The sequence below is a fragment of the Amaranthus tricolor genome, chromosome 1, assembly GCF_026212465.1.
Source record: "Amaranthus tricolor cultivar Red isolate AtriRed21 chromosome 1, ASM2621246v1, whole genome shotgun sequence".
NCBI classification, from domain to species: Eukaryota; Viridiplantae; Streptophyta; class Magnoliopsida; order Caryophyllales; family Amaranthaceae; genus Amaranthus; species Amaranthus tricolor.
The window spans coordinates 34,043,287-34,115,375 of NC_080047.1; the positions used below are offsets into that span (position 1 = coordinate 34,043,287).

The 72,089-nt window shown below is 35.5% G+C and overlaps 4 protein-coding genes across 7 annotated transcripts; 3 read left to right on the forward strand and 1 right to left on the reverse strand.

Moving 5' to 3' along the window:
• The first annotated feature begins 6,882 nt into the window (after positions 1-6,882).
• Positions 6,883-19,659, forward strand: LOC130809496 (uncharacterized). The gene is made up of 8 exons (XM_057675298.1): positions 6,883-7,211; positions 11,422-11,517; positions 11,866-11,949; positions 12,171-12,331; positions 12,434-12,551; positions 16,871-17,006; positions 18,868-19,046; positions 19,140-19,659. The coding sequence occupies exons 1-8, from the start codon at positions 6,960-6,962 to the stop codon at positions 19,377-19,379; spliced, it is 1,266 nt and encodes a 421-aa protein (XP_057531281.1). The 5' UTR covers positions 6,883-6,959; the 3' UTR covers positions 19,380-19,659.
• A 580-nt stretch (positions 19,660-20,239) lies between these two features.
• LOC130809487 (PH, RCC1 and FYVE domains-containing protein 1-like) lies at positions 20,240-28,463 on the forward strand. The gene is made up of 9 exons (XM_057675285.1): positions 20,240-20,769; positions 22,570-22,656; positions 23,350-23,439; positions 23,538-23,624; positions 23,726-23,821; positions 23,972-26,053; positions 26,154-26,300; positions 26,794-27,431; positions 28,261-28,463. Exons 1-9 carry the CDS (start codon positions 20,722-20,724, stop codon positions 28,427-28,429), a joined length of 3,444 nt encoding a protein of 1,147 aa, XP_057531268.1. The 5' UTR covers positions 20,240-20,721; the 3' UTR covers positions 28,430-28,463.
• A 20,182-nt stretch (positions 28,464-48,645) lies between these two features.
• LOC130809517 (putative E3 ubiquitin-protein ligase XBAT34) lies at positions 48,646-58,763 on the forward strand. 4 transcript variants are annotated; one of them, XM_057675335.1, is made up of 11 exons: positions 48,646-49,598; positions 51,296-51,399; positions 52,849-52,963; positions 53,587-53,667; positions 53,989-54,077; positions 54,171-54,262; positions 54,488-54,569; positions 55,377-55,476; positions 55,557-55,601; positions 56,246-56,331; positions 57,841-58,763. In XM_057675335.1, the coding sequence occupies exons 2-11, from the start codon at positions 51,298-51,300 to the stop codon at positions 58,534-58,536; spliced, it is 1,488 nt and encodes a 495-aa protein (XP_057531318.1). In that variant the 5' UTR covers positions 48,646-49,598; positions 51,296-51,297; the 3' UTR covers positions 58,537-58,763. The 4 variants fall into 4 exon arrangements, with proteins under 4 accessions (XP_057531318.1, XP_057531314.1, XP_057531320.1 ...); XM_057675331.1 differs by having other exon boundaries at positions 48,646-51,399; XM_057675337.1 differs by lacking the exon at positions 55,557-55,601.
• Positions 58,764-70,838: 12,075 nt separating this feature from the next.
• Positions 70,839-71,582, reverse strand: LOC130809078 (uncharacterized). The gene has a single exon (XM_057674709.1). The coding sequence runs from the start codon at positions 71,580-71,582 to the stop codon at positions 70,839-70,841; it is 744 nt and encodes a 247-aa protein (XP_057530692.1).
• Positions 71,583-72,089: the final 507 nt, after the last annotated feature.

The following is a 72,089-nucleotide window of genomic DNA, read 5'->3' on the forward strand; positions in this document are numbered from 1 at the left end:
AATTAAATTATACGAATCAATGCGCTATGAATTAGTTGAAATGTTTAAATCGTTTAATGGTAGGGTTAGCATAACAACTGATATTTGGTCTGCTCCCCCACATTTAGAACCTTATATGTGTGTAACAGCACACTGGATAGATCGAAATTGGATTATGCAAAAAAGAATAATTGCTTTTGAGACAATGGCAGAAAGACATACCGGTGAAAACATAAAATATAGATTAGTAGAGATATGTAGAGAATGGAACTTATTAGATAAAATATTTTGTTGTTCAACTGATAATGCAACCGCGAACATTAAATGTATAGAACTTTTGTTTAACGAACCTGCTTTTAGTTTAATCCTTGGGGGTAGCTTATTACACATACGTTGTTGTGCGCATATAATTAACTTATCTTGCCAAGCAGGCATAAAACAATTAAGTGATTTATTAGAACCAATTAGGGATATAGTGAAATGGCTTAGGATCGGAAAGATAAAAAGACGATATAAACAATTATGTGACCAATACCAACTTAAAAAAGTGTATTGGTCATTAGATACTCCTACACGTTGGGGCTCAACCAACGATTTATTAAGAAAGGCGATTGCTTATCGCCCAGTAATAACACAACTATATAGTGAGTGTACAGATAGTTTCATAGCTGATGACACTTGGGAATTAGCTATAGGTGTACATAACATATTAGAAGCGTATGACCACGCGACTAAGATTTTTTCTTATGTTTATGAACCGAACGTTCACTTAGTAATAAGTGAATGTATTACTATTTTTTATCATCTCCTTAAATATACACATGAAGATACTAACCCAAAATTGAGGCCGATTCTTGCAGATATGATGGAAAAATGGCAAGCATATTTTACCGATTTTCCTTATATTTATGGAATCGCAACCATTTTGGACCCACGTTTTAAAACTGAGGTCCTTACTAAAGTAATAGGATTTTATTACCAATCGTTAGATCGCCCGTCTACTGATGTACATAATTATGTAGGAACATGTAAAAAATATTTAGCAGAACTCTATGATTTTTACGCTAGTGTATATAACCCGAAACGCGATATGTCTAGGCGTGCTAGCGTTTCGGCACGTCCCTCTTACTATAATTCGGTAATAGCTAACATAATGACTCAAGATGATAGTTTTGTAGGATCATCTTCTTCTTCCTCGACCTCATATTTAGAACTAGACAGTTATCTTAAACACCACTTTGAAATAGACCAAAGTATCTATGATATTTTGGAGTGGTGGAAAGAAAAATCTGTTAAATTTCCCATTTTATCGAGAATTGCAAAGGATATCCTTGCAATTCCCGCGTCAACAATTGCGTCGGAGTCTGCTTTTAGTGCAGGTAGAAGAGTTTTGGACGAAAAGCGATCTCGTCTTGCTCCACATAGTATTCAAATATGTGTTTGCAAGAAAGATTGGGATCAAGCGGAGATTCGAACACAAGGACTAAGGAATGATGATGATCAAGACGACGATGATGATCCATGGATGATGATGGATACATCTGCATCATCGTCAGGAGGAGAGTCAGCGGAAGCATCTAATCAACCACATGATGATGACGAAGACGAATAGGATCAATCCGACAAACGACAACGATAAATCAACATTCAACAACTATAAATAAAAGGTATGACAAAGAACTACGTGGGCTTTGATTCCTTCGGGATACGTAGGCAGCTTAGTATTCATTTGGGTACTAGGTTCAAGTCCATTTTCTCCCTCTTTTTTTATTAATCATCTTTATCGACATTATCATTGATTCGTTTCTTATTAATTTATTTTTTTCATTCTTTTTAGTAAATATTTCAATAACGATGACAACTTGACATGCAATGAATTTCGCTAATAATCAAGTAATCATCAAAGGTACGTCCACGATATTATAGTATTTTTTTATTATATAAATATTTAAAGAAAAAATAAAAATGGAACCGATGGTCCGACCCGCCCGTCCCGTGAGTTGGAACCGCCGGAACCGCCTCATGAACCGCCAAGGAACCGTTTGGAATCGCCCGGAACCGGAACCGTTCGCGACAGGTTCCAAATGGAACCGGAACCGGGTGGAACCGGAACGGAACCGGACCAACCCGGACCGTGGCCATGCCTATTGATAGCACATCCAATATTTTCCCCACCGCAGCACGCAAAGGTTTTCGAGGTTCAGGCGACGAACCAGCGACCGCCATACCTGTCGCTAATCTGAAAAAGTCAAATTGTGTTGTCCTGTCAACCCAGGTGCGACGAACCAGCGACGAGCCTTCTGGTCGCCAGCTCCCGCTGAAAAAACATAAAATTTTGCCCTAATTTCTCATTTCCTACGACTCTATTTTCATTTCCTTATACTTCTTCATTTTCCTTTACGCCTCTTCAGCTCTAAATTTTCTTTTCCTCCATTAATCTTATTATCTATTAATTTTCTTTTCTCTCTTAGTCTCATCCTCATCATTTTGTGGTTACTACTCATCTTCAACTCTAAAATTCTCATCTTTTTATTAAAAGGTTAGTGTTTATTATTTATTTTTTTTGAATTTTTTCAATGTTCTTGATGATTATGATGATAAATTATGTTTGAATGTTTTTTTTTAAATGTTTGATTTCGAGCTATGGAGTACATTGTCATCTTCAACATGTTTTTTCTTGTTATTTCATGATGTTTATGTTGAATTATGTATGTTTTTTTTTTATATTTCAAAATATGGTATATTTTGAGCATGTCTAATGTTATTATTTTTTTTGTCATTTTTTGTATGTTTTTTTTAATATTTTCAAATTATGGTATAACTTGATCATGTTTAATGTTATTTTTATGCATTTTTCGAATTTCGGAGTAATTTATATTTTCGAATTATGGTATACTTTGAGCATGTTTTATGTTATATTTTTCCAGATTTCTTTTATTTAAAATGTAACTCTGGAATTATAGAGTAATTTATTTTTAATATGATGTTATTACACATCAGTTTTGAAATTTTTTTATTTTTTTTATATTTTCGAATTATGGTATAACTTGAGCATGTCTAATGTTAATAAAAACAATTTTTTTTTTAATTTTTAAATGTAATTTTCGAATTACTTTAATATTATACGTAGTAATGTTTAGTTTGGAATGATAAAATTCATTACGTAGATAAAATTGGTACATTCTATGGTATAGATAAGATTGATTTTAGTTGAAAATAATATTAGGGTTTGAAATAAATATTATAGGCAAAATGAGTAGCGACCCTAGTGATTGGGCTAGCGACATCTTCTTGAATAATTTGTCGACTAGCAACGACAACAATAGCGACGAAGACAACAGTAACCAAGTTCATGGGAGTAGTGAAAATACTCCAAGTTTTTCCATACATAATATGGAAGAGGACGATGGAGAAGATCCTCGTCTGAATCTTCCATGGCTACCAACCATAAACAAGTAAATATTTTTATAATCTTATTATCATTAATATTTTTTCAATATTAAAATTTCATTGTAAACTAATTTTGTTAATTATTGTAAGATTTAATCCGATATTCGGGAATACCATTGCATCAAAAATAAGGGCTACCTTTAATTATAGATAAGATGTCGAAGGTACTAGTTGGAAGGGTGTGACCAAACCCACTAAAGATTTTTATTTTAATGAATTTAAGGTAAAATTATTATTTAGTTGTTTATTTTTAGACTTTTTATATATAAATTATTTTAAGTATTTTATTTGATGAAATATTTATGTATTTAGAAACAATACAAATGGGACCCTCACCTCGAACATTTCGTTCGAAGGTCATGAGAGGAAAAAGCCGCAAAGCGCTATGCGGATATGCTTTTCAAATGGCGCAAGACGTTGATAAGCAAGGCCGATTTTAAACCTCCTTCCATCGATAATGAGACCTGGGCGCGATGGAAGGCTGATTGGGAACGCCCAGATAATAAAGCCGTTTCGGCTAGGAATTCCTCCAATCGACGTGGAGGAAGTGACAAAGCTGAAGCCACCCATATAGGTGGCTCAATCCCGCACGCCAGAACAATGCGGGATTTGGTGAGTATTTAGTTAATTAAGTAGTATTATATTGAATTTTTTTATTATCTTTTGTTTAATTTTAAATCATTTTTTTTATATATTTCAGGAACAATCATAAGGTCAAAAACCCACAACCTATGAAATTTTTACACGAACACATGGGGTCTTTCACAATGAAACAGGGGACTGTTCCCAATGGACTAATAGTAAGTCACAAAAAGTTAACGTAATAATCTATTAAACTTGTTTATTTCTTTTTTTTAAGTATCAATTAATACAAATATTTATATTTAATTTAATTAACTTAATTTTCTTAATTAAGATTGCTTGTGAGATTGACATGTGTAATTGTAATCTCTTCGTTCCATTGAATTTGCATCATTTTCCAATTTGGTCCGTCCCACTTAATTTGCATAATTTCTACTTTTTGACAATGACCCACCACTTTATTTTAATCTCATTCATACATTTTAATTCTCTTTTAATTTCATCCACACAATTTATTCTCTCTCTTCATTTATTACCACTTTCTTATTACATGAATTTCTCTTGAATGCAATTCAAAAAGGACAGAGTAATATCATTATATGATTGTATGATTGTTGAATAATTGTTATGAAACATAGTAGACCCCATATGGGTCTATTTATATGATAGTTTCTCTTTTTTCAGTTTAAGAGAATATTCTTAAAAAGGCAATTTTGATTGTAATCTATGTTTACGATCAAAAAATTTATTTTATTCCATAGTTGTTACAATCAAAAGTTTTATTTGATTACATAATTATTACTAATCAAAATTATATTTATATCCTCTCTAAAATAATAATGTAATCCAACGAAATCAATGGTTTTTTTATACATTGTTATTAATTGATTATAAATATCAATTCATTTTCTTTGAATATTCATTATTAGTTATAAAATAATATATAGAATTGGAATAATTTTGTAATTATTTAATTAAAACAATTGTTAATTTTTTTCCTTAAATGTAGAATAAATATTGATAAAGGGATACAAAATTGATAATTAAAAAATAATTTGTCACATTAGTGGCATTTAATACATTGTCATTCACTGATTATAAATATCAGTTTTTTTGCATCTTATATTTAATTTGAGTTTCAAAATTATAAACAACAATGAATTATTTGTTTAATTATTTTAGTTGAAATAATTATTAATTTCTTTCCTAAATTATAGAATTAATGTTAATTTCTTTCCTTAAATGTAGAATAAATATTGATAAAGGGATACAAAATTGATAATTAAAAAATAATTTGTCACATTAATGGCATTTAATACATTGTCATTGACTGATTATAAATATCAGTTTTCTTGCATCTTATATTTAATTTGAGTTTCAAAATTATAAACAACAATGAATTATTTGTTTAATTATTTAGTTGAAATAATCATTAATTTCTTTCCTAAATTATAGAATTAATAATTGGATAGGGAATGCAATGCCAAAAATTATCAATCTAATCACAAAATAACACATGTCACAAGCTTCTTAAGCTTGGCATATGTTATTATACTTTAAAATTAATAGATTAATACTCCCTCCTATTCACCTTAGGAGTCCTATTTGACTTTTTACGGATTTTAAGGAGAGTCAAAAGTGGAACCCTAAGAGTAGGAAAGAGAGTGGTATTATGGGTTTTTTAATCTAAGGAAGGAAAATTAGTATGGGTAATGGAGGGTATAATTGAAAATATGATAAAGTTACTAATGGCATAAAAGTCAAAAACTCATACTAAAAATAGAAATGAGACAATTAAGGTGAATAGGACACATAAACTGAATAGGAGAGAGTATATGATATATTCCCTTCTATCCTCCACAAGTCTCCCATTTGCTTTTTGAGCACTGTTCATCTTTTACTCTTTATTTTTATTTTATTATTAATCTATAAATTAAAATATAGTCAAGTGAGATTTTGTTTGATTCGTCTCAATGCAAGGATTATTTATATCAACTTTTCATAATTTTTAATTATGAATAATTAGAGATATTAAGAATTGAATAAGTACATTGGATAAAGTGTATAAAGCAAATAAAACAATTGGGGTGAATATTGAGAGAGTATAATTATACTTAATAATGTTGTGCACTTGATTCTTGTTTTGCAAAATTTCTCAATAACAATCAATGAATACTTAAAACTTCAATATTATCCTAAATAAATAAATTTTAGATAACTATTTAAAGTTCAATCAATTGTTAATATTTACTCCATATGTTTGATTTGATTTGATATCTTGAATTATTACTAAATATGTTTGATCTTATTTTTCGATGAGTGGACAATTTTATATTCTCTCTGTTTCAGTGAGTTTGCTCTATTTGATTTCTTAATAATATTCACAATTTAGTCTTATTTGTATTTTATTTACGATTGATAAGTTAAAATATAGTCAAGTAAGATCTTGTTTGATTCATATCAACGCAAGGATTATTAATATCAACTTTTATAATTTTTAATTATGTATAATTAGAGATATTAAAGTTTCAATAATTGGCTTGGCAAATGTGCCCAAAGTAAATAGAACAAAGTCACGGAGGGGGTACTATGTAATCAAATTAAATTCTATAAAATTATCACATTTATCAAAACTCTAAAAAAATGTCATTTGTGATTTTACTGTTCTTTTAATACTTTCTTAGGTTTTTAATAGTTGCAATACTTCTGTTTTTCACGCTATCCATGCACAATTTTAATCTTTAACATATTTAATTTTATATAATAAAAAATTCTAAAAAGTTAATATTATGAAAATATGTATTATGACACTAAAAAAAATTCTACTAAAAGGTGAGAAAGTAATATTTATGATAGACAAAGTAAAAATTTAATAAGGGGAACAATTTTGTGCGATAGACGAGATAAGCAAAAGCTATCAACAGAAGAACATTAGGAGTGGATGAGTTATGTCGTCCGTGAGTTTAGCCATTACCAGTATTAGTACCAGCAGCTGCAACTCATCTTTGGTGAGTAACAATGTCAGTTCTATCTTCTTCAACTTCACTCGCCGCTCAATTCTTCCACTGCCGCACTCATGTAAACGCAGGAACAACATTATTCCCATTCAAGCAAGTTCTGCTCAAAATCACAAGACCACTTTACAGTACAGAAAACTCGGTGATTCTGATCTTCTCATCAGCGAAATCACCTTCGGCACTGTATGAATTCTTTACTATTATTATTGTTGTTGTTGTTGTTGTTGTGCAACTCTGAATTAATTGATTTTAATTTGAATGACTATTTCAATATATAATCATGCTTCAATTTTATGAAGATAAGAACAATAATGCCAACAATATGGGTACTGATCAGAAGAGTAACATGTTGCTGAATTTTTGGGTTAAAGACCTGTTTCATTTGAAACTAAACACCGATTTTAGTCGAACAATGGAAATAGGATAGTTTGTAATTTGTTGGGTTTTTAAATCAAGAGAAAGTTCTGTGTTTTCAAGGTTGTTGTCGTCAGAAAATTTTTCATAAGAACTTTGCCTCAATAATTGTTTCTTTGTACCTAATTTATATCATAAAATTTTGTTTATCAGTCAATTTTACCAAATAGCTCAGTTGTACTAGACAAATCATAGGGCGTGGTATTGAGAATGATGGAATTTACTATTTGGAGGTGCATTTCAACAAGGCAAAGTAATTCTTCGAGTCAAAAAGCAATTATGATCTTGGCATAAAACGGTATCTAGAAAAACATTTTCCTTCATTAGTTGGTTTGAAATTAGATTCTATGTGCAAGCCTTTCTATTTTGGCCAAAAGTCATAAACACTAGTATAAACACTCATATTCTAGTAGTATGAATAAAATTAAAGAACCAGCTTATTCATTTTGATGTTAAGGTCATGCACCGATTTTGCAACACACAATTTTTCATATTATGGGCTATTTATTGATGACGAGACTCAAATGCGTTGGATTCATTTCCTTAAACAAAAATCTGAGCTGTTTGCAACCTTTATTGTTTTTTATTATTTGATATATTTAATTTCAAACATAACCATTAATTTATCGTACTGATATGGGAAGGAATATGTGAACTCAAATATGAAACTTTTCTTCAACAACAAAGGCCTCATTAACCTAACAACCTATCCAAATACTCGACAACACAATGGAGTTGCTGAATGGAAAAACATAACTTTACTTGAGATTACCGGAGCACGAATATTCAAATCCCATCTACCAATTTATCTTTAGCCTAATTTCCACCACAACCTACCTCACTACTAGATTACCCACAAAACGTCTTCAATGCCAAACCCCTCTTACTACCCTTCAAATCCATCATACCATACCTTCATATTTCTTACCTCCCAGAGTCTTCGGATGTACAGTTTATTTCCACCGTCCTAAAAGAGTTTGAAATAAACTTGAGCCAAGAGCGATTAAAGGTGTGTTTGTTAAGTATAGGGTCAATTAGATGTTTGGATCTTGCATTAAATAGATTTTAATTTCATTGAAATTGAGTTTTATTATGACTAGCTTAGATGTCAGGGAGAGAGTGGGGTTGACAATCTAAGTTGGTTGACTAGTCCTTTATAACTAAACCTTGACCTAATAGACCAAGTAAGTAATACCATTGAGACACCACCTCAGAATTTTCAATTTATTCCTCAATCACAACATCCGATCATTACTTTACCAAAGAGGTAAATCAAGATGATAGTCATATGAGACTTGATGAAAGTACTGACCCTAGTGTTCATAATGAAAATGATATACCTGTGATCGAGGAACCCTAATAGGATATACCAATTGCCTCCTCGTAATATACAATATTTTCTCCAATGAGATGTGATTCAGAGTGTCAAGATCAAAAATCAAAGTATCCAGTTGACAGAACATGTGCAGAGAACTTATCACAAGTATTATGGCTTTTATTTTTGCTTTATAATCCACACTTATCTAAAGAAAGATAAAGAAGCACTAGAATGTGTCCATTGGAAGAGAGCTACATATGAAGAAATTGATGCACTTTAGAGAAATGATACTTGGGAGAAGTGTGCCTTGCTAGAAAGACAGAAAATTGTGGGTTGTAGATGTGTGTTCTCAATAAAGTACTATAAAAATAGACTATTGAAAGATACAAAGCACGATTGGTGGCATAAGGGTACACCCAGACATACGAGATTGATTAATCAGAAACATTCTTACTAGTACCAAAAATTGATATTGTTCTAGTCTTTTTCTTAGTGGTAGCGCATCAAAATAGTCTTATTCATCAATTTGATGTCAAGAATGCCTTTCTTCATGGAGAAATACAAGAAAAGTTTACATGGAAGCTTCTCTAGGTTTTTCAGCAGACTTCTTTGTTGTCACTAAACGGTGTAAGCTTAAAAAGGCTCTTTATGGGTTGAAACAATCTCTAAGAAGCTGGTTTGGAAAATTTACATCAGCTATGAAGAGATTTCGTATCTTCAAAGTAATTGTGATCACACTTTGCTCTTAAAGAGGAGAGGAGAACTAATAACATGTCTCACAGTTTATGTAGATGACATAGTTTTCAGTGGAAATGATGAAGAAAAATTAAGCTACTTAAGCAAAAACTGACCAAGAATTTGAGTTGAAAGACCTTGGAAGACTTAAACACTTATTGGGGATAGAGGTGCTTTGATCACATAAAGGTATCTTTATCTCTCAGAGAAAGTATGTTCAGGATCTTCTAATTGAAATAGAGATGTTAATTGCAAAATAATAGAAACACTAATGATAATGAATTATGGGTTGCAGATGCTTGAGGATGGAAAGCTAGCATACCCTGCACGATATCAAAGATTAGTAGGGCGACTTAGCTACCTTCTGCATACTTGGCCTGATATTTCAAATGCACTATAAGTAGTAAGCATATTTATTCCAAACCCCTAGTGGAACATATGGAGGTTGTTTATGAATCTTGTGATATCTTAAAGGTACCACATGGAGACCAATACTATACAAGAAGAATAGGAATTTGAATCTTTAGGCATATACAAATGCAGACTAGGAAGGTGACAAAGATGGTAAGAAATCTACTTCAGGATACTTTACATTTGTGGGGTGGAAATCTTGTAACTTGGAGGAGCAAAAATCTTAAGGTTGTTGCATTGTTTAATGCTGAAGCGAAGTTTCGAGGAATTGCCAAGGGAAATACTGGGTCCTGTGTCTTGTGGCTCCAGCAATTGTTACCTAACCTTGCTTTCATCCAGAAGGTAGTTGTGAATATATAAAGGTGGATAAACACTTTATCAAAGTCAACTTGGAGGCCAAGGTCGTGAGTATTCTTTTTGTAAGATCGAAGGACTAATTGGCTATTATTTTAACAAAGGTTATTGGTGCACATTTATTGAAGATGTCCTACGCAAGTTGGATGTTGGAAATCCCACAACCCAACTTAAGGGGGGAGTATTAGAGAATAAAAAGCAAAAAGATTGTAATTTCTGTGAATATAACTGTATATTTACAGATTTGTATCCCTAAGATTATGCTAGAACTAAGGGAACGTTGAAGCATGTTGTAGTATATAAACAGAGGATCTAACCACTGTTTGTTCTTTAAGCTGAAATTAAGTGACTTTATTAACCCCAAAACTGATATATAAAGTTCGTTTGTTGCATGAAATATTGAACACTGTGTAATAGTTTTCATTGGATGTCCATCTCAATTAATGTTTGGAAATAGTTATGCTTTTATGACCTGTTCTCCACGACTTAATTTTGTTTCTAACAAGTTCAAATTTACACTATGTTTAGATAACGTTTTTGATAGGAAAGGAAGGGGAGTGGAGGAGGGGAAAGAGAATGGTCGAAAAGGGAGGGACGGGAAAATTGGTGTGTTTTCCTTGCAAATCTTTCCAATGTTGGAAGGATTTGTTTTGTTTAATATATGAAGAAGCTAATCCTTCCAATTCTTTTCCCTCCATTTTCCTCTCTTCTTCTATTGGCATCCAAATGAGGGAAATTCAATCTCTCCATTTCCCTTCTTTCCTTTCCCTCCATTTTCTCTAACTCAACATAGTGTTATTGAGTTTAGTTTGAATAAGTTTTGTTAGTCACTTTCATTCTCATGTTTTTAGCTCTATTAAGTTCAATTTAGTGGGGAGAGCATGCTCTTAGTGTTGTTTGTAATATAAATCAGTGAATGGTAATGTTTTTTAAGTAAATGGCAGACACTTATCATTACAACGTTGGTTAACATTAGCATGGTTCAAGTTTATTGTCTAATGACATTTGTTGTTGGGAAGTTTAATCAAAATGCCTAATTGTGGATTGTGGTTGCTTTTTTTTTTCTATTAAAGCCTCTAAGGAAAGTGCCCTCTGGTCCAAGGTTTAACTCATCTTCATCTATTGGTATTTATCATTTCATGTTTGTTGCGATTGTTTCAGATGACATTTGGGCAACAAAATACAGAGAAAGAATCTCACGATATGCTAAGTTATGCATTTGATCATGGCATCAACATTCTGGACACCGCAGAAGCTGTAAGTGTCCAACGCCTTTCTTTATCTGTCTTGTTAGTGGTTCTGTCTCTGCTTGAATCAAAAGAAAATACTATACACATTATGTGGATAGATCACCGGGAAGGCGGGAAGAAAAGACCTTTTTGTGAAGATTTTTATCTACGATTCTGATGTCATTTTTCTTTCTCATAATGTTTTTTGTTTAAACACTTGTCCTGCATATCAACTTAGGTGTGAATCTGTGAATGAAAGGTAGTGAGGATGGAGTATTGTTCTGTTCCGCCAGAATCTTGTCTTTTTTAGTCTTCTGCAGATGTGTAACCTATGTTATCAGTCACCAGTTTTGAAACAATGGAGATTGCTTTGCAGTATCCAATCCCAATGAACAAGGAAACACAAGGAAGAACAGATCTTTATATAGGTAGCTGGTTGAAGTCGCAGCCACGTGATAAGGTGTGCTCACAGTTGTATGCTCACTGAAAGTCATTCTTAAATTATTTAAGTTATGTCAATTTAGTCTTGAATATTCAATTTCATTCAAAAAAATTTGTCCAAATTCATCATGTCAACTTCATCATTGTGACTAACTTTTTGTATTTGTGGTGAACAGTGGGTGTAATCATTTGGAATTTTTTATTTGGATTTTGGAATCATAGATTCATATGCTTCTTCAGGTTATTATAGCAACAAAAGTATGTGGTTATACTGATCGAGCCGGATATGTCCGTGACAATGCAAAAATATTGCGTGTTGATGCTGCTAACATAAAGGAAAGTGTGGAGAAAAGCCTTAAGCGACTCAACACTGACTATATTGACTTATTACAAATTCATTGGTGAGAAATATTCTGATCTGGTTTGTTTCAAGAATCAAGAAACTGCATACTGACTTTAGCTTTTCATTGATTAAAAATTGAAGTGGGAATTATTTTTGTCAGGCCAGATCGTTATGTATCATTGTTCGGTGAATTTTTTTACGACTTTAACAAATGGAGGGGAGGTGTGCCATTTGAAGAACAACTGAAGGCATTGCAAGAAGTCATTGATGAAGGAAAGGTATGGATTTATTATAAGAAGCCTGTGATTGCCGGTGTATCTTTGAGAAATTTGTTGTCGAGTTTATGTTTTAATGGTAGAAATTTGTAAAAAGGTATAAAACAATAAAAATGGTTGAAGAAATTTTAAATGTATGCTAGAGTATTGTGGTGTTTTAAGTCTGATTGGTGTGACTTAGTCCTTAATCCATAGTTCAAAGTGTTGTGGTGAAAAGAGGTGAAAAGGGGTTATATAAACATAAGGTGAAAAAGGCTTGAAAAGAAAATTTGGCTTTGGAGACAGAAGTAAAAGCCAAGTCGGCTTTTCCCTGGCCAAGAACTCGGCTTTATGTGCTGGAACATTTCTGTTTTTTGTTCTTTTCGTTCCTTCTTTTCCTTAGGCTTTGTATGTAAGTGTATTAGTCCCTATATGTTATAAATAGGGAGAAACACATAGAATTTAGATAGAATGCTTTCTTAACACCTCTTTCTCTCTACAAAAACTTTTCTCTCCTTATTATCTATTCCTCATTTAAGGGTGAACTATGTATATCTTTGTGTTGGTCTTGATTGCGTTTTGATTGCTTTAGTTTGTGTTCTTGATTTTGTTGCATAAGAATTAAGTTTTTTGGTGTAATTGTGCAAGGTGTTCTTGAGACTTAAACCTTTGATCTTTTGGGTGTTGGGGTGTAATCTATCAAGTATGAACTAGGGGGATGATTAATGATGCTGTCTAAGTTTTAGAATAATGCACATATGTTTCGTTTGAAGTTTTGTTTGCATGACTATTGACTATGCTATTGCGTAAATCAATTCAAGCCATGAAGAGCCTAATATTTGTAACTAGCTACTTGAAATTAATTTGTTCGGTAGTTACTTATATACTCCATATGTTCATGTTGTTTGAAGGCTACATAGCATCCCTTCAATTGATCAGGTTGAGAGCTTTCTAAACACTACCACTATCACCACCAACAATGCCAAATCCACCCAAATAATTGAGTCAGCTACATGAACGATCAGCTCTAATAGTCGTCCATTCCGATTTTCAAGTTTCAAGTTTCAAGTTTTAAGTTTCAACCATCTCAAAATCCTTCATATCCTTTTCCACTCTCGAGGTTATTGTTGAATCCCCAAGTTTTAACTTTCTATTTTCCTTATCGGTTTATCAATACCACATTGTTGCACAAGTTCAAACCATATTAAAATAAGTTGTCCAAGTATTAGAGGTGTTCAAAATAAACTCGATGATCCGATATTTACCCGACCATATAACCGAACCCGACTTGAACTGAGTTCAAAATCAATTTAAAATTATATAAAAATCAATTAAGACACAAGATCCGGTTTTGAACCGACTCGAAACACCTACCTTGAAATTGACCCAATGATCCGAACGAACACCTTTACTAAGCACCAAAGAACATTAAACATCCGAGTGACATAATGATGTAGCTTTCTCATTAATATGAGAAACAAATTGTAGATATGGCTATTGGTGACTATTCAATTATGATATGTTTGGATTAAAGGAAATGGAAGAATAAGAAGGGGAGGAAAATAAGTGGATGATGTTTGGTTAGCTAGATATTGTTGAATATATCAAAAGGGGACTGGAGGGAATGGAGGAAGGGAAGAATTGGAGGGCTCCTTTACATTTTCACAAAACAAAACCTTTCAACATTTTAAATATTTGGAAGGAAAATACATCAATGACTCGTCCCCTCTTTTCTTCTTCACTTACCTTACATCTACTTCCTTTCCTTCCTAACGTGTTATCCAAGCGTACTCTTATTCAAATTACCCTTGACTTCATGAGTTCTAGTTTCTCCAATTGATCATACTCAGGATGGTTTATAATTGTTTCCATTTACATGTAGTCTTCCTCTCAACCAAAAATGAGAAAGGAGTAATTAGGAACCACTTTCGTAAACAAGTTAGCAATGACTTCAATAATAAACATTGACAAGACCACAGCTTTTACGTCAAAAATGCAGAAATTACTTTCAATTCCTTAAATACTATGCTTGTCTTTTAGAAAATACGTGTCTTCTGTTTCGTTGGTAGAAAGATGCTGTTGCATCTACATAGACCTCCCTTAAAACTCTATGCTGGACTGCTATGCGATACATATTGACTGGTTGACGGTTGCTGACATCATCATTGTTGAGGTTTAAATCTAACTTTTAGGATCGATTCTGAAATGCTAGCCCAACTCTAATAAAAATTACTGAGACCAAATCGTTTTATGTTGAAAATCCGCACAACCACTACGAGAAATGAGATGTTGGAAACCACCAGATTTGAAGCAAACAAATCTTGGACACAATCCCAAAAGAAAATAACAATTTCTCAAAGCTCCCAAAAGACATGGGTACTTTGGAGATAAAAGTAAAATCTTATGCTATGAAATGGACCACTCAACGAAGAAAAGAGGGAGATGAGGGAGAAGAAACAAAACCAACAAAGCAAACAAACAATCCAAACAACCACATACACAAATAGTTTTATAGGTATACCTTAGATACCCTCCCGAAAATCAAATCTTTTGTATTTCTTAATGATTGATGATTTCAACTAATTACACTAAGAAGTAAGAACACACTCACAAACACACTCAATAGTGTTTTGGTTGCAATCCAATTTTCCTCACAATAACAGAATTCACTCCTCTCAGATGATTATACAACCTAGAATGAATATTGAAGATGCTTTCCTTACTCAATGATCTTCCTCTGATCTTTGGAATCTTCTTATTTTTCCAAAGGGGTCAAAGGAATCATTCCTTACATTTCCCAAAGTCATCCGCATGTGATTTATAATGCAAAAACAAGGACACATAAACTAGGATGTCTATTGCCAAAACCAAAGTTCTGACACTCATTGCTTGTTCGAGTCCCTTAAGTGCTCGTTCAAGTATCTCCCAAGTTCACCCAAGACTTGTTTTCATCTAGATAAGCCCTAGATAAGCCTTGTTCCTGTTTTCAGAAATCTGCTGGTTTAAATCAGCATGCTCCCTCAAATAGCTGCTCGTTCAAGAAGCAACATTCTGCTGCCTCTGTGATGGGTAGCCCACGCTGCTCGTCCGAGCACATTGGTGGCTCGTTTGAGCAGTCTTTCTTGAGTGTTCAGCTTCTGCCTGTTTCTTTGCACCATTCTCATCTATGAAACTCCCTCATCACTTGGGCTCCTTAGCATAGCAAAAACATCCCCATTTTTATGCTTAAACACTCCATGAACATGCTTATTCTACCAACTTTCTCTTTGGTGCTAATGAGAACTTTCATTGCTTAGGTTTTCGCTCAACAATGCATAAAACATCTTTGTTTGGAGGATTTGGGTTTAGAAACAATATTCTATAAAGCTGTAAATGTAACATAACAAGAATGAGGAACATGAAGAATATAAGCTAGAAAAGGTTAGGAACAATTCATCATTTATATATTTGATGTGATAGAAGATAATATTTAGGGAGGGAGAAGAGAAGATCTCCTTTGAAGTTCAAAGTATTTTAAATGAAAATTATGGGCAAAACCAAAATTTGCTTAAGGGCTTTGTTGTCAGACTATGCATTTGAAGTCTTCTTTTATATGAATAAGAAATACAACTATTGGATTGTTTAACCTTCCCCCTACTAATGGTTTTGTTAACATGATGGAACTTAAGACAATAAGATGTAGGTGACTGACACCCTCACTGTATTTTTTTTTTTTCTGATAGTACTAGTGTGGTTGCTGCTGTTTGGAGTCTTGCGTTGTTTGACGATGTAAACATTGATCAACGATGGTTGAGTCGTGACTGCTATCGTAGAATATTGTGCTATAAACTTCCTAACTTACACATTATAGTACGATTAATGGAACTTACCAAATGCATAAAGTCTCAACATGTCAAGTGAGTCTGCTACATATTGGACACTTCTTTGTATTAACTCATAATGTGTTACATTTATATTTTCTAGGGAACTAGAATATATCTCCAGTATGCCAATGGTGCTACAAATAACTATTCTAATTGTCTGTAGTTTATTTAGTTATCAATTATCATTGAAATTCAATTCTGTATTAGGCATCCTGACTCTCCCGTCATCTTAAATAGAAATTATGCTGTCTTTTTTATTTTGGCTTTCTCCCCTTTGCATCATTACTCCATAACTTCTGGGATCTATTGCTTGTACTGTCCCCACTTTTTCTGAAGCTTTGTAATTCCCTTACAGAAATTTTGTGTGAAACTTGCCTCTTGGCTTGCATTATTATCATGTCAAGGTTTTTTTTATTAATCCTCTTACTCTACTCCTGTATGCATAGTTTGGAGCATTTTAACAATGTCATTAACACACAGGTAAGATACATTGGTGTCTCGAATGAAACTTCTTATGGAGTTATGGAGTTTGTCCATGCAGCAAAAGTCGGAGGCCTCCCAAAGATAGTTAGTATTCAGAACTCCTACAATCTACTAGCTCGATGTAAATATGAAGGCGAGTTCACTTCTTTTTCCCCCTACTTTTAAACTCTTGTTACCAACTTTAATGTGTGTTTTGCGTCGAAATAAATTTCATGTGTTTGCAATTTCTCTTGTTTTTGCTGTGTTCGACAAGGATGTCTAGTACAGCAATATGAGATGGCTCTTGCTTTCTTCGCTTTCTTATATTTGTTTTCAAGTTTGTGCATCAACATCAGAACCATCATTACTAATTTGTGTTGAATGTTGGAAAAATGAGAAATGGTTGATAAGCATGTAACTGATCCAATTCTAAATTAGCATGCACAAATTGTAACTTGAGATATTCTCATGGTGAGACCGTCTACTTATATATAGGCTTAATAACTCAACTAAATTGATTAAAAAAGAAATAGGGCTTTCATTTTGTTTAAAAATGTTCCGAAAGATAGATCCACTATCTCTTCCTTCATTTCCACAGATTATCCTCCAATCTCCATTACTGCACAAAATATTTCTTTCCATCTCTTCAAATTTTAATTATTGCCTAACAAAAAGAAACATTTTACTCCATTACTTTCCAACAAAGCCAAACACAAATCTCCATTATCGCTCATCAAGAACAAATGGCAACACCGAAGTTCGCACCACGACTATAGCTGTCTCCCCTCGTCTAGCTATGCTGCCACCAGCACCATGGTAGTCAGATACCGCGGATCGATGTTGATGGTGGCTGTGCAATGGACCTCAATATCAATTGAGGTTAATTTAACAATTTGAAATTATTTTGTAACTAAAGCTGGTTGTTGAGCTCAAAACCGTGTAGTCTGATAAATTAAGTGATAGTTTCCGTGTCATTTTATTTGACAAAGTGATAATTATAAATGTCTATTTTAATTGAAAAACTGATAATTTTCAATGACAAAGTGATGGTATAAAGTGAGAAATGATAAGTTTGTTATTGGGCTTGTAAACAAGACCAACACAAGAGGAGAATAGACTGCATGCAAACCTGATGAGGTTCCTTCCTTCAATTGGTAATAGGAGGAGTAGTCCATCAAGCTTATATGTTAGTCTACCTCTCTATAATTCTTTGATGTGGGATCACATGTGGATTATTTTCCAACAACAAGGGAGTATTATGTGACAAGGTAGTAGTTTTATCTGACAAATTAATAGTTTTAAGTGTCAATTTTAACTTTTAAGTGACAAATGGACATTTTAAGAGACAAAGTGATAGTTTTAAGAGACGAAGTAATAGTTTTAAATTTTAGCTTTATGGTACAAATTGACATGTTTAAGTGACAAAGTAATTGTAGATGAACCTGATGTTGATGATTTGATCTCATGGAATAAAGAGGAATCCAGTTTCATTGCCAGGCTACATATCCAACTAACTTAGGTTACATATCCAAGGCTTTTATGAGCTGCATCTGCTATTAAACACTGCTTCACAGCATTTTTATAGTTAGGGCTACTATTTCAAGTTTGTTAGGTTACATATCCAAGGCTTCCGACATCTTACCGTCATATTTCTGGAATGTTGAACTGAAATTCACAATGCATATCCTAATTTTATAAGAATTCTGTGAATGCCTTGCAGTTCAATTTGTTGGCAAATTCATAAGCAATGTTTCAGGTTAACATATTTGCATATTTCTAATTCTTGGTTGAAACACATCTCAACTATCAAGACCTTTTTGTGCATATCTCGCATAACCTTCTGGCTCTCACGATTTTTTTTTTTTTTTTTTTTTTTTTTGCCAGTATGTGGCTAAATAAGATGCTTAACTGAGAATTAGTGTTTGATACATCTGACTAGTTACTAAAATGTTAAGACTTGGAGTAAACATTTAACATCATCATTAAGCTGACTTAATCTACACAAATGCTTGCAGTTGATCTGGTTGAAGTTTGTCATCCAAAGAATTATAACATTGGACTGCTTGCCTATTCTCCTTTGGGTGGTGGAAATCTCACAGGAAAATATTTAGATTCTGCTTCTGATGCTGCTAAGAAGGGAAGGCTAAATCTTTTTCCCGGTTATATGGAAAGATATATAAAATCTTATGCAAAGGTAAATATACTTCCTTTGCCGTCCTAGTATCTTTGGCCATAAATTCTTTGATTTTCCTTGAATTAATTAGATATATTATGCTTATGATTTCAGGAGGTTACTGCCAAGTATGTTGAGCTGGCTAGTAAGCATGGTCTGTCTCCTGTGCAGCTAGCACTTGCGTTCGTTAGAGATCGCCCATTCATTACTAGTTCAATCATCGGTGCAACTTCAGTTGATCAACTCAAAGAAGACATCGACGCATTTTTGACTGTTGAAAGGCCATTGCCTCAAGAAATTATGCAAGATATTGAATGCATTTTCAAGAGAAACAAGGACCCAGCAATTGATTGAGCCTCTTTTTTTTTCTTTTTTTTTTTAAAAAAAAATTTAAGTAGAAGGGCTCTTCAGTTGGAATCAGACTTTAGTATTTTTGGTGCCTACTGAAAATTCAAAACCCAAGTCAGGCATGGTGGATCTATCCCTCCTTCATTATCATTGATTGAACACTCTTCAACTTATTGAAATTTTATCATCAATTAACCATTGTATTAGAGTAATATATCCAATATTTTGTTGTAAAAGACCAAATTAGATTCTGGGAGAAATAAAGCTAAACAGCCATTCTTAAGTATTGATATTGGTTTAATTTTCATTACTAAGTCGAAGATTAACCCAGTGTAGTACTAGTGCTCCTTAATTTAAAAAACATATTGTTACATTGTGGTTTTTTTAAATCTTTTTTAGGTGAATTTAAAAGCAGCGATAACTTATTCTATTATGTAGTGTTTGGGAACAAGTATTTCATTTCAAATTATGAATTTTAATTATGAAATTATAAATGAAGAATTTGAGAATGACAAGGTTTAGGTATTCATTCTCAAATTCTCAACTTTAACTACTTTAAAAATCATGGTGGAATTTGATCCAAATTCAAATTTGAAAAGTTTTGATTGCCAAACAATAAATTTGAGCCAATTCCAAATTTTCAAATGAAATTATTGTTTCCAAACATGACATTAATATTTTTGAAATCTTTGATTGAAGAAAGTTATATTTTTAAATCAAAATTGACAACATATTATTACATTTTTCAACGTGTGATATCACGAGAATAACGTGAATAGAGTTAGATGATAGATATTATTATTATTATTATCGTCGTTGTTGTTGATTAATTCATTAATTGATGTATGGTTGCTAAAAAAAGACCAAGATAAAAAGGGGAACAAATAGTCCACATAGCACAAAAAAGACCTCAAAAGAACTTGAAATAGAATAACAAAAAAACTCTTTTTCCCATTATTGTGTGTCGTTTAATCAAGTTAGTCGATCATTAAGGTTGTGGAAGTGAAGAAACAGAGCCATGCATGCCCGCTAAAGTCGGTTAAGCTACAAATATTTATACATAATCTCTCTCCTTTTATTCATTTTTTTTTATTTTATCATCAATAATCTGCTATAAAATAAAATTAATCTAATTCCATTTTTCATGCATTAAATTTTTTTTTAGAATATTTTCCAGTCTGATCTCTGAATAATCCAGATTAATTCAATATTTATTGATTAAAATATATTAATGAGAGGGGGAAAAGACGGAAAAAAACATCTATGAAGATAAAAACAGGAAATTTGCAGATGCAGTTAGCAAACGAGAAAAAGGGTGCTTCTTTTTCCAAGAAATTGTTCAGATGGAATGGCAGATCATGTTAGTTATGGCCATTATGACCGTGATATTGACCAAGTAATTTTTATTTTCTCTGTTTACATACATATATATATTTTTATTGTTTATTGTTTGATTAAGTTTTATGTTGATTTAAATTGTTGAATAAAATTCCCCTCAAAAAAAGATTGTTTGTCGAGGAACGAACTGAATGGTTGAAGTTCTATATATTTTCATATGTCTCTTCACACGAGAGCCCTTTTGGCCTCATATTTGATATTGTTTATTTCACTTTAAATAAGGAGTGCTTTAGAGATTCGAACCCACAATCTCTTGACACGCTAACTTGTGATACAAGGCCAAGAAATGAACTCAATAAAAAGTTAGCTTATAGTTGAACTTGTGAAAGACCCCATAAAATATTATAACACTTTAACATTGTTGTGGTTATTTTTGTATTTTACTCTTGTGTTTATTTGTTGTGACTTTTGTTGCCGTTAATCTTCTTTTGGGTTTTCTATTAAGTATTGCATTAAGAACAATGGAAGAAATCTGTTGTTTTAGAAGAAATATCTTTAATAAAAGTAATTTTATTGCTTGTAGTAGGCTAGAGGGTAACAAGGGATAAATGTAAGGAACTTTTGTCTCATAGTTAAAAATAACTAAATGAAGTAAAGTGAATTATTATAAGTTATTTATTTGGTTTTTTAGTTAATTTATTTATTTTTATTGCAGGAAGGAATGGGCTAGGTGAGAATCGAACCCATCATATTTTCTGAAAAGTAGTACTTGCTCTCTAACTGAGACAAGACCCGATTTCCATTTTTTAAAATTGGAGTGTGCAGCTTAATAAATGTATTCATGTGATATAAAAAATAAAAATAAGAAATAATTTTTTTGATGTGCTTTTGATTTGATAGATTTTTGTATAAAAGGTGCAAGTTTTATAAAGTATTTTCCATGAAAACTAACCCAATTTTGATTAATAGCAGTACGTAAATCTTGATAATTTTTTAAAGTTGGTGAGATGAGTAATAGTATACTAGTAGTGTAGTAGTATGAGGATAGCAACTCGATCTATCTTAGAGTTAAAACAAGATCGCATCATATTACATAGCCGAATAATAAAAACTTACAGATTTACTATCATATTACATAGCCGAATAATAAAAACTTACAGATTTACTGAATCAACACGTATGTGAAAGGAAAATTTAGCATTAATAAGCCAACCTATTTTCTAAATTATATCACCTTTCAATTGTTCTTAAATAATCTCAATTGTTATATGTGTATCGAAATGCACCCAATTTGAATAAATCTGGTGTTTTAATAGCTAAACTTCGTTTGGAAAAGTAGGAAGATCTATGGAAAAAGAATGTAGATTTAATGTGTTTTAATGCCTAAAAAAAGTTAAATATAAGATAAATTATTTAGGATGAGGACTTTTTTAGCGAACACGTGCAATAATGATTATTTTAGAATAACTAAATGGTGAGTTTATAACTGCATTTAAACTAGTTCCGGGTATAATTTATGAGAATCATGGGTTAACTTAGTATTATCTTTTGACACGGCCCCAAATGTGTTGTAAAAAGCTTGGTTGAAGGAAGAGGAGGATGTGATGCAAAGCCTGAATCTCCAACTTCTTGTAATGCTTTGAAAAACAATCGTTGTAGGCATCAAGTTGATCCTATCAATCAAATTTAGGCTATGAGAAAATTCTTTGGCATGCCAATTATGTTCTTTAATTAGGGACATTTTTCAACCATCTAAGTGTTTTTTATGTGGGAATTTACGGGCTTTATTCTTTATGTGATTGTCCATAGATGGTTTCTTTTTTCTTGTTGTGACTTATTTGGTTTCCCCAATTTGTAGGCACTCATTTCTCTGAAGAAAGGTACTCACTTGATCAAGTACAGTAGAAAAGGGAAGCCCAAGTTTTGCCCATTCCGACTTTCAGCGGTGCATTTTCTTCCATCTTTTCTTTAGTGTGCACAATTAGGATTGCTTCTCTTTATAGATTCAATTGTTTAATGATTCAAAATGTTGCCTATCATGTAGAAAATTTTGCATTCGAAATGATTTAAGGATTTTGTATTCATTTCAACATATGTTAAAAGCGTAGTATGCTATGTCAAAGTTGCATGATGTTTTGTCAATATGAATTTTTTATGTTTGTTTGTAATGTCAACCAACATATTACAAAGTTATGGAGTATGAACTTTTGAGTATTATAAAATAAAGGTTTTTCATCAATTACTATTAAGGAACCAACTCAACCAAAAGTTTAAGTTGATGTGGGAACCCCGAGATATGTTATATACTCTAACACGAAGACCTTTGGGCTAAACGTGTGGATGCAACACAGGCTCTTCTCATACCTGGTGCTGAACATTTCACTTTAAATGAGCGGTGGCTGAGATTCGTACTCGTGACCTCTTGTCATACTGACTTCTAATACCTTGTCAAGAAACCAACTGAACCAAAAGCTTAAGCTAATGGTTGAAGTCCTAGGATATGTTATATACTCTAACAAGCTGATGGTTGAGGCCTCAAGATATGTTATATACTCTGACAATTACTTAACGGTTACCTGTTGGAAAACTATTGTTGACAATCAAATGAAAGGACTCGTGATTCGTGTGAAATTCACAGGACGAGATAAATCTAATTTGGTTATCACGTGGAGAAGAAAGAAATTTGAAGCTATCTTTGGTCGAGAAAATCATCCCCGGACAAAGAACGGTATACTTCTTTCATTTTGTAATTATTGGTATATGCTATGCGTAGTTAAAGATGTTATTGTTTACTCTCTCAATTTGGTTTGAATATTTATCCTGTAGGCTGTATTTCGTCGATATTTACGCCCTGAAAAGGATTACTTGTCTTTTTCACTTATATATAATAATGGTGAAAGATCTCTAGACCTGGTTAGTTGCACTTCACTCAGTTAGCTTTTTTTAAGTTGTAGCAATTTCATATAAATGAACTATCAAGTGGAACTTTCATAGTTTTCTTTGCTCGATGCTAGATTTGTAAAGATAAAGCAGAAACAGAAGTTTGGCTTGCGGGACTTAAGGCTTTAATTGGCAAACGAAATAGACGCATAGGAAGTGAGATATCTGATGTGAGTTTTCCTTGCTTGCACATGTACTTTTTAGTTGCAACATTTGCCCATATAAAGTGAGTTTTTTCGATCAAATGTTGTCCATATAATGTGTATACCTTTTAGTGATTGCAACGATGTTTTGAAGATGTTTTTTTTTCTTATTTTCAGTTTAGTGATGGCGAATATTTTCAAAGTGCCCGTTCATCTGGTGCAACATTAGATTTCACTTCAAGTATACGTGGTAGAACATCTGTAGATTGGAGTAGTTTGACATCAGATGTTGGGTCTGAGCAGGCAAATATGCAACCAAGAGGTAGCTCAGTAGACGCTTTTCGACTTAGTACAGATGGTTTTCGACTTAGTGTGTCAAGTACTCCAAGTTGTTCAAGTCAAGGTTCAGCCGGACCAGATGACATTGAATCATTAGGAGATGTTTACGTCTGGGGGGAACTTTGGTCTGAAGGAGGTGTAGCAGATGGATTTGGAAACCCACAGTCAACAAAGATTGATGTATTAACTCCGAAACCTTTAGAGTCTAATGTAGTTCTTGATGTACATCAAATAGCTTGTGGGGTTCGTCATGTTGCCCTCGTAACTAGGCAAGGTGAGGTTTTCAGTTGGGGGGAAGAATCTGGAGGCAGACTTGGTCATGGAATCGAAAGAGATTTCACTCGACCACGCCTTGTTGAATTTCTTGCTCTCACGAACGTGGATTTTGTTGCTTGTGGTGAATACCATTCATGTGCGGTGTCAACTTCCGGTGATTTATTTACTTGGGGGGATGGTGTTCATCATTCTGGCGTTCTTGGACATGGAACTGATGCTAGTCATTGGATTCCAAAACGAGTTTCGGGTGCTTTAGAAGGTCTTCAGATAGTTTCGATTGCTTGTGGCACTTGGCATTCAGCATTGACAACTTCAAACGGAAAACTATTCACATTTGGTGATGGAACTTTCGGTGTTCTAGGCCATGGTGATCAAGAAAGTGTTCCTTATCCAAAAGAAGTTCAACAATTGAGTGGCTTAAAAACAATCAAGGTGGCATGTGGAGTTTGGCATACGGCAGCTATTGTGGAGGTTGTGAGCCCGTCAACTTCTGGTAGCAGCATTTCTTCTCGAAAGCTCTTCACTTGGGGCGATGGTGATAAATATCGTTTAGGTCATAAAAATAAAGATGCATATCTTTCTCCAACATGCGTATCCGCACTTATTGATTACAATTTTCACCAAATAGCATGCGGACATAATTTTACAGTTGCTCTCACAACATCAGGCCATGTATTTACCATGGGCAATTCATCGTATGGACAACTCGGAAATCCATCTGCTGACGGGAAAGCACCTTGTTTGGTTCAGGATAAATTAGTAGGTGAGTATGTAGAAGAAATTTCATGTGGTGCACATCATGCCGCTGTCCTTACTTCAAGAAGTGAGGTATATACATGGGGAAAAGGCGCAAATGGAAGACTTGGGCATGGCGATGCAGAAGACCGCAAGAGTCCAACCTTAGTAGAGGCTTTAAAAGATAGGCTAGTGAAAAGTGTAGCCTGTGGTTCAAATTTCACTGCTGTAATATGCATCCACAAATGGGTTTCAGGTGCTGATCAATCTATATGCTCAGGATGTCGACAAGCATTTGGTTTTACACGAAAAAGGCATAATTGTTATAACTGCGGTTTAGTGCATTGTCATGCATGTAGTTCTAAAAAAGCTATTAGAGCAGCTCTTGCGCCTACTCCAAGTAAACCACATCGTGTTTGTGATGCTTGTTACAATAAACTTAAGGCTACAGCCGTTGGAAATGCGTCTGTTTTCAGCAAGAGACCTACTGCTGCTCCTCGTCGTGCAACGGATAGCACAAGAATCGACAAGACTGAAACACCATCTTCTAAGCTTTTGTTAACCCCTACGACAGAACCAGTTAAGTACCTTGAAGTTAAGAGTCAAAGATATGGGGGGAAACTAGAATCTTTCTCTATGGTTCGAGCATCACAAGTGCCTGCATTTCAACAATTGAAAGATGTTTCATTTCCGAGCTCTATAAATGCTCTACAAACTGCTTTGAGACCAGCTACACCTCCTCCGGCTCCTCCGATTCCTAACAGCACACCAACTCGACTATCCACACCATATGCCAGAAGGCCTAGTCCTCCTCGCTCTGGAACTCCTGTTGTGTCTAGAGGTATTGTTGATAGTCTTAAGAAGTCCAATGAAGTTCTAAGCCAAGAAGTAGCAAAACTTCACAACAATGTATATAAACCCTTCTTTAGATTTGATTTGTTGATCCTAAATGCTGATTTCGGTAAGTAAATCTGTTACTTAAATTAGTTTGCTTTCTTTTTAATATCAGCTTAAAAATCTGAAGCAAAAGTGTGACTTCCAAGAAGAGGAGATTCAAAAGTTGCAGAATAATGCTAGAGAAGCTTCCATGCTTGCTGCAGAGCAATCTTTAAGCTGCAAAGATGCAAAGGAAGTAGTTAATTCCTTCATCGTTCAGGTATTTCTTCTAGTTATGTTTGATTATTATTGGTCCTTTATTTCAATTGGCTAAAAATTTATAGTTCTTTGATTGCACTTCTTATTTATGTGAAGCTGTAGATGATGTTTATTACCATGCTTTTTGTTATCACTAACAAGGATAAGGTTGCGTATATCTTACCTGCAAAGATGGGAGCCACTGAATGGCATTGGCGTTTGGAATGTTGATGTCGTGTTTAGTTATTGTCAAATGCACATTCAACAATTTATGTTTTCTTGTTAGAAATGATTTGTTGTTGGTGTCCAACACAAATAGTTCTCCCTAATTTTATGACCAACAAGTTAGATTGGACATTGATTATGTATCTATTACTAACAACCGTAAAATTGCGTACGTGTGACTTAACAAATCCCGTTACACTGGGAGCCACTTAATAGTATTGGAGTAACAAAATGTAATATCCATTGTGAAGTTTACTTCAAATGACTGATTATTAGCATATCTCATTCAGCTGAAGGAGATGGTGGACAAATTTCCAAGTGAAGTGAGTCAAAGTGACAATCTCAAGGCCATGCACACCCAAATTTTAGCATTAATAGAAGCTAATGAAAATGAAGCATCCAATCCTCAAACTTCCTCAGCAGTAGAAGAATCACAAGATCATCAGAATCTACAGAGTAGTGAAAACAATGAAGCCCATGATGAAACTTGTACTAGAGGTCATAAGATCATATCTCTAGACTCAAGTGTATTAGGTGACCTATCAGCATCTTCTGAAAATATGATAGATGATTCCACTAATCAAACACCTTCATCATCTTACACAACAACATCAGAACCAGATGCTAAGCATAATGTACAAGATAATTGTGTTCAGGAATCTCAAGAACAATCAAATGACATAGATTCTTCAACTAACCAAAGCTTAGAAGAGAATTCACAAGCCCATGAATCTAATCCATCATCCTCACTTCATATTGAGACAAGAAGTAATGAAGGAGACGAAATCGGAACATCGTCGAGGCCATCTCAAACTTCATCAAGGGGTGATGGATCAAGACAGAGTATTGAACAATTTGAATGTGGAGTTTATGTATCTTTCATTCAACTTCGCAACGGTAATAAAATCTTCAAACGAGTTAGATTCAGGTAACATCTCTTCAAACCACTCCATAAATGATTTTCTAATTTTCTTGCAAAAACTAGGAGCAGAAAGTTGTGAAAAGATCTATATTTTCAGTGTTTGGAACCGTTTGATTGCACACAACTATCGATTTTCCTGCACTCATCTCTGCACGTAAAATGAACTAACTCGATTGCCATTTTGTTGTCTTTTATGTTACAAAATTTGGTATTAATACAGTTTATAATCAAATGATTTCGGCCATGGTCCATGCTTCCCCTGCATCAGTGCATATAAGTTCATGTATCTCCTTTTTCTTCCATCTGAGATTAATGTAATCTTGGTGAAAATGTAGAAAAATATTTAAATTTGAGGTTATATATGCCTTGTGGCATACCTAGGTGCCCTCTGATGTTTGCTAGTGAGGGCATTGGGTTTGATATATATATATATATATACATATATATATATATATATATATATATATATATATATATAACCAATTTAGGATCTCACATTTATTTTTTTATGATCCACCACTAATATATTCCCTCCGTCACAACGTTTGTTCCACAAGTAAGAAAATATCACAAAACAAATTTTAAACAAGATTCCAATCCAAATAAAACTAACTAGAATCTACTTCATATAATTGTGCTTGAATTTTCCATATATTTATTCGCAATAAACTAAAGAGAAAAGAAACAGTATTAAATTTTGTTTCCTTAGATTATTTAATATGTATTATTATTCTTTTATTTAGATTTACAAATGATTTATTCTTGAATTATGATTATTATTACATGCATTATCATCATCCTAGCTTTAACCCCATTGAAAATACCATTTGTGCAGTAAACGAAGATTTTATGAGACACATTTAGCTGAGGAATGGTGGAAACAAAATAGAGAAAGGTTGCTACGAAAGTACGTTCTTCTATCATCAAATAACGCACATACATCATCTCCCCGACATATTCAACCTTGTCAAGTAGAAGGGGAAAGCAGTGCTAATCAACAATGAATATTAATCAATGATGCACCAATTTCTGATGCTTCACTTGTTATTTGATGTCATGACTCACAATACTTGACCCCTTGTACCAATCTTACAAAATCACTAATTATTCTTCGGATATACTGCACATGACAATTTCTAATATGTATTTTTATGTATTAGGATCATAATTTGATCCTATATTTTCCTTTTTATGATTAAGGAAACAAAATTTTGGCATCTAATTAACTAAAAATAATAGTCCTTTTTATGCAAATTATACACTTCTTCCAATTTACATAGTTAAAAATTATAAAACAAATATTCATAACAACAAATTTTACTCGGTGGCCTGAGGTTTTGGCAAATTTCAGAGAGGTGGCCTAAAGTTTTCATATTTTCACATAGGTGATCTATAACTTTAAAGTTTGTTGAAACACTGTTTTGTCCACCAGTATTTAGAGTTTACTGATTGAAATTTAGCAAACTTACAAAGAAGTGTCAAATAGCCATAAAGTAACCCAGCCAAAAGACAAAATTTTAACATTCTAAATATTACTTGTGTCAATATGAAATTACTAAACATCATAAAATACTCTTTAAATCAAAAAACAAAAACATTTTTGCCACCAAACATAAACACTACATTGCTTAAGATTTTGACTTGCCACCACTTGGACCTCTTCCTCTTGCATTTGATTATCCTATCTTGCTACTCTTTTAAATTGTGACCTTTTTCACATTTTGAACAGTGAATTGAGTTGTTCCTTTTGAATAACTTAAGTTCATCATGTTCTTTTATTCTTATTTTTTTTGGCCTATGGGGAAGTTTATGTAATGGTGGAGGTTTCAACTTAGGGAGATGTGGCCTATTAACCCAAAGATCATGGCTAGGTGTAGCGTTGATTGAGGTGGCATACACATGATTATAAGCAACCTTGCCAAAATATGGACGGAAGTACTCACAAAGATCACCTCTACGCTCTTTGACACAAGCTCCAACATGCTTACACGGAATGTACCGTTCAAGTGAGCTCCATCAATCCCAATAAGAAGTCTACATCCACTTAAGAATCCCTTTGTTGCATGAAAACTAATAAAACATCTTTTGAATTGTAAGGGCCTATCAATTTTCTTCAAAAGATAATGGGCAAAAAAAAACCGAATTTTTTTCCTACACCTCCTCACAATAAAGCTGGAATTCTTGAAAAAGAGTCCTCATGCTTGCCATCAATAATCTGTTTTGCTGCCATTCTTACCCTAAACACATGCATTTTAAATGGCACCAAATTAAATCGATTATTTACCAGTTCAGTCATTAACTCAATTGATATGCCAGGGATATCTTTGATAGAATTGATCAATTTTTTTGTCAGCCAAGGCACATTTGCGTTTGGGTTTTTAGTGATCCTTTCACAAGTATGCTCAATGGATAATGTTTTGATCTGAAATGTTACCCTGCTAACCTAGATGCATGAATTCTAAAAGAGCACTTCTTTGGAGGCTTCACTTTAGCTTTCTTCCTTTATCCACCTTTCGAATTGGTATATGAATGTCCAATTTTCTGTTCACATGATATAATTTCTTTCCTAAAACACGCATCTTCTACCTTGCATTGGCGCAATATGTAGTGTACCTCCAACTAGAGTTGTACTCCCTGTAAACTTCATAACCTTGTTAAATGTAGCAATCTCATATAGCCTCTAATAACTTCTCCTTAGTATAAAACAACAATTCTACTTCCAAATGCACCTTATTGTCTGTGTCATATTCAAAATATTTTCCCTTCAAGTAATCTGGGTCTTGCCCTTCCTCATCACTACATGTGCTGCATCCAACATCCCATTGTTTATTATCATAACGATCACTAAAGTCATTATCTGCAATATCATTAACATCATTGACTTCCTCTAACGAATGTACTACCCATTCATCATCAGTAGAGATATCTAGCATTATTTGGCATATAACCAGAGCCATCACTTTCGGCATACTCCACAACCTCACAACCTCATTATACTTTGTCCTTAAGTCATTTATATAATCCCTCTCAAAATCGTATTCCATATCCAAAAAGTCACCTTCACCGACCTCTATGAATTCATTATGTCTATCAAGTGGCTCATGAAGCTCAGTTTCAAATGACCTTACTTGTGGTTGGTATATCATTAGGTGTAAACGGGTAAGCTCCAAACTACAATGTAATGTTTCTAAATGAGGAGATTCAAATGATTGTGGATGGTGTACATATGAAGTTATGTTATGAGCATATTGTGCAAGAAAGACTCAAAGTCACCATCCTGAATCCTCAATTTGATCCGATTAGTATAAGCAAATTGGTCAAACATTACTTATAATGTACTATCACTATTTATCTCAACCTTTTCATTTAAATGAGGAGCAATATTAAAAGCTCTTGCATTCTCAAGCTCCGACACATTCTATCTCTTATGTTCTTGCAAATGTCCCTCCCCCAATAAATCCAACATTTGGTATTCATCCTTATCAATATCCTTTATAAGATATTCAGAAGTCTTATAATCAATTATAAGATCAAAGACTCCTTGTTTTAACAAACAAGATATCACTAATACTAAAATAAAGAATGACAATGAAGTAAAATTACTTTAAAATGACTAAAAATTGAACATGAAGAAGAAAAGAACTCTGTAAAACAAACTCACAATGGCGCACAATACTTCCTAAAAAAATCATACAGCTTGATATATATTACACTGCAATGAAGTAAAATTTCTTGATTTCAACAAAACACATGACCAGTGATGACTATGTCATCATAAAAGCAAAGTAAACAAAAAAATGTGAATTACAATAAATTGACAAAAAATTAAACATGAACAAGGGAAAACATGCCATTAATCTATAAAATAAACTAACCCAAATTTAGGAAGAAAATACTCACCTCTTTGTAGGAGGGATTCTTCCCCAAGCTTGTTTAGGAGGCATAATAATAATCTTTGATTATAAATTGAAGATAAATGGAGGGCATCAAATTAGGAACTTGGAGAGACGAAGTGCGATGGAGACCCAAAGATTTTGTAGGAGGGATTCTTCTCCTATTTTGCAAAGGTTAAAAATGACTTTTATCATTAAAAAATACTCTCGGTTAGTTTTAAGACATATATAAACGATAAAATATATCTATGTGAGATTTTGTTAGATTTGTCTTATTGTATACTTTTTTTATTATATATATTTTTTTAATAATTTTTTATGATGTGTATTCCTTCGTGATGATGTCGATTGAGGGGTGCCTCTTTGAAGACCTTTTTCGAGCCGAGAGACTCTTTAACTGCGCTCTCCACTACGGGTATGAGATGTCGTCGTTCTTCCTTCCCCAAACCCTGATCATAGTTTTTATGAGCGGGATACACTAGGTATGATGATAATGATTTAGAAATATTAAGCTCAAAATTTACTTTCAAATATATACAAAAATAAACAAGAAAAACAAAAAAAAAACAGAGCGAGTATTAAATAAGAGCAAGGGCATTTTAGTAAACTTCAATTTTTTGTGGCCAAAATTGTGTTGCATCGAACTTAAGAGTTATAGGCCACTCACTTGCAATTATGAAAATCTAGGGCTACAGCTTTGAAATTTGCCAAATTCTCGGGCCACCACAGTGAAATATTCACCTGACTAAGTTTTAACTTAAAAATTAAGAATAACATCTAATTATAAATTGAGGATAGTACCAAAAAATAAACAGGACAACTACATTAAATTAGAGGGAGTATATCCTTTTAATATTTTTTCGTTACATCGCAAGATTTTCCTTTGTAGCAGGTAACGAAAATATAATGCAAATACAATACAAATTACAAATTACAAATTTGTATCCCCTTGTGTATAGGAATGAAACTCTTTTTTTTGTTGATTACCAAATGGACAGAACATTAAAATATAGTTTGCAAAGATATGTGTCACTCGAAAACGTGATCCAAGTTGTAGGCATATGAAAACTTTCTTATTGTAATATTTCTCCAAATAAGGTACTAGGAAATATTTTTTAAATTCATAACAAGATATAAATAACTACATCACACACTCAGCACAAAGTATGCAACAATAAGTGATCATATGTTTTGTAGATTATAAAATCAAAAAATGAACAGAGTTTATGACTCTTTTTGATTATTCAAATAAAGATGAGAAAACAAGATTTAAGTTTTCCTAAGAGAGGAGAGAAAAATCAGAAAAAAAAAGAATTTCAACAACCTTTCTCCTACATGCAACTTCCTCTATTTAAAATAGAGATTGCATGCTTTCATTCCATCACTTCAAACATTTAACTGACATTATAGTATGTATTTAATGAATGAATATATATCTTTATGTAACCATATTAACTGACAAAAACAATCAGAAAATACTAACAGACACGAACAAATACATTCGTTCGACTAAACACAACATCGTTTGACCTAACACATCCGCTTGACCAGATCAAGCAATGCCTATTTGGAGCTACTATTTTTCCTTGGCTTTTGTATATTAAAGCACTTTGACCTTAAGTTGTAACACTTACATGTTTCACTAATTTATATAGTGCTTGATAAATTATACCCTATTATACTTAAAATATCCTAACACAATATACATGTAGAAACAAGCTTATAGCACGGGTTTTGACAAAATTCATACCTTGAAGAGTTTTCTAATACAAAATTTTCATTGTAAAATAAAAATTTCGATCCTAATTGACATACGATTCAACTATCAAAAATCGGTGAATGATATGATCGTCTGTAGGATCATAATATTCATAAAATCATACGATTTTAATTGAAATAGAGTATTGATTGGTAGGATCAAAATAAATTTTTATAATCTTATGATCCTATGATCATTCAATACTTTAGAATATGATCCAACAAATATAGTCCGAATTATAATTAATTTTTTATGAACTATCATTCGCTAATTTCTTTTTCATACAGTTATAAGTTTGAAATATTTCATCAATATAATAAGTAGTAAAGTTCTTTACTAATATGAACTTTTAAAATTATTATTGATTGTTTATCTTTTTTATTGTTAAACAATAAATTTAAGCTTGTGTTTAGAAACAAGTAATTTATTTCAAATTATAGATTTTAATTATTGTCATGGTACTGTTTTTTTTTATTAATTTATTTATTTATTAATTAAACATCATATTACTAAAATACCCCTTGACCTTTCCGGATTGACTTTGACTTTTGGTCAATGGGCTTTCTGCTGGACTTCCCATCTTCCTTGGAAGGCTCATGGCATCTTACCTTCAGAATACTTAACTTCCCTGTCATCTATCTTCTTTGGCCATCCTCCTTTTTAGTTGAATAACTGTCCACCTCCCATTACTCCCACTACTCCCATGATCTTCCACCTTTCCTCTCTGAATTAACTTCCCCCTTCAATATTATAAATAGGGACAACCATCAGAGGGGAAGGGACATATGAAACAGCTTTTCCTAGTATCCTTGCTTACACTACTTCCTCAAGCCTTCCCAACCACTAGCACTAGAACAAGCAATCTCAATCCCGACCTTCCTTCTTGCATTCCTTCTACAATCTGTCATTCATTAATTTTCGATTTACGTTCTAACTTGAGCGTCGGAGGGGTTTTCCGGGAGATCACCCCCCGGACAAGGCTAACGTTATCTTGCAGGAATTCAGGTCACCTCCTATCATAAGTCGCTTCTCTTGATCACACTTCTACTTGTCTCCAGGTATTTCAAGCGTATCCCACTTCCTCGTTTCATCACCGAAACAGTTTGGCGCCGTCTGTGGGGAACTATACAAAAAGTCATGGCTCCCAAGAAGAACCCGACTCAAACCGCCACCGTGCATAGCACAGACACAGACACTTCAGCGGGCCACGCTAATAATCAAGCCGTGACTCGCCGTGATCTGGACATGCTAGCGCGAAATCTCACGGCCGCGTTCTCTGAACAACTCCGCGCCGTCATAAACAATACCCCTACTCAACAACGGGTACTGGAAGACATGGCGAACCAAATAAAGAACTTAGAGGAACGAATCGAGCCCCGTCAAGAGATACCAAAATCTCATGAATCTCAAGACGGGAACTCGAGGACTTCCCATTCCAGTAGACGCAATAAAAATAGGCGGGAAAGGTCCAAAACTTACCCGCACCATAGCAAGACAGATACACGAGATGGCGAATCCAAAACCGCCACTCCAGATGCCCGAACCTTCATAGAGAGCAAAAAGCGAAAGACGTCTGAGAGCGTCCAATCCCTGGTAGATAAAAGAAGGGAGGAAAGGAAAAAGGCACAACTCGCCGGGTCTAGCCGTCCCCTCACTCCCACCTCCATGCCGCGGAATGAGGACGACAAGAGTGTCCTTCCCGAAGAGCCAATATCATTAGTCTCTCCCCTGGCCAGAGAGATACTGAATACTCCCAATCCCGGGAAAATAAAGGTACCAAACATGGCTGCTTTCGATGGCACATCATGTCCGCAGGAACATTTGACGGCATATAAGAATCTTATGTTGTTGTACACCACCAACTCATCGTTATGGTGTAAGTTCTTTCCAACTACTCTTACAGGAGTAGCTTTGACATGGTACACCTCCCTTCCCGGAGGAAGCATCCACAACTTTGCCCAACTAGAGGGCAAGTTCTTAGGCCACTTCATAGCCTCAAGAAGGCAGGAGAAATCAAACTTCCACCTGCTTAGTGTCACTCAATTGGAAGGAGAATCCATATCCTCATATCTTAAGAAGTTCCATGAGGCAGTGCTGGAAGTGACTGATTTTGAGGAGTCGGTTGCCTTGAACGCCCTAATCAACGGAATGAAGGCCCAACGGCTGAAGTTCCAGTTGGTTGAAAGTCAAGTAAAGACGTATGCAGAGGCCATGAAACAATGCCAAAGTTATGTCACGGCGTCAGAGGTATGTCAAGCACATGATCCAAAAAGGCGAAAATTTGAGAAAAAAGATGATGGGCCCCCCCGTCAATCCTCACGAAGCAGGGAGGAGCATTCTTCGAGGAGAGAGAAGATTTACATGCCGCGTCGTCCTACGCCGCCGTCTGATATGGGACCTCCACGAGCTCGACCCGTATATGTTACAGAAGGAGAAACTAGGACACGGAATCTGGGAGATGGAGGAAACGACCCCTTATTCAATCGAAACAGGAGGGACATTTTCTTCGCTGTTCGAGATCAATTGCCAGCTCCACCTCCAGTTACCACCCCCTCTGATAGGCGCAACTATAATCTGTGGTGTGATTATCACAAAGAGCACGGCCATACTCTGGCACAATGTCGCGAACTAAAGCGCATCTTGCATCAGTTGGCTAATGAGGGAAAACTGTCCAGGTTCCTCAACAGGAGAGATTATGATGCTGGAAGAGAAGGGGAAAGGAGGCCATGGCAACAGAAACGCCGATCCCCCAAGCCAAACGAAGCAAGACGCGAAAGTTCCGACACTCAAGGAACGATCAACATGATTTTTGGGGGATACACTGAGGAATATCCCACTATCCGCGCGGCAAAAAACAGCGTCCACACTTTGCTGAAAGGACCTCCCATGGCCACATCTAAGGGACCGGTCATGAAATTCGATGCCACGACCTCCCAACCGCTGCAACAACCCCATACCGATCCCCTGGTGGTCTCTCTCAAAATTGGGCAAATGAAAGTCAGACGGGTGCTGGTAGATACGGGAAGCACGGCTGATCTTATTACAATGGAGTGCTTAAGAAAAATGAAGTTCGAGGAAAAGCACTTACAACCCCTAGACAAACCACTGATTGGGTTTGGAGGGAGTCAGGTCATTCCGTTGGGCACGATCATTCTCCCCGTACGGGTAGGGGAAAGAAGTGAAAGCCGGACCATGCCCATACGGTTCACAGTGGTAGATCTCGACTTCCCCTACAATGCTATCATGGGGCTCCCACTCATTAATAAGATCAAGGCTGCAATCTTTCCCCATCAACTCTTGCTGCAGTTCGAGACAGATAATGGAAAAGTTGGCATTCTCAAGGGAGACCAAGTGACGGCTATGTCCCAGCTGTCATGAGCGTGTACATGGAAAATCTCAGCACGCATGAAAGGCCTCGCCCCATAGAACGATACGAGGAAGTAGACATGTTCGAGGGGAAACAGATCAAGGTAGGGAAAGATCTTCCTAGCACGGTCAAACAGGACATAGTGGCCACCATTGCTGAGTTCCGCGACGTCTTTGCTTTTTGCACGGAAGAAATGCCTGGCATCCCTACCAGTGTCGCGTGTCATAAACTTGACATCAAACCAGGCTATAAACCCATAAAACAAAAGCTACGACATCAAGGAAGAGAGCGGACTGAGGCCGCCAAAGAGGAAGTCGAGAAGTTGTTGAGAGCCGGATTTATTAAAGAATGCAAGTATTCTGAGTGGTTATCCAACGTTGTCCTGGTGAAAAAACCAAATGGCAAGTGGAGGATGTGCGTCGACTTCACGGACCTGAATAAGGCGTGCCCTAAAGACGATTACCCACTTCCAAAGATAGATCGTCTGGTGGATTCTACAGCAGGCCATGCATTATTAAGCTTCATGGATGCCAATGCCGGCTATCATCAGATTCCGTTGGCAATTGAAGACCAACCTCACACGGCCTTCATTACCAGCATGGGAGTCTATTGCTACAAGGTTATGCCCTTCGGATTAAAAAACGCGGGGGCAACTTATCAAAGGATGGTCAACAAGGTTTTCCAATCTCAGATTGGACGGAATTTAGAAGTATATGTAGACGACATGATCACAAAAAGCAAACAAGCAAGTCAGCACGCCGCAGACTTACGAGAGACGTTCCTTACCCTTCGAAAGCACCAAATGAAACTCAATCCTGACAAGTGTGTGTTCGGAGTTACCGGAGGGAAATGCCTGGGCTTCCTGGTAGACGAGCGAGGCATTGAGGCAAATCCCGATAAAATCCGGGCTATACAAAACATGAGATCTCCCACCTCAGTAAAAGAAGTACAAAAGCTCACGGGGTGCCTGGCTGCTCTTGGAAGATTTCTTTCCAAGTCCGCGGATAAATGTTTACCCTTCTTTAAAACAATAAAACAACAGAAGTTCGAGTGGACAGCTGAAGCAGAAGAGTCCTTCCGCCAACTTAAAGAGCACCTGTCCACCTTGCCAAAACTAGTTTCGCCCATCAAAGGGGAGAAGCTAGTCCTATATGTCTCTGTCTCCGAATATTCGTTATCCGGAGTACTGGTTGCGGAAAGAGAAAAGAAACAGCTTCCTATATACTACATAAGTCATGCATTCCGTGGCTCGGAGGGAAACTACGGTGAAGTCGAAAAAGTCATATTCGCAATCATCATGGCAAGCAGGAAATTGAAGCCCTACTTTCAATCCCACCAGATCATCGTCCGGACTGATCAACCTTTGAAAAAGATTCTGGAAGGGAAAAACAAGTCAAGCCGCGTCACAGATTGGGCAAACCAGCTGGCGGATTTCGGCATCGAATATGAGCCTCGAACGGCAATCAAAGCCCAAGCTCTGGCTGACTTCATTGCTGAAAGCACTCTCCCCTATCATCCTGAACCCAATCAGGAATGGAAGTTGTATGTAGATGGGTCCTCTACCCAATCAGCAAGTGGTGCTGGACTCCTCATTGTGTCTTCCGCCGGGGTCCGTATGGAAAGGGCGGTCAGGTTCGAGTTCGCAGCATCCAACAACGAAGCCGAATATGAAGCATTATTGATGGGACTGAGAATTTGCTACGAAACGGGAGCCAAAAAATTATCCGCCTTCTCCGACTCCCAATTGATTGTTGGACAAGTGAACGGGGAATTCGAAGCTAAAGATGACAGCATGAAAATGTACCTGCAGCAAGTAAGGGAATTTGTTCAAAAATTCGACAAGTTCACGTTGGAGCACATTCCAAGATCCCAGAACGCCCAAGCTGATTCCTTGGCCAAGCTTGCCAGCTCAGCAGAAACATCCGCGGCTCGAGATATAATCTGGGAAGTACTTCCTAACCCCAGCATCAACTTCATGGTCGATACCATCGACAGATCAGAAACATGGATGGAGCCATACATCGAATATTTGCGGAGTCAGACGCTTCCCCAAGATGAATGTCAGGCCAAAATGCTCCGGAAGAAAGCCAGATGGTTCGAACTCCACGAAGGAATGCTCTACAAGAAGTCATATACACACCCCCTCCTGAAATGCGTATCCCCTGAAGAAGGAAACTATATCCTCCGCGAAATACACGAAGGGGGATGCGGTATACACCAAGGAGTACGGACTGTCATTGGGAAAGTCCTTAGAAGTGGATATTATTGGCCCTCACTCCGAGAAGACGCGGAGTATTTGATCAAAAGATGTCCTGAATGTCAGTACCACTCAAAGATAGGAAGGAAGTCATCTAATTACTTGACCGCCATGCAAGCCGTCCTGCCTTTCGACAGATGGGGCATGGACCTCCTTGGTCCCTTCCCTCCGGCAAAAGGGCAACGCAAATTCATCATTGTGGCCATTGATTATTTCACAAAGTATGTGGAAGCGGAAGCCCTTAGTTCAATCACGGACAAACAAGTCTGTCAGTTTATATGGAGGAATATCATCACAAGGTACGGCATCCCCCGGGTGATCGTAACAGATAATGGAAGGCAATTCGTCAACAAGAACACCATCGAGTACTGCAACAAGTTTAACATCCAAATCAGATTCAGTTCAGTATCCAGGCCGCAAACTAATGGTCAAGTAGAATCCGCAAACAAAGAGATCCTGAATGGCATTAAGAAGAAGATAGAGGGGGTCAAAGGTAATTGGGATGAAGAACTACCAGGCGTCTTATGGGCAAGTCGAACGACCATCAAGGACGCAACGGGGCATACACCTTTCTCTTTAGTATACGGATCTGAAGCCGTGCTCCCAGTCGAAATAGGCGTACCCTCTACAAGGGTCACCTACTACTCACACGACGAAAATGAGGAAGGAAAAAGAGTAAACTTAGATCTGCTGCCAGAGACAAGAGGAAACGCAATGCTGAGATCAATAGCACAAAAACAAAAGATGATCCGTAGCTTTAACCGTCATGTCAAAACCAGACGTATTCAAATTGGTGATTTAGTCCTCCGAAAAGTAGAAGCTACGGGAAAGATCGTGGAGAAAGGAAAGTTAGGGGCCAACTGGGACGGACCTTTCAGAGTCACCCAAATCGTCAAACCAGGAACTTTCGAACTAGAAGACATGAAAGGAAAAAAACTACCCCGTCCATGGAATGGAGACCACTTAAAGAAATTCTTCATTTAATAAAATTTGCAAGGGGCAATCAGTTACTAGTTACTAGTATCAGTGTTAGCAACATCAATCCGCGACTACAGTCCTTCCGCAACATAATTGCGTTGTAATTCAAAATTACTTTAATCATCGCTTGTATCCTTAACAATCATTAATAAACAGGTTCTATTTTCAGATTGTCCGGCTCTTATGTTCGCAAATGTTTGGTAAAATTCTTTTGCAAATCTTATTAAATCAATAATATCCATAAGTCGGACCCTTGAGAGGGGGCCCATCATCAAATCATTTTGTCACTAACGAACTTGCTATAATTCGGACCCTTAGAATAGGGTTCCAAAACCAAAAATCATTTGAAGCATTCACCATCTGTTCGTAGCATCGATAAGTCGGACCCCCAGTTTGGGGTCCCCTTGAGTTCAAAATATTCTAAGTTTCTCACGATGATGTTTCCCAACCGGGACATCGATAAGTCGGACCCCCAGTTTGGGGTCCCTAGAGTTCAAAACATTCCAAGTTTTTCACAATGATGTTTCCCAACCGGGACATCGATAAGTCGGACCCCCAGTTTGGGGTCCCTATTGTTCAAAATATTCTAAGTTTTTTACTATGACGCTACCCAACCGAGACATCGATAAGTCGGACCCCCAGTTTGGGGTCCTTGAGTTCAAAAGAAAATCCCAGGTCTCCCACTAAGGTAACCCGCAGCCGGGACATCTACAAGTCGGACCCCCTTACTGGGGTCTAAAGGCTGAAAATATTTCAAGTACAAATTTCCTTGATGACGTCTGCGCGTGACATCGAAAAATCAGCGTTCTCCAAGTATTATTCCGCAGCCTCAAAAGAGAGAAGCCACGGCTCAACGTATAAAAGCATGGATACCACGAATAAACTCCATAATCAGGAATATATACATCAAATATTCAAAATACAGAGTTGAATGTTTACAAAAATCAAAATTACAAAATTGCAAGATCATACATCCGCCAAAAAAGCCTCGACGTCTTGATCCGGCGGCAGAGGAGGCTCGATCCTTCCCTCTTCAAGACTGGGGGTGAAGCTTACATAATCTTCAACGTTAAACGGCTCCACCCCGATCTCGGACAGCTCTCGGGACAAGCCCTGGAGGTTCCTACCTTCGTCAATAATAAGATTCGATAAATCAAGGCACAAAACCTCCAGGTTGGAGAGCGTCAAGTTTTCCGGGACATCTGACGCCGGAGGAGAAGAGAGAGCCAGCTGATCCAAGTCTAGGCATAGAGCCTCCCTCTCAGCCTCAGCATTCATCTTTTCGGACCAGGCTCTCCTTTCATCCGCATCCCAAGCAGCGTCGACCAGTACCGCCGACTCCCCGTCCAAGACAGGAGCAAGGTTGGACAAGGCTTCACTTCCCTTCTGATCAGCAGTTTGCTGAAGAGATGTAAAGTCCATGCCCAACTCTGCGGCAGCCAAACGATACTTTTTGTCGCTGATCAGGGTTCCGGCTCTCACCATCTCCGCCGTCAGATCTCCAAGGAACTTCGACGCTTTCGGCTCATCCGAAAGAAGCCAATCTCGAGCCATCCGGGCCTTCCTGGTTAGACACAATTTATACACTTTGGCCACGGATAGAATCATCTTGAAATGGGCTGAATCAGTCGATACTTGCTGCATAAGTTGCTGGTTCTAATGAACGAGCTTGGCATGGGTATCCATCAGCAAGCCGACTTCATGGCCGAGGCTCGCAGACCAGGTGGAAGCAGCATCTAAGTTCTCGATGGTCTGGTCCAGCTGCTTCCTTGCCCTTTCCCGCCATTGTTCGGTCCTGACCAAGCGCTCTTTCAGCTCGGAACACTTGGCCAGTTTCTCTTTTAGGCCCGGCAGGTCCTCCCGCAATTTTGATATCTCGTCATTCAGCTCCTCACAGCGGGAGGTAAGGGCGGCAATGGTTTCCTGGTCCGCGGCACTTTGACGGTTTGCGTCGAGCTCGAAAGCCAACCGTATGAATGCCTGCAAAGAAACGACAAGGGATGAAGTCCGGAGACCAAGTAATAACACTACTAAGCATAAAAGAGTAATTACCTCTGCCGCCGAAGCTTGTGCCTGACGCACTCTGTCACGGGGGGCATGGATTCTAGTAGGTCGACGTCCACCTTGCTGATTAAGTTGGACGTCGCCCTGTTAAAACGAACAACTAAGCCCTTATGCCCCAACTCCGGAAAGGGTGTCTCGTGTCGAAAAGGAAAAACTTCCCGACGACGATAAACCTCCGCGAATTGTGATGAGGGAGCCGCGGAAGACTCCCCCACCTTCTCCTTCTCCTTCTTTGAAGATGGCCGTAGAGAGTCCGAAGGGGGAGACGCCTCCTCCTCAACCGACCCTATGCGGAGAGGTACGGCCGTAGGGATCGCACCCACAGAGGGCCGCTTGGCCGAGCTCTCCTTGCGGGAAGAAGAATCCCGCTTCCTCTTCTTCTTCCCACTCTTTTTCACCCCCCTTGTCTGTGGAGGAATCACCCTCTCAGATTCATCGGGGATGTGAACTTGTTTTCTCTCTTCGAGAAGTCGGAGAGCCTCTTGCTCTGAGGGCACGTCCTCCAGACCCTTCTCTACAGTCGCCGAGTCCTACAAAAGAAAAAGTTAGGAAGAATCAACAGGGATCTTTCATAACAAAGAATTTTGTGAAGTTATACCTTCGGAGGAAGGGGAAGAGGCTTATCCTCGGGTCGTTGTATGGCCCCTTGAGCAAGTCTTAGAACGCTGAATTTCTTCATCAGCTCCGGACTCTTTGCTCGAAGATTCTCCTTGGCTATCCCTGTAAAAATCGCGAGTTAGAAGCAGTTAAACATATCATAGGAAAGAAAAGGAAGAAACCCGGCCATTCTTACTCCGATCGATAGCCAAGCTGATGCCGAATGATGAGAGGAGGTTCTCGTTCTCCAACTCAGGGCGACCAGGTATCCAATTAAGTTGGACGTTCATTGGTTTCCTTCCCAACTGAACGTCCATCTTTGCGTACTCTATGATCACCGCGTCACTAAAAGAACACTGCGGGATCCCATTATTAAAACCCGTGAGGTTGGGTTTAATGTCAAAAGAGGTCTTGATGTTCCATCCCTCTGAATTATACAAAAATGCAAATTTCGTCCTATACCCCTTCTGGTTATCGGGGAGGTCTTGGACTATCTTCAGTCCTCGACGGTGTGTAAAAGTAATCCAGCCACAGCCGTATGATTGCGAATTACATAGGCGGGCTCTAAATATGTATCTAAAAGCTGTGAGTGTTGGTGGCACGGCCAAAACTTTGCATAGGATCAAAAAGGCCACCATACAACCCCAGGCATTTGGGTATAACTCGGGCACTGAAATGTTCAAAAACTCTAACACCTCCCTAAAAAACGGGTGAAGAGGAAATCTGAGCCCTAATTCAAAAGAAGGAAAGTATACTGCTATACAATGTGGGGGAGGAAACCTAACGGTGTCATAATTCCCCGGGGTAATAATGTTTATATTATCCTTCAAACCCCACTTTTGAGAGATGGCCTCCCGGCGGTTGTCTAGATCCCTTTTGGTCTGTAAATCGATGAAGTAATTTAGGGGCCCGCCGTTTGGAATGTAGAATGGAGGAGGAACTGGCGCTGCACTCTCCCTTCCGGAAGACTCGGCTGATCCTTCAAAGTTTTCCATATCTACATACAATAACCCTTCTAGGTCAGGATTTATTCGCGGCAAGTAATTTGGAAAGAAAGCAACGCTCACTTCCCAAGGAGCAGTTTTTATAATTTCCGGAGGGTATATAGGGGATACAGACGACTCATCCCCATCTTTTATTGGTTCATAATGAGGGGTAATTCTCACCGAACTACTTTCATCCGAGTCATTCATTGGTAACCCCTTTTTATTAAGACGCCTAGGTACTATCAAAAGAGTTTCCGGCAAGTTAGTAGGGTTGGTGTCTGAGTTAGCTATAGTCTCTTGAGTAGCCGCGACGTCCATGTTAAAAATAAAGTAGTAGTCGAAACTTGTAAAGAATAGAGACTAAATTCATAAACAAATTCAAAGTTCTAGGCTAACATTCAAGAACAGTTTGAAGAATAACTTGAAGAAATTCGAAAAATCTGGGAAAAGTTTGAATACCTTGAAGAAATTTGATGATTTGTCAGAAATTTGATGAAGATCTGTTAGAAACTTTGAAGATCTTCAAAAGATTTGTCAGAAGTATTGAAGAAGGGATGAAGATTGTCCGAGCGTTTCTCTACTTTCTCTTTCTCGCAATTGGAAGATTTGAAGAAGTTAATGAAGATTAGGTGAAATGGAACTATTCCAACTACCCTATTTATAGCAGCAATAAATGCTTCACTTGGGACTTGAGCATTCGAACGAAAGGATGGAATTCCGGAGGAAAACTGGGAAGTCGATAAGTCGGGGAAAACATACTTTTTAAGTGTTTAGTGATGACCGTGAAGTCTATTAGTCGGACCATGGTTGAAAGGGTGTGTTGCGAAATTTTTCTAAGTGTTAACTCTTGAATATAGCTGGAAGGTCGAAAAGTCGGACCCCCAATTAGAGAGGAACGTCATAAATATGTTTGAATGTCAAAGCCATCCAACCTGTGGGTCGACAAGTTAGACCCCCAGGGAGGGAGGAGCAGATAATTATTCAAGTCCTTTAGCTCTCGAATATGTCCGGAGAGTCGACAAGTCGGACCCTAAACTGAACCTCCAGAAAGGAAAATCATTTTAAGTATAGAGATTACCCATTCTTCCGTCCGACTTATGGACACGGCGGGTAAAATGTGATGGAAGGAAATATAAAAATATCTCAAGGGAGAAGGAAATCCGTGTGATCGATAAGTCGGACTCCTTGGTGCACCCAGTCATAATATAAAGAGAAGTCCCATATTTCTGTATGATTAAAGACACGGGTCTGCGAGCTGGTTCCTCGTCATAAAAGAGGAGGGGTGAAAAGTAAAGTGGCTGATTCCCATATTTATCCGTGTGGTCGATAAGTCGGACCCCCAAATGACCCTAATCCAAGTAAAAAATTCTAAGTATAGAACCTCTCATGTGTGTCCGTAGGATTGAAGATGCGAGTTATGGGGCTCATTCCGTATCATGCTGGAATAAAGAGGGCTGCTTGGACCAAGTACTGAATATTTTTAAAGATATCCGTGTGGTCGATAAGTCGGACCCCCAGGGGGTCCTTCTCTTTCTCAAAATATTCTAAGTATTAAAGAGGGATTCTCGTGCTGAACTTACGAGTGAAGATGCAAACTATTAGTTCGCGGCATAGTTCAACCATAGGGGTAAAAATATCTTGAGAAGAATGCAATGCCGCGTCATTACTAGGAATCTGATTCGTAAAAACCCTTGGCGTTACGCGGCATCGGTTCAAAACAGACAGTTGATTTAGTCCGCATAGTCGATAAGTCGGACCCTCCTTGGGTGTTTTGTTGAGAACCTGATTTCTGCGATATCAGTGAAAGCAAAGGTCGAGACAAGATGTCGCGGAATCTAGATCCCACAGTCACTATTTCGCTGTTGTAATATAACGCGTCTGGGGCTACTCCGCGGCATACTTCAAGCCGCGGCTTCACATGCCCGTTTGGCCCATGTTCAATATGTTCTTACCTAACAAGCTTAAAAGGTCATATCCTTTTCATTATAACTCAGAATTCAGCGCAAGGACTGTCGATTCAAAGCTTGCAAACTCAATTTTTAAGATCCTTAAGGAGATTCGCCAGGGCACCTGTTTTTCCGCATAAAGGAGGATGTTTCTAGTCATTGTGGTTCTCCCCTCACATCACCCTTCATGCGTGGGGCTAAATGTCATGGTACTGTTTTTTTTAATTAATTTATTTATTTATTAATTAAACATCATATTACTAAAATACCCCTTGACCTTTCCGGATTGACTTTGACTTTTGGTCAATGGGCTTTCTGCTGGACTTCCCATCTTCCTTGGAAGGCTCATGGCATCTTACCTTCAGAATACTTAACTTCCCTGTCATCTATCTTCTTTGGCCATCCTCCTTTTTAGTTGAATAACTGTCCACCTCCCATTACTCCCACTACTCCCATGATCTTCCACCTTTCCTCTCTGAAGTAACTTCCCCCTTCAATATTATAAATAGGGACAACCATCAGAGGGGAAGGGACATCTGAAACAGCTTTTCCTAGTATCCTTGCTTACACTACTTCCTCAAGCCTTCCCAACCACTAGCACTAGAACAAGCAATCTCAATCCCGACCTTCCTTCTTGCATTCCTTCTACAATCTGTCATTCATTAATTTCCGATTTACGTTCTAACTTGAGCGTCGGAGGGGTTTTCCGGAAGATCACCCCCCGGACAAGGCTAACGTTATCTTGCAGGAATTCAGGTCACCTCCTATCATAAGTCGCTTCTCTTGATCACACTTCTACTTGTCTCCAGGTATTTCAAGCGTATCCCACTTCCTCGTTTCATCACCGAAACAATTATGAAATTATTAATGAAGAATTTGATAATGACTAAGTTCAGAAAGTCATTCTCAAACTCTTAATTTTACCTACTTTTAAAACAATGGTGAAATTAATTCAAATTCAAAATTGATTTCATTGTTTTTTTTAAACATTAAATTTAAGTCAATTCTAAATTTCTAATTAAAATCATTGTTTTTAAAAAATTATTAATGTCGTAAATTTATTTTTCAAAATGTATATTATGACTAGAATAAAATTTCATGATATTAGTTTATTTGTAAGAACTTAGAATATAATCTTATGATCCACTAACGATTTGATTTTATTGGATCCTACCTCTCGAATCGATCACGAATAAAAACTCCATCTCAATAAATTTAAAAGTAATTTGGCATCCAATTACTTTATATGCGCCTCATTATTCGAAGGTTGAGTTCCACTTTGGCCTTTGGCCTTTGCATTATCCACACACTTAATAACAGAGAATATAATTGCATAACTCTATTGATATGATAATTATTGAGAATATAATAGAGAATATCAATAATTATTTTAAATATTTTTCTGAATTCTCATAAATTTTGTACATAGTGTCGGAGCTTTGATCATTTTTCATAATGGTCTAACACTTTCAACTTAATCATTTCCACTTAAACACAAAAAAAATAAATTATTCAAACCCTTATCTCACGCATCGATGGTGGTAGTGTTAATCTCACTTTTAAACCAGCCTTTAATTTTTTTTGGCTTTCGCTAAACTCCATGGCTACATCATCAAAACTGTTGTCAACATTGACAAATGGTGGTGTCCATACAATAATTTTTTCATTACCTAAATTGATAGTTCAACAATTCAATGTCTCTTTTTGATAGAGTTAGTATAAACTATGATTATAAACCAAGACTAAAACCAAATTTTATTTCGTAAAACTCATATTTATCTCTCTTTTTTATTAGTTTAAAACTTTATTATACTCAAATCCTCAACTTTTGAGTTGAATGAGTGTAAAGAAATCAAACAACAACAAAAAAAACCCTTTACTTGCTTTCGTGATGAAGAAATTCTAGTGATTTTAATACATCACTCCAATGACCTCTCTTCATAACCACACGATATCAACACATTTCTAGTTGTGAAACTTATTCTTTTTATATCACCATCATTAAACCTTCCAAATCCAAGTGCTCTTCCACCAACAACCTCCATAAAACATATCATGAAAAACTCTCTTCTCTAACTATATTCGTACACATTATCGCTTACTCTTCAAGAAAGTTATTTCCCTTTCGGACATTCATCTTGAGAGGGAATAATAGAGAATATAATTGCATAACTCTATTGATATGATGATTATCTTAAGAATATAATTATTTTTATCTTGTAGCTATTTATAGATAATATTACATGTAATCTTTATTTTTAGTATTTGTATTATTCTATGTAATATTTTAAATATTTCTTTTCTAGTATAAATAAATGTAACATTATGATTAATATCAACAAACATTTTAAACACTTCTCTAAACTCTCTACACTTGATACTCTTGTCAACATGTGTTTCAAGGGATGACACTTGAAAAACTAATGTGATGAGTAGTAAAGTATCATACGACCCGTTTAGTTGTCAGTAATAAATTGTGAAATTGGTAATGAAAAGTTATTGTAATTTTGGTAGAAAATCTCTTAAAAAGTTTAATGGTCATACTTATTGTATATCAAATCTTATTTTCTTCACAAAAATCATATCAATACATTAATTACTATTTAGTATTTACAAATGTGAGATTAGGTGGTAATCGAAATTTTTGAATTTTATGATGAAAGTTTCATCACCATGAAAACGACATGGTATATTTCTTGAAAATTTACACTATTAATCATTTCATTACCATAATTTAATACCAATAAACAATTGGATGGCTAAAGACTAGACAAAACTAGAGTAGAGTACTGCTACCTCTCTCTAAAATAAATAAGTCTGAAATAAATAATCTCAAGTCCTAATAAAGTCAAAATTAAGAAAAAAAAATAAAAATGATAAAAAAAAATACTCATATCAATAAAACGTGTGAATTAAATAAAAAAGTAAATTAAATATTTAGATAAGAATTGATAAAAAATGGGAGTTGCACCAAAAATAAAAGCAAATTCAATTGAAAAGAAAAAAAATATAATAATGATTGTTAGAAACGGGATTAAATAAATCGGTTGGGCAGTGAGTGGTTTATTGATGTTTAGTATTGATGTTTACGTTCACGCGTAATATATGGTTGGGAAAATGCATCAACGCCTAAGCTATTTAGTATTGATGCTAACTGAAACACTTGCATTTACATTTTCACATGCCTTATTAAAAACCATGATTATTTTTTCTTTTGAATGGAAGAATAGATTTGGTCAAGTGGGATCTTGTTTGAATCGTTTAATTGTATATTTTCATAATATTAAGTTTTTATAATTTTTAAATGTATATAGTTCAATACATAAATGATCAAAATAACACACTGAATTGCGTAAAAAGTCAAATATAGCGAGTATAATGAAACGGAAGAAATACAACATTAGTATATATACAAATATAAGGAGAAGTGTGTGTATTGTACGAAGTATAGTTTATGCCATATGCCTATGTGCTAGTATGGCTTGTGTGAGTTGAATGGCTTCACTTGATGATCTACTACATGAAGGACAACTCCTTATTTATAAGGGAGTAAGTGGGTGGCTAGTTACCCTCATTTGGCATGCTGACGTAATATTATTAATTTATTATGATTATCTCCCTTAATTTAGATTGAACATTGTGGCACAATTAATCTATGGTGATTAGAAGTAGCTTCTAGAGGCCTTTAAGACATAATAAGAGGCAGTGTGTTCTATTTTAGTTTATCAATTGATCAAGTATTCAATATTTTTCACTCAGTTTTTCCGCAAGAATCTCTTTTTCTAAAGATCTTTCTTGAACCGAGGGCCTTTTGATCAAATTTTATTGTATAACAAACTCTTTGGAAACAAAGGAACGGTAGCAATTTCAAGGCCTTGACAGAGTCAATTAAGGAAAATACCATTAAGGATTTAAAGCTTCAACTAGTATATAAGCTGAAGTTTGAAGAGAAGAAAGACAACACAAGAAACAAATAAACACCACTAGACATTCTGAATACACATTGCTTAAGTCTTTCAAAGTCTCAAAGAATCCTTATTCAAGAATTACTCTCCAAAGCTCTACATTCAAAATAACCTTTTAAGATATTCATTTAGAGTAACTTCTTGTATTCAGAATTGTAATATGCAATTCATTGTAAGAAAGAAAAGTGGAAGAGAAACATCTTAGTCACTAGGATTAGAGATTCTAGTTGGTAGCATTTGGCAACGAGGAGTTGTTAGAAGATAAGTGTTACCTTCTTCTAAAGCTTGTTTCTAAAAATCTAAGGGGAAAGCGAATAAAGAGTTTTTTCCAAAATCTTAGGAGCTAAGGAAAAGCTTGAAGGTAGAGATTAGGTCTTTCAAAGGATTGAACTCTTTACATTCTTTTGTTCTTTATTATTGCTCTTTATATCATGTTTTGTTCATTGCTCAAACAAGTCTCAAACTTATTCTGCAAAACAACTTCTTTTTTTTAGTTTGTAACGGTATGGACTTACAGTTTGAAGGCCCTGACTTGTTTTAAACACAAGTCAAAAAGTTGTCATACTCTATCCACCCCCCTAGAGTATTATATCATTCTTATTGATTCTTCAAGTAGGTTTGTGTTTTTGGGTGTGATAGTGTCATAGACTTATTGGATTTTTCATTGTCAACACTGATAATTGCAATTATTTGCACTTTTTTCATGATTTTATGCTCCTTTATGATGGTCGTTGTACGTCAATTAATGCTTATTTTAAAAGGTTTATGCTACTTAACACATTTTGGTTATTTATGTTGATTTTAAGTTATTTCGATCGCTTTTAGCATTATTCTTGTTGTTTTGATGATAATGGCGTTTAGAATTAAGATTTTGGCCTGGTTAAAGAAGTTTGATAAAAAAAAAACAAAAGATCTCAAGAGTGCTCAAAATGCAAAAGTTTTTAGATGAAATTTGACACATATTTACTCTTTGGATCATATCCTCAAGATTGTTCCAATGATATATTATATGCCCGATTTCGACACCCAAACAAGAAATAACGATTGTTTGAAGTTCGTCAGTTGAGTAAAAAGCGACGAGTCGCGCACTTTTCTCTGGAATATGCAATTTCGTGGCAGTTTGCAATGATTCCCCGCTTTCTAAGCAACGAGTCACCACTTTTCTCTAATATGCGTTTACAATTCGCTTTCGTTGCTTTCGTCTGGATTTTATCATTAACATTTATTATTTTCTAAGACATAGCTAGTATAAATAAAAAGGTTAATTGTAACCTAAGACATCTAGTTTTTATCTTTATTTTACATTTTCTACTTCATAGTTATATTTGCTAAACACTAGTTTTGCATTAGAGAACATTATCTTAGTTCAATTTTGAGTATTTTCCATTGGTAAATAAGATCTAACAGTTAATTAAATCAATAAAATCATAATCTGTAATCAATAAGACGGTATGAGATTAACACGATCACTTTTAATTATGTAATTATTGATTAAACATATTAATCAATAATAAGATTAATAAGTTCACTTTTGATTTATGTATGATGAGACTAACAAGATCATGTTTAATCACGCTAATTATAACAACAATTCCTATATGAAACCATTCTACTATGAAACAAATTTATATAATTAACTTATTATCTAATTAATCATTTTAAGATTGTAAGTGATTATTATATTATTATAAATAGTCATAAAGTGACTATAAAAAATTAGCATTTTAAAAACAGTAAATATACATTAGGCCAATCGAATATAGATAATCATACCGTGAGACTGTCTCATTTACAAAAATTTTGTAATTGTAAACCCTTTTCTTAACCACCAAGGAAGTATAATGGATACAGTAATGATGTCATTTTATGTCAAAATTTCCAATTTTGAAACAACACACGGAAACATAAAATTTTTAGATCAGGATTAGTAAAAAAAATCCTCCGATTTTGCTCCCAAAACATATTCGATATTTAAAAGGTCTTTGCTTTCGCCTTTCATATTCTGATCGTTGGATTCATTTTTGAAATAACTTCAAATTCGTAAATAAATTGTTTAAGAAATGGGCCAGCGACAATCAAAGGATGAACTGTTGTCCCAGCAAGTTTCTTATGCTAACATAGAAGGCATTAAAGCTCTTCACAGAGAAGGTGCTGGTCTTGAGGTAATGTTCTATAATTCTTCACTCCTTCGTTTTTTTTGTGGATTTGACATTTAGCATTGATTTCTATATTGGTATGAAATCAAGCTTAATTTAGGGTTTTGATACTGGATTTCGGATTGAACTGAATCATCGAAATTTATGTATTTTGTGGCTTTTGGGTTGTTGGGAATTTAGATAAGTTTGATTTTAAGGGTCTTGAACTATTTTGTGGGATTTTATATTTGTGGATTTTGACTGATTAACTAATTTTGGATTGCAAATGTTGGGCTCTTGAAGATGGAGAATTTATACGTTTTTGTTTGTTCTAGGAGATGGATCTGATGATGAAATGATTTTGATGAATTTGTATTGGGTCAAATTATTATTATTCCTGTAAAAATTAGGAAACAATTAAGAAAAGGCACGTAGGGGTATGGTCATGGATATACTTGTGGTAGCCGGAAACCATGAAATTCTTGCAAAATTATATCAAGAACTCCATGCCTCGGGCGGTGTCTCAAAATGATGTATGATGTTGTTTAGAGTGAAGTGTAATATAGCTTTTGAGACACCAATATCAGTTAGCTTGTTTTATCCCGAGGTGCGTATATAGTGAGGCTTTAGGGCTATCCTTTCTAATGGATTTAGCCCATATTATATGAGAAAATTTGAAATAAATAAGCAATTTTTGCACAAAAAATTCATAAATAAGCTTCGGTTAAACTTATATCCACAAATAAGCGCCTCCAACCCAAAGCTAAGGGTTGGTTTTTGTTTGTTGTTACTAACAACGGGCAATCGCTTAGCTGAGTCAAAGAAAGTCAGCTCAGCAATCGCCCACAGTTACTAACAGGCGATTGCTGAGCTGACTTTCTTTGACTCAGCTAAGTATTGTCTGCTGTTAGTAAGAGCGGTCCATTAACATCCAAATTTAACAATAGTCAAAAAGTCAACAAAAGTCAACTCAATTGCAGAGCGGGCAATTACTTGGCTAAATTTTGTTAACTCAACTTAAGTAATGGTTAACAACGGACGATTCGTTGGCTGACTTTCTTGGCTCATCCTTAGTAATGGCCCGCTATTGTTAAATGCGAATATACCCAAACCTTAGCATCGGACTGAGAGGTGCTTATTTTTTGAAATAAGTTTACTCTAAACTTATTTTTTGACTTTTTAAATCTAAATTTGCTTATTTATTTCAAATTTTCACTGTATGAGGCCATATTTTATGTACATACAGTAATGATTAGAGTTTAATTTTGTGAATTGAAAGAACGATGTGACTAAAATGACTGTTATGATTATATGAGCAAGATTAGGTTCCATTTTCTTTTAATAAAGCTTAGATTCAAACTTTTTAATTTGAGTTTTAACCCAAAATAAAAAATTGAAAAAGTTACTTATGCTGACATAGCTTGTAGCTTGAAGATAAAGGAGATTAACTTGTTTCATTTGATGATTGTAATACAGTATGTTGATAGAGAAGGGAAGACTCCATTGATTTTTGCTTGCTTGAATCCAACACTCTATGATGTTGCTAAAATTCTTATAGAGCTGGGTGCCAATGTCAATGCATATCGCCCAGGTACAATAGGCTTTCGTATTGCCGCTTCTATTTGTTATGGTTTATGTGAAGCCTATGCATGTTTGTATTGATGAGATTTTCCTTTTTTTAATTGGTTATATCTTGGTTGTTTGAAGATGTGGTAATGCTAAAAATATTCAAGTGGACCATTTTAATTGTTTTTATTGTTATGGTAAACTCCAAGGCATCATGTTTCCTTTTTTATGTCTTGTATTTGAACCCCGGAAATGAGATCTATGGATAAGCTTGTAAACATTTAGTGCATACTACATGTTGTATGTGGTTTCTTGGTTCATGCAATCTTTTGAAATTAAGATCTTGACGTTGTTGTGCTTTGTTAGTCTATTGTAAGTCATTGTAAACTGGTGGGTGACAAAGTTTCAAAAAACTGTTAATTGTGTTATGCATATCAAGCCTGTGTAGAGAGAAATTATGTGCATTGATGTTTCAGTACGAGATGATGAACTTTTCCTACTACTTATTGTTCTTTTTCTTATAAGCCAATGGTCGTTGCTTGTAGGATCTTTATAATGGTAGAATATTCAACAAAATGCTCATTGATCTGGTGAACAAAATGCCTACATGTTGAACTAATTTTCTTATCTTCGTGATGCTGTATTTAGGTCGTAATGGAGGGACACCTTTACATCATGCTGCAAAGCGTGGTCTGGAAAATACTGTGAAGTTGCTTCTTTCTCATGGAGGTATGTTGTTTAGTCTAATTTTTTCACCACTAAATATATGTTTATCTCTTCCATGATGTACTGAGTGAATGTAATATCCATGCTTTTATCCATTTATTTTGCAACTCAAAAATCCTATGGCCAACCTAAGGTAATGCCGTCCTGCTTTATCTCTCTATATATGTCATTTAGATGGATAAATCCTTAGTGGGTTGATGTTCTTCCAACAAGAATTTAAAAAAGACAAATAAAAATGAACATATCATTTGTATTTATTAGTTAAGGTGCACTCTGTACTGTGTCCTGTGTATACCTTATTATTTGTTCTAATTTGATGTTCAGCAAATGCTTTACTGGTTAATGATGATTGTCAAACCGCACTCGATTTAGCTAGGGCAAAAGGCTTCAGCAAAATCGTTCGTTTGATTGAGGTAATCTTATTATCATTCCTCACTCCGAATTTTCTATTCAAGTGATGAGCATTACCCCATATTAATACTATGTTTCTGTTTTGGTACTTAAAGAGTCATATCTGCTTGTATTCTGGTTGGTTGCGAGAGCTGTATGGACCAGGATTTCTGGAAATGCTAGCCCCTCAGCTGATTTCGAGAAAAGTGTGAGTACAACTTATATAAAATCTCTTATTTTTGGGCCATTGAGGCTGCTGCATGATCAATAAACAATGTTTGTTTGTAATTGAGTGAAGGATTGGCTATTATCTTTTGGTATCTTGAGAGGCAGTTCTGAATTGCATTGATCAATCTACTCTATCTTGTTAGCAATGTTGCCTTTTATAAATAAATTTTATAATAATAATTCCTTCTTTGAACAATCTGATTAGGTGGGTGGTTGTTGTCCCATGTGGCTCTCGCAATCTCAGAAAGCCTTTCAAATTGGAGCTTGCCATTTATACAAATATACAGGTATTTTTTTCATCCATTGTTTTTTTTAAAAAAAGTTTTTGGGGACTTTCTAAATTTTCACTCCCTGCAGGTTATATGTCGTGATGATTTTTGGTAGTTTTCTCTTTGAAAGTCACACATGAGGATCTTTTTTTATAATTTTGTGATATGATATGGTTTTTTACTTTTGATGTGTGCAACATTTATGAATAGTGTTCTTGTTTGACTATTTTAAGCTTTTTAATAGTCTGAATCCACACAAGCCGCATTTATGGAGACCTTGAAGAAATTTGATTATGTTTGGGCTAGTAATTGTTTCTGAACTCAACCAAACACAGTATTGCGATGCTGAAAGCACCCTGAGAGTTCTGTTGCTAACAGAAATAGTTCTTTTCTGTCAACAGCCCAATATTGAATTTAGCTGGCTTTACTCCTACAGACATTGAAGCGCTTTTGATGAGGGATTCTTGCTTGTGCTTTTTAAGCCTTTACCCAATAGATATAAGTTCTTTTATGCACCTTTTAACATTAAGGGTTCAAAGTTTTTGCCACTTTAAGTGACTGAAACACTTCTACTATATCTACCTATCTTACTAGGAGTATTATTTTATTCCTTTCCTCAGTGTTTCACCTGGAAACAATTTTTCCGGGCTTTGGTGTGGAGCTGGCTGTACATTTTAGACTCTATGTTGTAGAATTCAAGCAGTATGAATATCATTTCAGCCTAACTGTTATATTTTGTAACTGTATATTTATGTTTGTTGAGATTGTCTTGTGGAAGTTTTGGCTTTAAAATCTAACTAACTATAAACCTTTTTTCTGCTATAGGATGCTCAGCCTTGTACAACTATTGCTTTGTCAAGGGCAAGTATGGAGGAACCGGATTTTCGCCAGCCTTTTCCTGCTGTGATACTTTCTGAATCATCTAGTAATTTTTCTACCGCTAACCTCAGTTTCTCAAAGAACCAATGCCATTTACATTCTTTGATTGGTTGTCTTTGTTGTTAGTTCCAAGGCGTGGAAGGAGAAGGTGTAGGCCACGACGTGTTAGTCGTAAGTCATTTAAGGACCATTTTTAATTTTGAATTTGATATAGGATATCTTATTTAGGCTTGTTTTATCTGCTAGTTTTTGACTAATAGGTCTTATCCACATGTCCTCAAGTGAATGGTAACTTTTTCATATGCTATGGAAATATAAAAAGCCACAAATTTTTTCTTGATAATGGTATCAAAGAACTCTATGATGTCGAATGCTCTTCGTGAGAAAGGGATGGTGCATAAATAAATTTTTTTTAAAAAAAATAGTTTTTAAGTATGGGAGTGGGGCAACCATATAAACAACCCAGAGTAGCAAGTGGGGCGAGCTCACGTACAGAGGGAGTATATGTTAAAGTTGCTTGTTGTGGAGACTGATAACTTTTTCATTTACTCCATTATAAGTGTCATTTCTAAGGAAATTTTCAGTGAGATTTCAGAGTGGGGTTTATCTTGCTTAACTTTTGACTTTATTGAACTTGCACTCTACTTGACTGCAAAGTCTAATTGAAGAAAATAGAAGTAGTTCAATGTCTCTAATATTTTTATCCTCCACTGGCATATTACCATTCTTTTTGAAATGAATCGTTTTTTGTGGACTTTGCTTTTGAAGTTCGAACTGGTTAAAACATACCCTGAACTTGGTTCTTGCCTTTGCAGAGACACGCATCAAACTTGCACCACTTACTGAAAATGACAAGCAACAACTGCAGCAGTTCTGTAGTGCATGCAAAGGAATTCCTCAGGTATCACCTTTTACATAACTATTTGCGTTTCATCTGATGACACTGCACATCATTGCTATTTGAATGCATACATATTATTATCGATTGCAGCGCCTCGATCTTTTTGACAAAGCATAGTTTTATCATGTATATGAGCACTTTTGATGAGACTACTATGGGTATTTTAGTATGAGCTTAGTTAGTGAGGGAAAGTAGTGTATAAATGAAGGAAGGGGGAGGAGTAAAGGATGTCAGAAGTATTTTGTATACAATTAGGTTGAGTTCTAAACTCATTTTTGGGAGATACAAGCCTCTCGAATACTTGTATCACTATCTTTCTTGTAAGCCTTGAGACTACAATCAATACACATTACATTGTCCAGTTCTATAGCTAGCTATTTTTCTGTGTTCTTGCCCTGCTCTTGATTTTGAAGATTACAAGACCCTACTCAGTCTATTACACTACCTCTCTACCTTGTCAGAACTGTAAAGGATGAATTCATACTTGCAAATTGGAAACATACCTTGGAATTGAGCTCTGTGGCTCTTGTCCTCATTTCGAGTTCTTTCCATGTGTTGAGAGAAATGCATGTGGTCTTGCATGCTAATAACCAAAGCTTGGAATAACTGCATCGATATTTTTCTCCAAATTATAAATCTTTAAAGCTTTTCCCCTCTCCCCCCCTCCCCTCCCACACACACACATTCTTGAGTTGATCTTGTGTGCACTATTTTAGTGTACGCTAACATTGGACTTAAGGAGTATGCGGTAGTAAGTGTGGGCTAATGGAGTAGATAGTCAAGAGTGTAGGCTATCGAGAAGGCAATTGTGAAAGGTGCACTATAAAATATTGTGCACTAAGTCTATGTTAGACTTATTCCAATATCTTTCTTTCTTGATTTCAAATTTTATAGGAACTTGGCGGAAGTTAAATTCAACTATTGTTCTATGTAGTTGAATTTTATTTTCGTGATTTTTTGCATTTTACAGGGTTGTTCTTCAAAATCACGCATTTTTAACAATACTTTATTTTGCAATATCATTTTTGTTCTTTATTGTGTTAAATTAACAATTGAACTCCCAACCACTATAGCGTCACCTTTTAATTTTATCTCCTATTTTCTTGAAGTACCCCATTTGGAATTTTCATTATTCATCAGTTGATCAATAATTTATTTTTAATCTATTGATTAAAATTAAGTCAAGTATAATTTTGTTTGATTCACCTCAAGGCAAATTTTATTAATATCAACTTTTATAATGTTTAATTATGCGCAATTAATTGAATTAGTGCATTAGATAATGTGCATAAGCAAATGGGACGCTTCAAATGAATAGCAAGGACTAATTGCTAGTGAACACTACTTATCTGAAGGAACTTTTTCCAGCCTTTTGATGAATTTTTGGCTTTATATTCTACTTATGAATTAGCCATGATTAAGTACACATATCATGTGACCTTCAGCTAACCCGCTGTCAAGAAAGAACGGCATTTCGCATAATCTGAACTCTTTTCTTGTTTCAATTAGGTGCTGCCTCCAATGTTCACCCCTTCAGCTCCCGCTGTTCCATCAACTGTTCCACAAGCTGTTACAGAATCCAGACCAGCTTCTGTAGCCACGTCACCTGCTCCCGAGGAAGATATGGAATTAGCAATGGCAATAAATGCCTCTCTTCAGTCAGCTCTGTTAGAGGGCGTAGCCCTCGACCATGTCCAGCCACCCAATGAAGCAAGTTCCTCCTCCACCGTCGTACATTCTGTTTCATTTGACAGTCAAGTTGACCAACCTTCAAAAAAAGCAAGTTCGGCAGAACAGCTTATGGAGGAAGCAGGGCCGAGGGGCACTTCTGAATTAACGAGCAGTGAATCCCTGGAATCAACGCCTGTTCCATCAGCCCTGGAATCAATGCCAGTTCCTTCAGCCCCAGCTATTACTGATGATGTTATGTCCGACGGTTTAATTCATTATCCAACTATTGATTTAAGCACAATGGATACATTGGTGTCGACAGTAGAGAACGACCATACTGATGAACATGGAAGCAAGAGAGGAGGACCTTCGTCATGCGTTATATGCTTCGATGCTCCGGTTGAGGGAGCATGCGTTCCCTGCGGTCATATGGCTGGATGTATGTCGTGTTTGAATGAAATAAAAGCCAAAAAATGGGGATGTCCTGTTTGCCGAACTAATATTGACCAAGTGATTAAGGTCTATGCTGTTTGAGCACCATGGATACTTGCCTTTATTTTCTGGGTTGCAACGTCTATATGATATACCTGTATATTTTATTTCTTATTTTTAAGACCTAAAACGTTACTCCTAGTACAAATTAAAAGAGTGTTAAAATGTTTGTACATAAGTGTGATGTATATCTATGTATGTGGCACAATGGAATATTTGATGAAATTTTCCAACTTTTTTCCTATAATTTAATGTAATGCCGTTGCTCATGTGTTCATTATCCTGTAATTTGTTTTTGTTTGTGTTTGAGGATGGAAATATTGTGAAAATTTGAAAAAAGTAAGACGATTGAACAACTTTATTCCCAAAATAAGCTTCGTGAAAACTTATTTCTCAAAATAAGCGTCCGTATATCCAAACCTAGGTTTGGGAAGAGTCGCTGTTAGTAACAGCGAAAGAGCAAAAAAAAAAATTTAAAGCCCAAAGTCGCTGTTACTAACAGCGACTTAGGCCCTTTTATTTTTCCAGTTTCTTCTTCCTCATTTCAGTTCGCGTTTTTTTCTTCATTCGACATCTCCCTCGTTTATCCTCCATTAAAATCACATTCAATCCTTCAACTAAACTCATCAAATTCCAAATTTGTACCACTAATTATTTCTGTAATCTTCCAAGATAGACGTAAGGTATTTTTTTGTGTTTTTTTTAAAGTTTTGAAAATATAGGGTTTATTGAATTTTAATCAACTTTCACATTAATGTAGGTTCAAAAGCTTGCAATTAACTAATTTTTGTTGATCTACAGCTTATTGAGGTACGTTTTTATTTTAAATTTTGTTATTTGGTGCTGATTTCAAAATGTATCTCATGTTTAGTGGTCATTTACACATAAACCCTACGAAAATGTCGAATGTAGTTGTTATTTACCTTGATCTTCATAATTAAAAGTTTGTTCGAGAATTTGTTGTTGAATTTAAAATGTATAGTGGTCATATATTTATGAACATGATGGTGATGTTGATTTTGTATGTGCTGTTGTAGAAATGGATTCATTTCGTGTGACCGTTGTATGCTTTTGGAATGGTTCTATTCGATCAACTAGTAACAATGTTAAGTATGTTGGGGGAAGACGTAAACTGTTTGCATGCAACTCATACATGGATTTGAATGAATTTAAACATTTTATATGCTCTAAGATTGGCATTGACACTACAAGAAGTACTGTTAATTTAAGTTTTAAGTACAATATGAGTGGAGATTTGTTAGCTTTTCTGGTTGAGGATGAGGAGGCTATAGATGCAATGTGGGAGTATTCAAGGTCTACCCCTACTCCTTCTTTAGAGTTATATGTAGAAGAGGTACCCCTAGGGAATGAAGATATCAATGTTGTGGAAACAAATGCATTCATGAATATAACTTCTTCTGCTCCTTCTCATACGCCCTTCCCTACCCAAGAAATCCAAAATCCCTTTATGCCATCTTCCTCTTGTCCTTCTAATGAACCCAATCAACTTCAATTTCAAGTCTCAAATGATGATACTTTTAACTTAGAAGATACAAATGAGCCTTGGGATGATGTTAATAGTGAGAGTAATGAATTCGTTGAAGCTCCTTCTGAGGATGATTTGGTTGTTGAAGAGGAGGCTCTTGCTAATGACATGACCTTAGGAAACATTCCAATAATCGTTGCTCCTACACCCAATGCAATGGTTCCCCCTCTAGATGAACACATTGAGGACAACTCTTGGAGGTCTTAGGATTGTGATACAACCTACACCGACGAAGGAGAGTTTCAAAAGGGTATGATGTTTGATAACAAGGATGCCTTGTTGGACGCGGTTAGATTGTATCATATTCGTAGGAACGTTGAGTACCGAACTGAGACTTCAAATCAAACCGTGCTCACGTTGAAATGTAAGAAAGGGTGTGGTTGGAGGCTTAGGGCTAGGAAGAGCTTCTATTCACCATCATGGGAGATTGTTACGTATAAAGGGAAGCATGGGGGTTGTGTATTAAGTACTGAAAATGTGTCAGCTGGACACATTCATTTGATATCTTCCGTGATTAACAATCATATTAGAAGTTGTGTTGCTCAAGACCCATCAATTAAGGTCTCTGTTGTGCGTCAAATGGTGAAAGACCAATTCGGTGTCGAAGTGACCTATAAGCGGGCATGGTGTGTTAAACAGCAAGCCCTTCTCTCCATCTATGGTACATGGGAAGATTCTTATCCTCTTCTTCCACGATTCTTGAAGGCACTCCAAGTTTCAAACACCGGGACCGTAGTTGAGTGGTTCTTTAAAGAAGATAATGATGTCGGTGTGTATGTCCGTCCTAGTATTAGAACTTTCCAACGCGTGTTTTGGGCCTTCCAACCTAGTATTGAGGGATTCAAGTATTGCAAACCCGTTATTGCCATTGACGGAACACATTTGTATGGTAAGTATCGCCATACATTGTTGATCGCGATTGCCCAAGATGGGAACAAGGGAATCTTCCCGCTTGCCTTTGCTTTGGTCGAAAAAGAATGTATAGTCGCGTGGTCTTGGTTTATGGCGTGTGTTCGTAAGCATGTGATGCATAGTCCAGGGTTATGCGTTATTTCCGATAGACATGCGGGCATTCTAGCAACCATGGAGGAGCCGGAATGGCAACCTCCGAACGCCCATCATAGGTTTTGCTTACGGCATTTGTTAAGTAACTTCAACCGTCAAATGGGTAATGTGAAGTTGAAGAAGATGTTTGGACGGACTGCAAAGCAATGACAGCCACATAAGGTCATCGACGGATTGAAGGCCATTGGTGTTGCTAATCGAGAGACTCTTTTTTGGATTGATCATGATGGTGATATGTGTAAATGGTCAATATGTCATGATGGAGGGTATAGGTATGGTGTTACTAATACCAACTTAGCCGAAGTGTTCAATAACGTGATGAAGGGTGTACGTTTCTTGCCTATAACTACTCTTGTGGAGTTCACCTTCTATCGTGTAAATGATTACTTTGTTAAAAGACGCGAGAATGCGCACGCGTGGCTAACTGGGGGAAATAAATACACTTCACACGCCACTAGGATTATCACCCGTAACACCGAGAAGGCAAACTACCATGAGATCGTCGCATTCGACTACAGACGAGGCCTTTTCCAAGTTAAGACTGGACGTGGTAATAGAGGATCCGCCAAGGGTGGTAAAATACAAAGTGTAGATATGAGAGAGATGAAATACACTTGTAACAAACCCTCCATATATCACTTACCTTGTTCTCATGTTCTTGCCGTTTGTATTAAACGACACTTATCCTACGAGCGTTTTGTGGACTCCTACTACACGACCCAGAGCTATGTTAACACATATGCATCCATATTCTTGCCGTTGATTGATAAGAGGTCATGGCCTCAATACACCGGTGTTGAGGTGCTACACGATTCTGATCACATTCGTGGATTAGGAAGACCTAAGTCCAGGAGGATAACGAACGAAATGGACGAAGGATCGCGGAGACGCAACGCTTGCCATCGTTGTGGTAGTGCCGGTCATAATACTAGAACTTGTACGTCAAGGTAAACAGTACTTGTATTTGATTATATCAACCAAATAAATAACTTAAGTAAACAAATTAGTACGTTTTAATTATGTTTTGCAATACATAATGCTTAATTATTGTTGAATTGCAGCATAGATGGATCCAGCAGCTCCAGGCCCTCTCGACCATAGTGTCCTTACGATGCAGGCGAATCACAGGAGGAGGATTAGCATTTGAATACTGTTTGTACATACTCAATATTTGTAACAATTGGTAAACTTAAGTAAACTTTAAAAAATTATATTAACATTTATAAATTGACATTAAAACTAACATAACACCTTATGTTACCTTTAAAAATTGATTGAAAAAAAGAAGAATGATGCAAAATGGGTATAATGAAGTATGGGAAATGATGGAGCTATTTATAGAACATCATTACAACGGCTATTTTCACGTTCCTAACGGCTATTTTTCTAAATTACCAACGGCTACTTTAGTTCTCCAAAAAAAAAAAAAAATTAAAGGTTAAACTCATCCTAATAGCAATGAAATACAATTAAATGCTAGTAATATAACTTTTTTTCCACATGGTAACAACAAGGGTCTAAGTTTATAAAAATCGAAGCAAATTCCGTTGATAAATAACACATTCCGTTAACTTTGGCTTTTTTATAAGGTTTTTTAGTTATATATATATATATTGAATAACTTTCTAAAAACATGAAATCAAATAGCTCCGCCGCAACATGACTTTCGATTTCAATCAGCTAATTTTAAACCCAACAACCCCAATTGCAAGCACCCTTTTTTTCAGTAGCCGCCCTCCCTCTCCCCCCTATTCTAATTGAAAATTTGATTAATTGCAATTAGGGGTGCATACCATCCGATCTGGTATGGTTTGACACAAAAATCAAATCAGACCAGAAACTTTGGTCGAAAAGTTTTTCAAACCGAAACAAACCAATTAAACACTAGGCGGGTCTAGAATGGTGTATGTTTATTCTTTTTAAAGCACTTATTTAACTAGATAATGTACTCATTTATATATGTACATAAATGCCAAAAATTCTGAAATTATAAACACCGCAATAGACTAAACACCGATACACCACAAATTCTTAAATTATAAACACCACTACAGGTCTATACTAGTAAACAATAAACACCATATTGAAATTCCAAAAATAAAGAACAAAGACTGAAAAAAAAAAAGAACAGTAGTTAGAAAACCCTAACGGAATTATAGACTAAAAAATCGAAAAAACAACAAAAAATCATTGATTAAAAATCAATTGAAATTATTGATTAAAAAAAGAAGGATTATCAAAAAAAATCAATGAAAAAAAGAATTACAAAGTCAAAAAAATCAATGAAAAAAATCGATGAAAAGTAAATAAATTATTGATGAAAAAAACGAAAAATAAAGAAGTACAGAGTGAAAAACAAGAGAGTAGCAAACTCTAACGTAACTATAGACAAAATAATCCAAAAAATCAACAAAAAATCAAGAAATAGCTTACAATAGTGCTGTCGAATCTGATCCCTCAAAGTCCATAACCGGCAAATCAAGTTTCATACCGCATTCTTCAACTATGTTACCATTGACTAGCAGTTTCTTAAAATCATTATGTTTCCTCTTTGTTATAGTAATAACATGGAAGTACCTCCAATTATAATCCTCGAACTTGAAATTAGCATGGAAATTAAACCATTAAAGTGGAAAAATCGAATGTAAGAGAAGATGTGCCATGGTGCATGGTATTTGAGGATGCTCATGAACATTCAATAACATTGAGCCCTTCCTATTGATAGTGGGCTACACCAGGCATATACACACTAAGCCCTTCTTGTTTGGCGCAATTATGGATGCAATTTCAAAATCCATATGGGAAAGTGTCTTGGTGCATGCTATTGGAGATGATATTGCATTAGTAGCGCAACCTAGTGAGGAAATTGTTTCAAAACCAGGAGTGGAGGGAAATATTAGAACACAAAGGACTACGCATTAGTTAAACAAAAATTGGTTATATAATATACAATTTTAGTGGAAATGGAAACCCCGTTATAATACTTAGGTCCACTATCTAGAGTAGGGATGGCCACGGAGCGGGTTATCCGGAACCGAACCGGTCCCGAACCGCGGAACCGTGAAACCGCCGGAAAAAAACTGCATGAATCGGACCTAAGAACCGCGGGTTGGAACCGGAACCGGTCCGGGTGAACCGGCCCTACGGTTCCATGGAACCGGAACCGGGACCGGTCCGGGTGAACCGGCCCAGCGGGTCCATGGAACCGGACCGTGAAACTAGCCGTTATACTAGATTTTCCTATAAATACCCATCACTTTCAATCATTTTCATTCACAACTCATCTCTTCTCCTACTCTCTCTCTACTTACTCTCTCTACTTAATTACTTAATTACACAATTATTCTCTTAATTACATAATTAGTCTTTTAATTATTTAAAAGCCTCTAAAAAAGTTACTAAAGTGGCAAAATTATTAAGAGGTTCTAGTTCCAAAAGAAAGGCCACTTCAACTCCGTTTATATCAACAACACCTTCGATTAGTAATTATAATTATGAACCAAATTATCCAGAAGGGTACGACCAAGAATTACACAATTATGCAGAAGAAGTGGAAAGAGAAATACAAATTGATGAAGAAGAAGAAGAACAAGAAGAGGAACCAACGACCCCTACTGGGATACATAGATCTCGACAGTCATCAACAAGATCACATGAAGAACAACTACAACAACAACAACAAAGACAAGCTCGTGGTAAACGAGTCAATTTTCAAAGTATCGGTTAGTTTTACAATTTTATTCTTCAAATTGATTAAATTTTAAATTATTATTTATTTATATATTGTGTTATTTGAGTATATCTTTTTATTTAAATTTAGATGAAGATGAACCAGTAATACAACCTTTTCCGGCAATGTCACCTCCTAGTGGTAGGGTTGTTTCACATGTGTGGTCGTATTTTACAAAAGAACCAACCGACAATCCAGATGTTTTCTTATGCACTTGTCAAATTTGTGAAAGTCAAGGAGTAAAGCCCTTAGTTTCATACAATTTCGCCAGAGGTAAATACTTTTCAGTTTTTTATACATACATTATATATTCATATTTTATAAAAATTTATTTATTGTGTTTTGTGAATACGTATTAGGTGGTGGTACGGGATCTTTTAACAAACATTTGGCAAAGAGGTATGAAATCACAAAAGAAACTCATGCAGCAAGCGGCAGAGGGACCACAAGTGGAAGCCGACAATGGGACATTCCCAGCACAGGTATGCCTTTTAAATATAATCGTAATGATATGATTGATGAATTTTCTAAGTATGTAATTTGTGATGAATTGCCATTTAACCATGGTGAAAGTAGGGCATACGAGCGTTACACTAGAAAAACTTTGCAACCACAATATAGAGCAATCCCTAGGAGCACTCTTAAACGACGCACAATTAAATTATATGAAACAATGCGCTATGAATTAGTAGAAATGTTTAAATCTTTTAATGGTAGGGTTGGCATAATAACTGATATTTGGTCTGCTCCCCCACATTTAGAATCTTATATGTGTGTAACAGCACATTGGATAGATCAAAATTGGATTATTCAAAAAAGAATAATTGCTTTTGAGGCAATGCTTGAAAGACATACGGGTGAAAACATAAAATACAGATTAGTAGAGATATGTAGAGAATGAAACTTATTAGATAAGATATTTTGTTGTTCTATCGATAATGCAACCGCTAACATTAAATGTATGGAACTTTTGTATAACGAACCTGCATTTAGTTTTATCCTTGGGGTAGATTATTGCACATACGTTGTTGTGCTCATATAGTAAACTTATCTTGCCAAGCAGGTATAAAACAATTAAGTGATTTATTAGATCCAATTAGAGACATAGTGAAGTGGCTTAGAATTGGACAGATAAAGAGACGATATAAGCAATTATGTGACCATTATCAACTAAAAAAAGTGTATTGGCCATTAGATACTCCTACACGTTGGGGCTATACCAAGGATTTATTAAGAAAAGCGATTGCTTATCGTCCAGTTATAACACAACTTTACAGTGAGTGTACAGATAGCTATATAACTGATGACACATGGGAATTAGCTATAGGTGTACATAAAATATTAGAAGCGTATGACCACACAACTAAGATTTTTTCATATGTTTATGAACCAAACGTCCACTTAGTAATAAGTGAGTGTATTATTATTTTTTATCATCTTCTTAAACATACGCATGATAATACTAACCCATATTTAAAGCCGATTCTTGCAGTTATGATGGATAAGTGGAAGACATGTTTTAAGACAGAAGTCCCTACTAAAGTAATTGGATTTTACTACCAATCATTAGATCGTCCGCCTAGTGATGTACATAATTATGTTGGAACTTGTAAAAAACTTTTAGCAGAACTTTATGATTACTATGCTAGTGTATATAACCCAAAACGCGATACGTCTAGGCGTGCTAGCGTCTCGGCACGTCCCTCTTATTATAATTCTGTAATAGCTAATATAATGAGCCAAGATAATAGTTTTGTATGATCATCTTCTTCTTCACTCTCCACTGCATATTCAGAATTAGATAATTATCTTAAACATTACTTTGAAATTGACCAAGGTAGCTATAATATTTTAGAGTGGTGGAAAGAAAAATCTATAAAATTTCCCATATTATCGAGAATTGCAAAGGATATCCTTGCAATTCCTGCTTCTATGATTGCGTCGGAGTCTGCTTTTAGTGCAGGTAGAAGAGTTTTAAACGAAAAGAGATCTCGTCTTGCTCCACATAGTTTTCAAATATGTGTTTGCAAGAAATATTGGGATCAAGCGGAGATTCGAACACAAGGACTAAGGAATGATGATGATCAAGACGACGATGATGATCCATGGATGATGATGGATACATCTGCATCATCGTCAGGAGGAGAGTCAGCGGAAGCATCTAACCAACCAGATGATGATGACGAAGACGAATAGGATCCATCAGACAACGATAAATCAACATTCAACAACGAAAAATAAAAGGTATGACAAAGAACTACGTGGGTTTTGATTCCTTCGGGATACGTAGGCAGCTTAGTATTCCTTTGGGTACTAGGTTCAAGTCCATTTTCTCTCTCTTTTTTTATTAATCATCTTTATTGACATTATCGTTGATTCGTTTCTTATTAATTTATTTTTTTCATTCTTTTTAAAAAATATTTTAATAACGATGACAACTTGACAAGCAATGAATTTCGCTAATAATCAAGTAATCATCAAAGGTACGTTTGGAACCGCGAGTTGGAACCGCCGGAACCGCCTCATGAACCGCCAAAGAACCGTTTGGAACCGCCCGGAATCGGAACCGGAACCGTTCGCGACAGGTTCCAAATGGAACCGGAACCGGAATGGAATCGGCCCAACCCGGACCATGGCCATGCCTAATCTAGAGTAATGCTGAGATAGATAAAGATATTATTTATTAGATACATATAAGATGACTAAAGTTGAGAGCTTCTACTAGGGTGATATGCAAAAGAAGTTTTAAATTAGACTAAGATGGGAGTAGCAAAGATGTGCATGCTGAGGCGGATGAATGGACACACAAGGATGGATAGAATAAGGAACCATGAACTATGAGAGAGCCTAGGATTTTCCCCATTATTGGCAAACATACGTGAAAAAAAGTTGAGATGATTTGGACGTGTAAAAATAAAGACTATCAACACCCTGCTAGGGACAATGGGAAACCTCATGGTAAAGAGTAAAAAAAACTGAGGTAGACTAAAGAGATAGTGGTAGGAGTAAATTAATTTAGACTTGCGAGACTTGTATCTTTTAGAGGATCTGACTAGGGATAGGAGTTTTGGAGATGGTGTCTCCATGTCATAGACTTTTACTTCCTCCGTTCCATTATACCCGCTATATTTTCTATTTTTGGCAATTTCATATTACTTGCTATATTTCTATTTTTAGTAAAAAAACAATCATTTAAAGTTTTACCTACCCCTATTTTTATCCTACTTTATACCTCATTAACTTTTATACCTACCATTATTTAATCTTTATCTATTCCCAACTAAAATTAATATTCCCTCCATATTTATTTCTCCCATTAAAAACCTACCTAATATCCCATTAAACCCACCATCCCAATTAATTATTTCTCCCATTTAAACCCACCTTCCCAACTCCCTCACATAAATGGTGGGATTGATATCCACCGTCAGATTCTCATGGCTTTGATCTCACCGTTCATTTAAAACCCTAAAAGATGCCACCTCCTATATAAACCAATCCCCCACCCCAGTCCAAACCTTACTCACTCGTCCATCCTCCATTTCTCTCTCTCTCTCTCTCTCTCTCTCTCTCTCTCTCTCTCTTTCTCTAACAATTTTCAGAACAAATTGTACAAATGGTGATTTTGGATCTGATTTTAATTCTTTAATATTAATCGTTTACGAAATGGGGATTTGATTTTACTTGGTTTTGTATCTGGATTTGCATTAGATCTGGGTTTTTCGAGTTGACCCTGTTGGTTCTGGTATAGTCTTTATACTCTTTGCTGTGATCTATTTCGGTTTAATCATCATCTGATATGGTTTTTTTACTCTTGGTTCTGATTTGGGGTTTATTATGATTTTGATTATATTTTTATTTTGATTATCTCTTTGATTTGGTTTTATTCCGAAAATCACGATCTGATTTTAGTACTTTCTCTGATCTGTTTTATGTTGTTTTTATGTTGATTATTTTTCTGATTTCGATCTGCTTTATTTTAGTCTTCTATCATGTTTTTTTGATCTGATTTTGATTTTGATTATGTTTTTATTTTGATTATCTCTTTGTTTTGGTTTTAATCCGAAAATCATGATCTGATTTTAGTACTTTACCTGATCTGTTTTCATTTATGATAATCTTGCATGTTGTTTTTATGTTGATTATTTTTCTGATTTTGATATGCTCTGTTGTAGTCTTATGTCATGTTTTTTTGATCTAATTTTGATTTTGATTATGTTTTTTTTATTATCTCTTTGATTTGATTTTAATCCGAAAATCATGATCTAATTTTAGTAGTTTAACTGATCTGTTTTCATTTTTGATAATCTTGCATGTTGTTTTTATGTTGATTATTTTTCTGATTTTGTTATGCTCTGTTGTAGTCTTATGTCATTTTTTTTATCTGATTTTGATTTTGATTATGTTTTTATTTTGATTATCTCTTTGATTTGGTTTTAATCCGAAAATCATGATCTGATTTTAGTACTTTACCTGATCTGTTTTCATTTAAGATAATCTTGCATGTTGTTTTTATGTTGATTATTTTTCTGATTTCGATATACTCTGTTGTAGTCTTATTTCATGTTTTTTTTGATCTGATTTTGATTTTGATTATGGTTTTTTTTATTATCTCTTTGATTTGGTTTTAATCCGAAAATCATGATCTGATTTTATTACTTTACCTGTGATTTGTTTTCCATTTATGATAATCTTGCATGTTGTTTTTATGTTGATTATTTTTCTGGTTTTGATCTACTCTGTTGTAGTCTTATGTCATGTTTTTTTGATCTGATTTTGATTTTGGTTATATTTTTATTTTGATTATCTCTTTGATCAGATTTTTATTATGTTTATTAATATTGATCAGATTTTTATTATGTTTATAAATATTGATCAGATTTTTATTATGTTTATTAATATTGATCAAATTTTTATTATGTCAATTAATATTGATCAGATTTTTACTATGTCTATTAATATTGATCAGATTTTGCTTATGTTACACTCATTTAAATGGTTCTGTTTTTAGTACTGATTTTGGGTCTATGTAGTTCTGATTTTGGTATATTACTTCCTTTGTTCTATTTTCGTTGCTACATAAGAATACGTTGCTTGGTTGCCTTTGGAGATGGAAACAAAGGAAAATTCGCCCGACTCATTAACTGATGCCCAAAGAGAATGTATCAAATATGACAATATCTTTGGTTCGTGGTATGATCATTATTATTTGAACTGTGGGGAATTAAATTCTCTTGATCCTGAACAAGAACCCCCACCTTGGTACTACGGTTTACCAAATGAGGAGGATTATGCATTATTTGAGAAGGTGGAACCTAAATCAAAGTGGCCACGCAAGACGACAATCTGTGGTCTTCACACATGAGCATTCTAACTTTTATTTAATTATTTATGATGATGTTTATGCTGATGAAAAATGTTGTCTTGTTTGCTATGCTATGTAGTGTGTCCCATACTTATCTGCTTTATCAATGATGATTGTTATTTGTCTGATGAAATGTGTATATTGTAATTTGTTTCATTGCCACCTTAGATTACTTGACATGAGCATGAGATATTAACATATTTATAACTTGCCAAATGATGTTGTTTCATTTCCACACCAATTTCTTGGTATAAGGCTGAAACATAATTAAGTTACTGATTTGGCAATGGTTAATGTGTTTTGTCTCAATGCCGTTTCAAGCACTAAGATGAGGCTGAAATACTTACATTTGTACAATTTCAAATGAAGTTAAACATTAAATCTGAGAGTTAAATAAACGTACACAAGTGAAACTTGGATTGATGAATGATGTTTAAGTTGATTAGATTTTTTTTGTGTAATAACCACCTCAATGACTAAATGGAGAAGTGTGCATAAGTTCATAGTAACAAAATGTTGTCTTAAATATTCTTTCCTTTACAAAATGTTGATCCATGTCTACATAACATTGTAATGATTTATAAAATGTCTACTTAACTAAAGTTAGACAACCCTTGTGATCCAAAAATGTAAGGGTGTTAATCCATTTCTACATATTGATAATTAATTTCAATATGTTGTGGAAGATCATTGAGATTAATTATACCATGAGATAAAAGTTGACGTGCTACATCTATAAGTTCTTGAGGAATTTCTAATTGTCTTGGCAACAAACCCAACCTGTCCAATCTTTGTTTTCCAATGTGTGGATTCTTGTAATTATTACCACCTCTAGCTTTCAACACCTCTATCATGCATAGTTGATATTGTATCCACGTGTAGTTCAAAAGTTTTGGTTCAAAATTGTCGTATGCATCATTGACCGCCTTGATCAAATCTTTGAGGTCTTTCGGGAATGACTTGAATTGAATTGATTGTAGTGCACTAAACAAACCCAAATCTAAGATGTCCATATTTGAACTGGATGTCGGTTGACAAACTAGTCTTATGTTAAATCCATCTTTGTTGGATTCTTCATTGAATGCTTGATCATTTGTTAAAATATGTGGCTCGGCATTATCTTGTTGAATCCAAATATCTTTGTCTCCATTTGCTGGCCATTTCAATCTGATTGCTGGTAGAACTTCGTTGATTAGTTTGTCTCGAATAACATCTCGTGTAACTTTTGTTATTGCTCTTAGCTGTGGTGTACCTACTGGTCTGTTTACTGACCTTCTCAATGCGTGATAAGTTTCTGTGAATGGAAAAATTCCTATTTTTCCATCCCACAACACTTCTCCAGTGGAGCTAATTTGAGTTCTTGCAACAGCTGCTATAAACATTACTTTACCTATAAAATTTTTGTTCCGCACACACCTATATGGTTCTTCCTCTTCCTAAGGGAATAAATAATACCTTTGTGTTTCCCTACTCATGTAGAACCATTTTTCATCGACGTGTACGACATTATACATCAAACTGAACTTTGATAGGTTGTCTACAGTAGGTGGTATTATTTGGGATAGAATAAAGTTGAGTCTTCTTATTTTGTGGTCATGACAAAGTTTTGGTTTAATAGAATTTGTATGTGATCTAATATTACCAGATTTCATCATTCTATAAACTTGTGAATGCCCAATGCCTAATGCACTTGCCATTGCTCTAACTGTGGTCCTCTTTTCAATTAGAACAACATTAAGCAGAGTCATGTCAAAGACTCTTGGTTTCCTACCAACTCTCCCTCTTTTTCTACTATTAACATCAACTATACAATGTGATTTTGCATTGCTGTTTTGGCTGATTCCCAAAGCCTTGCTACTGTTCACCTAGATGTGTTATGTTGCAATGCA

Excerpts from the sequence above, each read along its gene's own strand:
- LOC130809517 (XM_057675331.1), top strand. The coding sequence starts at position 51,298 with ATGGGCCAGCGACAATCAAAGGATGAACTGTTGTCCCAGCAAGTTTCT. Across the intron at positions 51,400-52,848 it reads GAGAAGGTGCTGGTCTTGAG|TATGTTGATAGAGAAGGGAA; the intron begins GTAATGTTCTAT and ends ATTGTAATACAG. Across the intron at positions 55,477-55,556 it reads GATACTTTCTGAATCATCTA|TTCCAAGGCGTGGAAGGAGA; the intron begins GTAATTTTTCTA and ends CTTTGTTGTTAG.
- LOC130809487 (XM_057675285.1), top strand. The coding sequence starts at position 20,722 with ATGGCAGATCATGTTAGTTATGGCCATTATGACCGTGATATTGACCAA. Across the intron at positions 22,657-23,349 it reads GCCCATTCCGACTTTCAGCG|GACGAGATAAATCTAATTTG; the intron begins GTGCATTTTCTT and ends TGAAATTCACAG. Across the intron at positions 27,432-28,260 it reads TTCAAACGAGTTAGATTCAG|TAAACGAAGATTTTATGAGA; the intron begins GTAACATCTCTT and ends CCATTTGTGCAG.
- LOC130809078 (XM_057674709.1), bottom strand. The coding sequence starts at position 71,582 with ATGTTTATAGCAGCTGTTGCAAGAACTCAAATTAGCTCCACTGGAGAA.
- LOC130809496 (XM_057675298.1), top strand. The coding sequence starts at position 6,960 with ATGTCGTCCGTGAGTTTAGCCATTACCAGTATTAGTACCAGCAGCTGC. Across the intron at positions 11,518-11,865 it reads TTCTGGACACCGCAGAAGCT|TATCCAATCCCAATGAACAA; the intron begins GTAAGTGTCCAA and ends ATTGCTTTGCAG. Across the intron at positions 11,950-12,170 it reads AGTCGCAGCCACGTGATAAG|GTTATTATAGCAACAAAAGT; the intron begins GTGTGCTCACAG and ends ATGCTTCTTCAG.